We start from the raw sequence: 72,089 nt of genomic DNA, 5'->3' as shown, positions 1-72,089 counted from the left end.
TAGGGGCCAGTTACAGTGGTTCATGCCTATAATCCCAGCTCTTTGGGAGGCCAAAGAGGAAGGATCACTTGAGGCCAGGAGTTTGAGTCCAGCCTGGGCAATATAGTAAGACCCTACCTCCAGAAAAAAAATTAAAAGACAAAGTAACACAGTGTGTTGGCATGTACCTATAGTCCCAGCTACTTGGAAGGCTTGGGCAGAAGGTTCACTGGAGCCTGGGAGTTTGAGGTTGTAGTGAGCTATGATTATGCTGTTGCACTCCGCCTGGGCAACAGAGCAAGACCCTGTCTCAAAAAGAAAAAGAATTAGGAATATAAGATACATGACTCAAATAAAGAGTACATATAAAGGAGTAAAAAGTGCTACCGAATCACCTAGGATTGGTGTAATGAGAACAGTTTTCAGGGCAGGAATGACAATTTAGACAGGACTTGAGGTTGGATAGGATTTCAGCCTGGAAACTGGAGAGGAGAGAGGAGACAGAAATGTGTTCCAAGAGCCAGAGATGACATGAACTCAAAAGCATAACAACCAGGGAAGCAGGAAACATTTTTACAGAGTGCAGATCAGCCCATTTGGAGTGAAGCATGCAATAAGTGTAGGGAGTAGTATGGGATATGGACTGACATTATTGATTAGTACATGATAATGATGATGATGGGAAAAGAAAGCAACAGCTAATGTTTATTGAGGCCTCACTATGTGCTGGGCAGTTGCCTAGGTACTTCAGATTTATTTTTTCATTTAATCTCCATAACAGCCCTATAAGGTAGTAGATGCTGTTGTCAGCCTCAGTTATCTATAAAATAGGAATTAGAGAAATAAGGTAACTTGCCTAAGGTCAACAGAAATCAAATCCAACCTCTCTGATCCAAAAGACCATGCTCTTAATCACTCACTACACTGCCTTTCATAGAAATGTGCCTAATGTTATGTTTCTGTTTAATTCCGTGTAGGAACTGACATTGCAGTGTTCTGGTGATTAGTGCAGGGATCATTTTCCAGAGATGTCATTTCCATGCTAACTTGTACTCAAATTATTTCTAGCATATAGAGACTCTGCCTTCATGTCTAAATTTGTTTGCTAGCTAATACTTTTATATAAATAAGTCTAGCCTTTTTTTTTTTTTAATTCAATAAGTAGCCATCTGTTAAGTGGCAGGAAGTATTCTAGGCACTGGGAATATAGAAGTGAGTCTAGGTCCTTCCCCTCATAGGGCTTACATTCTGGAGGAAGAAAACAGCGAACAAGCAAATGAATATGCAGGATGATTTAGAATGTAAGTACTGTAGAGGAAATCAGTAGAGCGATGTAAAAGAGAGAAACTGAAAGGGTGATAGAATGTTTAGAGATGCTTTCTTTCCTTCCTCTGATGAAGTGATGTTTTGACCTGGCACCTCGATGACAAGCTTGATGCTGGCCAGGCACAAAGCTGTATGCTGTGTATTTCAGGCAGAACAAATAACAAGTGCAGTGGCCCTAGAGCAGATCAAACTTAGCTGGTTTGAGGAACAAAAAGAAATCCCAGTGTGACTGGGGTGTAGTGAGCAAGTGGAGAATGGTACAAGATGGGATTGGAGAGTCAAACTGGGGCTAGATCCTGTAGGTTCCCATACGCCAGAGTAATGAGTTTGGATTTTATAAGGGAAGTGGGAAAGCATTTAAGTAGGGCTGTGCAGCTTGCTATAATTTGTATTTTTAAAGGACCACTCTCTGGTTACTATTCTAAGTACAGGTGGGCTTGGGGAAGAGAAGGGAACAGGGCAAGGAAGAAAGTGAAGAGACAAGTTTGGAGCCTATTTCAGTAGTTCAAGCGAAGGATGTATATGACAGAGATAGAAATGGAAAGATCTGGGATATATTTAGAGATCAATTTAATAGGTTTTACATTTGATTTGAGGAATTGGGAAAATGGAGAAATTAAAAATAACTCCTAGATTTTTTACTTAAGACACTAGATGTAATGTGGAGCAATTTTTTGAGATGGGAAGAATTAGGGGAAGACAGAGCTCTGCTTTGGCCTTGTTAAGTTTGAGATTCAAGTAGTGCTATCCAATAGGTAATTAGATATTTGTACTTAAAACTCAAGAGACTAACTTTTGTCCAAGTTAAGTCGGTCTACAATGTCAATTGGTGAACTGAAGGGAAATCCAAGGTGGATAGTAGAGCAGACACTGGTCTTTCTAAAATCATTGTGTTGGTGAGTTCCTTTTCCTAGTGTGCTAGTTAATATACCATGTGTAATAGAAACATCCATAGTAAGGTACAAATCCTACTTCTTGTTCTCTTTGTTCTTAAGGTTTATGTCTTTTAAGATAAATTTGTTTACTGCCAGCTACTAAAACAAAATCAGAAAGTAGTCCTGGATTATTCTGTTAAATAGAGGGCAGCACAAAAGAATTGCCAGAGATTGAGAGATAGTATTTGCTAATATCTCTGCCTTGATTTATGCCTGACATATTTAGTATACAGGTATAAATCTGTCTTAATAATGTTATTTGACATATTCATAGAATTCTGTACTATGTAATTTAGGTGTGTGTACGTGTGTGTCTGTGTGTGTAACTTATGTCTTATATGTGAACCACAGTTACCAAGAAAAAAAAATTTTAGAAGGAGAATCAGAGAAATATGACCACATTTGGTATCAAAAATTGTTTTATAAGCTAGAGTTATCTTATAGTCTCAATCCCACTATAATTATTAAAATTGAACATTATACAACTATTTTTTCCCAATAAGGCAGTAATCCCCAGGAAAAGCCATTTATTAAAATGGATATGATGATGACAAACATAGTTTTCCTATTAATCTGTCTTTCCCAGCTTGCATTTAAATAGCCTACTCAGGGAATTTGATGATATAAAGATTAATTAGACAAGATGTATCTAGGTGCATGTGTACAGCATTGATGGGTGTGTGCGTGCAAATGATTCTTAGCAAACTTCAAATGAAGACTTTTCCTTTGAATATATCCAGGTATCTTTCTCCTGTAAGATCCCCAAAGAAAAAAGTTTCAACTACACGTGTAAATTCAACTGCAAATGCAGAGACACAAGCAACCTCAGCCTTCCAGACTCAGAAGCCTTTGAAATCTACCTCCCTTTCACTCTTTTACAAAAAAGGTTAGTAGATGATTATTTTCAAGAGCATGGACTCTGAAACCAGACTGACTATGTTCAAATCATGGCTTTCCTACTTACTAGGTGTTACCTTGGGCAAGTCACTTAATATCTCTATGCCTCAGTTTTCTCATCTGTAAAATGGAAATGATAATAATAATAATCTACCTTATAATAATCTACTTTTGAGATGATTAAATGAATTAATACTTATAAAATGCTTCCAACAGTGCACATAGTAAACACTCAGAAAATGTTAGATGTTATTGTCGCTGCTGCTATAGTTTCTATGCCTTAAAAGTAATGTTTGGAAATACTTGCTCCTAACATTACTTTTGCTGTTCAGATGAGTATGTACAGTTGAGATCATACAGTGTCCTGTTGCCTAGTGCAGACATATTTCCTGGATATTTTCAGGATGTTTAAGAAGGCCAGTAACCAGGTTGGATAGCATCCTCTGATTGTGTGTACATGTGGGTGGGCGGGGAGTCTATTTGAGTGTCTGTGCATGTGTATATACTCGTAAGTGCACACCCACATGGAGCTCTTCAAAGGAGAGCAAAAGGCCTGATTCTTCTGTGGTAAGTCTTTTTCCTGATTTTATTCAATTCAGAATTATATTGAGCTTTACTGGTATATTGTAAGACCAGAACAGTGGTTTTCAAAGTGTGGTCCCCAACCAACAGAATCTGCATCACACATAAAGTTGTAGAAATGAGGATTTGAGGGCTCTACCCTAGACCTGCTCAATCAGAAACTCTAGGATAGGGTCCAAAAATCCTTGTTTTAACAACCCTCCAGGCAAGTCTAATGTATGCTAAAGTGTAAGAACCAGTGGATAAATTATTAGCTTTAAAAATTTCTAATTACCTTATGTAAGTCTTTGAAAGGTACATAAAAAAGGTCTTTATATTTAGAGGGAAGAAAATTCAATTTTTCATATTCTTTTTCTCCAAATTTGTATTTCCAGTAGTGTTTTTTACATAGAATCTTGAAATAAATTTTGTCACAGTCATGTAACACTTAGGTAATCTACAAGTCCACCATTTTTCAAGAGTATGCCCCATTGGTATTTTATAGAGAAATGCATGGTTTGATTTTTTTTTTTTTTAGGATTGGAAAAATTAGTAGACATTGGTAATTCCATTATTTCCAAAAATAATTATCCCTCTTAAATATTAATTGTGAGAATTTCCAACATCTGTGGTGAGTGATTAACAGAACTAAAAAAACTGTATGGTTTATCTAATTTTAGTGTCTTGTGACCTTTCTTCCTCTACCTTCCACCTCTGCCTCAATTTCATGCTATTAATATCATAACTATTCAGCAAGTATATTGTGCTTTCTGTGTACCTAGCACTGTGGTAATACTAAGAATCATTTATTTATAAGGAAATAGGGGTAAGAGTGAGGTTACTGTTAAAATGCTGATTAAGAGCATTATGATTAGAGCAATTTAATGATTTGAAAAAATCTACTTGTAATTCAAGATGAACATGACTAATTCCCCTTATCCCACAGTGTACCGGCTAGCATATCTCCGACTAAATACCCTATGTGCACGCCTTCTGTCTGACCACCCAGAACTAGAACACATCATCTGGACCCTTTTCCAGCACACGTTGCAAAATGAGTATGAACTCATGAGAGACAGGCATTTGGACCAGGTAAGAAAATCAAGCACTTCACCTATTCTCCTCCCTACTTATTTGTTAACTATGTGCTGCTTTCTAAAGAAAGATTAGATTCAGATGAGAAGCTAGATTAAATTTATTATACTTAATATATATTCACTTGTTGGCTACCATTTATATTTTTGCTATAATTCTTACAAATCAGAGATTTAGAGTTTAAGAGTATATTTCAGTAACTATGGTAACTATTCAATGACACAAAAGATCTTATTTATAAAAAAATGACTAAATCTGGCCGGGTGCAGTGGCTCACGCCTGTAATCCTAGCACTCTGGGAGGCTGAAGGAGGAGGATCGTTTGAGCTCAGGAGTTCGAGACCAGCCTGAGCAAGAGCGAGACCCCGTCTCTACTAAAAATAGAAAGAAATTAATCGGACAACTAAAAATATATAGAAAAAATTAGCCGGGCATGGTGGCGCATGCCTGTAGTCCCAGCTACTCGGGAGGCTGAGGCAGAAGGATCGCTTGAACCCAGGAGTTTGAGGTTGCTGTGAGCTAGGCTGACGCCACGGCACTTTAGCCCAGGCAACACAGTGAGATTCTGTCTCAAAAAAAAAAAAAAAAACCCTCACTAAAAAAATCACTAAATCTGTTTATCAGGCTTTTTCTGTGTTGTGGTGAGGTAGATTTCATTTTAGTGTGGAAAAACACGAGACTTAAGAATCAGTTTATTTAAAACAGTACCTGTTGAATGAATAAATGAATGAATGAATGGAGTTAATTAGTTTACAAATAGAGAATAATCTTTCCTATCCTCCTTTTTCTTTGTAAAATGGGGTAAGAGCAACATTTTTTGGTAACAGCTTTATTGATAAAATTCACATACCATACAAACCACCTATTTAAAGTATACAATTCAGTGGTTTTTAGCATATTCACAGAGTTTTGCAACTATCACCACAATCAATTTTAGAACATGCTCATCACACTAAAGGAAACCCCATGCCCTTTAGCAGTCACCACCCATTCCCACACCCTCTCACCCCAAGGCAACACTAATCTACTTTCTGCCTCTGTAGATTTTCCTATTCTAGACATTTCATATAAATGGAATCATATAATATATGATCTTTTGTGTCTGGCTTCTTTTATTTAGCATAATGTTTTCAAGGTTCATCTGTGTTGTAGCTTACATCAATACTTTATTCCTTATTATTGCCAGATAATATTCCATTGTGTGGCTATATACCACATTATGCTCATCATTCATCAATTGATGGACATTTGGATTGTTTCTACGTTTTGGCTATTAAGAAGAATGTCTCTATGAACATTCAAGTACAAGTTTTTGTGTGGACACATGTTTTCGTTTCTCCTGGGTACATACCTAGGAGCGGAATTGCTGGGTCATATGATAACTCTGTATTAACCATTTGGGGAATGGCCAGATTATTTTCCAAAATAGCTATACCATTTTACATTCCTACCAATAGTGTATGAGGTTCTAATTTCTCTACATCCTCACCAACTTTTTATCTGTCTTTTTTATTATAGCCATCCTAGTGGTTATTAAGTGGTATCTCACTGTGGTTTTGATTTGCATTTCCCTAATGGCTAATGAGTTGAGCATCTTTTCATGTGTTTATTGCCTATTTGTATATCTTCTTTAGAGAAATATCTATTCAGATCCTTTGCCCATTTTTAATTAGACTATTTGTCTTATTATTGAGTTGTAAGTGTTCTTTATGTAGTCTACATACAAGTCCATTATCATATATATGATTTGCAAATATTTTCTCCCATTCTGTTTCACTTTCTTGATAGTGTCCTAAGCACAAGTTTTTAATTTTAATGATGTTCAATTTATCTTTTTTTTTTCTTTTGTTACTGGTGCTTTTGTGTCATATCTAAAAAACCATGGCCAATTTGAAGTCATTAAGATTTATCCCTGTTCTCCAAGAGTTTTATATTATTAGCTCTTACATTTAGGTTTTGTTCCATTTTGAGCTAATTTTTGTATATAGAGTGAGGTAGGGGTCCAACTTTATTCTTTTGTATGTGGATAACTGGTTGTTCCAGCACTATTTCTTAAAAGTCTTTTCTTTCCTCATTGATAGTTGTCAAAAAAATTAATTGACTATAAACGTCTAAATGCTTATTTCTAGACTCTCAATTCTATTCCATTGATCTGTGTAGCTATTCTTATGCCAAGACCACACTGACTTGATTACTATAGCTTTGTAGTATGTTTTGAAATAGGGAAGTGTACATGCTTCACTTTGTTTATTTTCAAGATTTGTTTGATTGTTCTGAAACTTCCATTTCCATATGAATTTTAAGATTGGCTTGTCAGTTTCTGCAAACAAGCCAGCTGAGATTTTGATAGAGATTTCATTGAATCGTAGGTCAGTTGGGGAGCATTGTCATCTTAACAACATTGTCTTCCAATTCATGAACATCTGATGTCTTGCCATTCATTTAGATCTTCTCTAATTTCTTTCAATAATGTTTTATAGTTTTCAGAGTACAAGTCTTAACACTTGTTAAATTTATTCCCAACTATTTTACTCTTTTTAACACTATTATAAATGGAATTATTTTCTTAATTTCATTTTTGGATCATTCATTTCAAGTATATAGAAATAAAATTGATTTTTGCATATTGGTCTTGTATCCTGCAACCATGCTGAACATGTTTATTAGTTTTAAAATTTTTTTAGTGGATTCCCTAAGATTTTCTATACATAAGATCATATCATCTGCTGATAGAGATAGTGTCAGTTCTTTCTTTCCAATCTGAATGACTTTTTTTTTTCATTTTCTTGCTGAATTGCCCTGACTAGAACCTCCAGTACAATGTTGAATGGAAGTGGCCTGCAGGGATCTCTTTGTCCTTGTCACTGATATTGAAGGAAAGCATTCAGTCTTTTCACCAGTAAATATGTTGTTAGCTGTATGTTTTTTGTATGTCCCCTTTATCAGGTTAAAGAAGTTTCCTTCTATTCCTAGTTTCTTGAGTGCCTTTATCATGATGGATGTTGGATATTGTCAAATGCTTTTTTCCATATCTATTGAGAGGATCATGTGGGGTCTTTTTCTTTTATTGTATGGATATTGTTTGTTACAGTAATTGATTTTCTTACGTAAAACCAATCTTACGTTTCTGGAATGAATCCCACTTGGTCACAATGTATAATCCTTTTGATATGTTCCTGGATTCAGCTTGCTATTATTTTGTTAAGGATTTTTGCATCTATTATCATAAGAGATATTTATAGTCTTCTTATGTCTTTCTCTAGTTTTGGTATCAGAGAAATAATGGCCTCATAGAATTAGTTGGGAACTCTTCTAATTTCAGAAGAGTTGTGAAGAATTGGTATTGAGTCTTCTTTAAGTATTTGGTAGAATTTACCAGTTAAAGCCATCTGGGCCTGGGCTTTTGTTTGTGAATAGTTTTTGATTACCACTTCAAGCTCAGATTTTCTATTTCTTCTTCAGTCAATTTTGGTGGTTTGTGTCATTCTAGGAATTTTTCCATTTCATCTTAATTATCTATTTTATTGGTATACAATCGTTCATAATATTCCCTTATAATCCTTTTATTTCTGTCAGGTCAGTAGGAATGTTCCCAATAAAAAATGATATTTTAAAAATATGGTTTATTGCATAACAAATATGTATATTTTACAAGAGCATATTTGGATATAAAAATTCTAGTATGTTGGATTTTTAAAATAGGCACTTATTGCCTTATGATTCTACTGCTTTTCCACAACAGAGAGAGAGAGACAGTAATACTAAGGATTTCTAATGAGATTAGGTATCTAGAATCAAGAAGAATTTTATGAGAGGTGCCTTAAGTAAAGTATTGAAGTGGAGAAAAATGTGAATTGGCAAAGAGGATACTGAATGACATTTTAAATAGAAGGAATAGTAGGTTTAGGGTTGGTAGGATCCTGAGCAAGGGATGATGAATGGATATTCTTGGCAAGAGTAGGTAAGAACAAGAATGTTGTAGAAGCGATGAGTACTTAAATTAGGCAATAAAGTTCATAGAAATTAAGGAAGTCTGATATTTATTTTAAAGTCACAGGGAATCATTTTCATATCTTATTTTTGCATTTAAAATGTCTTTTTGTTGAAATATACTATGGATATACCAAAAGCCATGTATCATAAGGGTACATCCTAATGAAAATTCATCAACTGAAGTCACCTGTATAACCAGCTCCAGATCAAGAAACACAACATTGTCAACAACACAGAAGATGCTCTCTTGTCCCTTTCCAGTCACAACACCCTCCTTACTGCCACCAAGTGTATTCAATATTGTTTTATCTCACAGTTTAAAACTCTTTTACACTGGATTTTTTTTTTCAGTGCTAGTTATGCAAAATTAACTGATTCTAGTTTCAACTTTTCTCTTCTAGGAAACATTCAAGGGACAGAAATCAAAGTTAGGGTAATTTACAAACCTGAATAATTGAGTGTTGGCTATTTGCATTTTGTTCTTTAAACACAATTTGGGTTAAACACTTCACATAAACTTTCAAACTGAGCTTAGGATGGAAAGAAATAACTCTGTAAGAAACTCAATTTCCATTTTTTGAGGCTAAAAGAAAGATAATAGTGCTTTTTAAAAGAAAACCATATAATAAAATTCTGACTATTTTTACATCACATTTATTTACTAGATTATGATGTGTTCCATGTATGGCATATGCAAAGTAAAGAATATAGACCTTAAATTCAAAATCATTGTAACAGCATATAAGGATCTTCCTCATGCTGTTCAGGAGGTAGGTAATGTTCCGTGGTAAGATTTTTTTTGATAAATCCATATCTATAATATTGATAATTTCAGTCATTAATTAGATCATATATTCTGACTTAAAATGTAAATTCACAAATCAAATTTTTACTTTTATATTGTTAATTATTTGTAACTCAAATGGAATTAGAAAGCTAAGGCAAATTATGAAATTATCCATATTCATAGTTTTTTATAAAGCAAGTAAATAATACTATATTCCTGCAGTAGTAAGCAGGATATTTGTAATAAAGTTGACATGAGTCATAGGACATTAGATGTTCTTTCAAGGAATTTTTCTTACTTTATAGGAAAAGCCAGTGTAAATGCAGCTGTACAAAGAAATGGTAAAAATTTTCAGTGTAGACACATTTTGTGTTTCCTGTTTACCTTCCCTTTAGAAAAACAGGGCCAGGCGTGGTGGCTCACGCCTGTAATACTAGCACTTTGGGAGGCAGAGGCAGGAGGATTGCTTGAGCCCAGGAGTTCAAGACCAGCCTGGGCAAAATAGTGAGACCCCATCTCTACAAAAAATAGAAAAATTAGCCGGGTGTGGTGGCATGCACCTGCAGTCCCAGCTGAGGTGGGAGGATTGCTTGAGCCTGGGAATTTGAGGTTGCAGTGAGCTATGATGACACCACTACAACTCTAGCCTGGGCAACAGAATGAGACACTGTCTCCAAAAAAAAAAAAAAAAAAACCACTACAACTCTAGCCTGGGCAACAGAATGAGACACTGTCTAAAAAAAAAAAAAAAAAAAGAATTGAAACTTTAGAGAAACAGTGGCAGTAAAATACATTTGGTATGACACTCATTTCATACTCTTCTGTGGTAGATGAGTTGTGGGTCATTTTTCCAGTTTATCATTGGAGTTCTCAAAGTAATAAAAACCAAGTTTTTTTTGTATGTTTGAAGTTATTTTCTAAATCCAGTCATTTTATTTAATAATTGTATATATCAGAGGCATCCTATAAAACCCCTGTGCTTTTACCTAACTAAAATTTGAGTAAAATGTAATTATCAAAAAAAAAAAATAGTGCTTTTACTAAGTGTCTCCTTCTTGCAACAGAGTAATGCACACTTCTTGAACCCTTGCAGATTAGGGGGATGCAGGGAGGTCTGGCCCAGAGAATGTAGTCTAAATATTGGTGGATAATGTTGTTGGCTTGTGCTCTGCTCTGGCCCTTTAATTTCCCTAATGCTTTCCATCCTGCCAGCCTGGCTACTCCTCTCTCTGGATGGCCAGCCGTTCTATCTGCTGCTGCCTGGCTGCTTCTCTGGGTCATTCTGTGACATTTCACTTCTGGTAGAGCAGCCATAATCCAACCCTAAGAAGGCTTTTTAGATTATTTTTTCCTGTATAATATATACTTCTTACTAATTAAAAAGTATAACAAACTATTAGAAAAGGAAATCTAAAGAGAAAAATTCACAAATTCATTTAACAAGTATTTTTACTATTCTCCCTCAGACATTCAAACGTGTTTTGATCAGAGAAGAAGAGTATGATTCCATTATAGTATTCTATAACTCGGTCTTCATGCAGAGACTGAAAACAAATATTTTGCAGTATGCTTCCACCAGGGTATGTTGAAGGTATCCTTTGATTGGGAAAATCTAATTATTAAGTAATGGATTCCACCAGAACATTAAATAAATAATCTACTTTTTTGTTTTTGCTCCAGCCCCCTACATTGTCACCAATACCTCACATTCCTCGAAGCCCTTACAAGTTTTCTAGTTCACCCTTACGGATTCCTGGGGGGAATATCTATATATCACCCCTGAAGAGTCCATATAAAATTTCAGAAGGTCTGCCAACGCCAACAAAAATGACTCCAAGATCAAGGTTTGTGTTTTCTCTGGTAAAGTGAAGTGGTAAAGAATAAAAGGAGATTATTTGATATAAGCATAAAAATATAAAGCTTTCTTTGTTTAAAATAGACATTTTTCTCTAATTTGCTTATTTATATTAAGTGCCATTGTAAGAATTTGGGGGAAAAGATAATCTAATTGAATGGGTTTGCAAATTTAATTATCAGCTTTCCTGGCTGCTTTCCTGGAGTTTGTTCTTTTCTAAACAGTTTGAGAACTAGTTTGGTTATACATTTCAAAACACTTTCATATTTTTGTAAGTATCCAATCTCCCAAATAAGTAAATTACTTAGGTTAAGAATTTTTATTCTGTAGTTTACTGGATGTCCTGTAAACACTTTCTGTGGACCTTGTTCATTTTACATTTTACAAAAGTGGAGATAACTTATTAAATGTAGATGACTGTCAGTTAAGTCTTTAGAGGTTCATTCTTAATCCTGCTGGTAGCCGCCTTATATTACCTTGGGCAGGTTTCTATCTCTACTTCAGAAGGGTGCTGTGGATCAGGGAAATGAGTGTGAAGCTGTTTTAAGTTCTCAAATGAACTTAAAACCTATTATCATCATATTATCATCCACATCTAACCACAAGTGCCCTCTGGCTTCGAAGTGCTTCAGTTGACTAATGATATGTTATCATGGGCTATGTGAAACTGACTTTATTTGTATAAGTAGAAGGCATATTAGTATAGTTAATGTAGTCTTATCTCAGAAATTATCAGCCAATATAGTTGTACCTAATGGGTAAGAAAAACAAACAAGGAGAAGGGGCTATATTAGCCTTTAAGAAAATATTTATATGTGTTTAATCATATAGGGAATGCAATTGTGATAAAAATTTCAAACTCTACAGAAAAATATGAAGTAAAAAATAATTGGCAGTATGATACAAAAATGCTCTCCTGTGCCCTTGTATCATCCTTTATTTGGTGTTCTTGTAGTTGGATATCTGTGTACTGAGATCTGCCACTTAAATTTTAAACTGCTAAGATGCCACACCATGTCTATTTAAGTTAATTTACACGGTCCCACGCCACCATATGAAAATGTATACTTAGGTAGTTTTTTAATGATGATAATTAACCCATATTATGGTGACGATGACAGCTATTTGCTGATCTCAATAAAATCAACTCTGTGTTGGTGTTAGTGTTTTGGCAAAAAAATCACATTCTGAAAATCCTAATTATTGATCTAGCATTAAGAGAGCATCTTAACACTCTATTTATCCAGCATATTTAGGTATTCTGGTTAATCAAATGTTATATATGGAATCATGGCCACTTATCAAGGAGTTGGAAGAAAATATATTAGTATATATTCACTAGTTCCATGTGCATATTTTCAAATCTTTGTTATGTCAGTATAATGCTATTCTTCAGCTCTATTATCAAGAACATAGATTACTTGGTTCAAACAAAGACAAATAAACTAATAGAGATTTCTGATTCTAGGATATATGATAAATAGCCTTTATTATATATCAATATAGATCCTAATAAGAATTCTGATTATTACTTAATGCTGTCAGTTTTTGCCCAAATGTAAATTGAATTTTAAATGAAAATTTGTGAAAGAAATTTGATAACTTACCCATTGATTTATGAAGAACTAAAAACAGGGGTAAACTTAAAACTTTCTTTTACCCTCTTTAAATATGAGCAATGACACAATATGTTTTTGAAAAACTAGACTTCTTGCTTTAAATATCTAAGAGACTACATGAGTGTATGATTAGACTAGCACTGTTAGAATAAGCCCATGATGAACATAATTTGTCAGTGGCTCTAGTAGAGGAAAACTTTGATTTGGTATTCCTGATAGTCCAGAATGATGTGTCTGTGTCCATCTCTGTACAGTTGTGTATGATTTTCACTACTAATTTGTATTTCATTTTAACTTGACAGAATCTTAGTATCAATTGGTGAATCATTTGGGGTAAGTATTTTTTTTCCATGAAATACAAAGGCATGTACTATAACTATAAAAGAAATTAAATATTTCTATAATCGTTAATTATAATGCTAATCTTAATTTATAAATGCTATTATTTAAATACCTTATCCAGGCATATTGCTTAGAATTTAGAAGATAGAAATATCTCAGCTTTATTTTCAAATAAGGTTTAATTTCAAATCATACTTATAATTGATGAACATCAAAACTGTTTTCTAAACATTCCTTTGAGACTATATATGTATAAACATACATATATGTGTGAGCTGTTTTTACTCATAACACTTTTGACACCAAATGCGTGGGGGTTTTTCTCATACCCATCTAGTCTCCAACTCTCTGCACACAGCTGGTGTCCTACAATTCAGTTCCGACACTCATCGGTTGGAGTTAGTATCAGACTCCACAGGAGCAAGGGCTCAGTCCTGCGAGACTGCCCTCACTGCAGATGCCAGTCACAGTGTCAGGTCCCCCCAGGTTCACCACACTTGACGTCCAACTTGGCTACAGAGTCAGGAGGTTCCCACAATACCTCCTCCAAGTTTGATCTTTTGCTAGAATGGCTCACGAAATTCTGAAAAATGCTTTAATCAGTTTATTATAAAAGAGACAAATGAACAACCAGATGAAGAGGTACATAGGGCAAGGTTCAGTAGGGTCCCTAGCATGGGAGTTTTCTGTCCCTATGGAGTTAGAGTGTGCCACCCTCCTTGGACATGTTTGCCAATTCCAAAGGTCTCCCAACCCTGGGGTTGAGGGTTTTTTATGGTGGTTTTATTGTGCAGGCATGCTTGATTAACTCAGTCTCCAGCTCACTCCCCTCCCTGGAGGTTATGGGTGGGGCTGAAAGTTGTAAGCTTCCCATCAAGGGTCGGTCTTTCTGGTGACCACCTCCTATGCTGCAGCTATTCAGGGGTCTGCCAAACATAGCTTCATAATAGAACAAAAAATGGTCCTGTCACTTTTATCACTCAGGAAATTCCAAGGGTTTTTAGGAACTGGGGACAAAGGCCAGATATCGTTATGTGATACTGTATGTGTATGTATGTAACCTCACAGGAATGTTTACAAAACAGTTTTGAAATTCACTAATTATGAGTACGATTTGAAATGAGATGCTCCAAAATGTCATGAGCCTGTCCCTACCTACTGGTCTTCTCTGTCCTTACATAGACACTGTTTTGCTTATCCTTCCTTTCAGACTTCTGGGATATTCTTTCTCTGGTACACTGATTAGGAATTGGTTACATGAGACCCTGCCCCAGTAAAAGTGACAGGGCTTATATGGTGATCTTCATTCCAGGCGATCCAAGGGAAAGCTTAGCTTTGAAACAGTTATTCTAGGCTAGTAAGCCACTACTCTAGTTGGCCTTGCATTTTTTTTTTTTTTTTTGAGACAGAGTCTTGCTCTGTTGCCTGGGCTAAAGTGCCATGGCATCAGCCTAGCTCACAGCAACCTCAAACTCTTGGGCTCAAGCGATCCTTCTGCCTCAGCCTCCCAAGTAGCTGGGACTACAGGCATGCGCCACCATGCCCAGCTAATTTTATATATATATATATATTTTTTTTTTTTTTTTTTTTTTTCAGATCATTTTTTTTTTATTTTTAGTAGAGACGGGGTCTCGCTCTTGCTCAGGCTGGTCTCGAACTCCTGACCTTGAGCGATCCTCCCGCCTCAGCCTCCCAGAGTGCTAGGATTACAGGCGTGAGCCACCGTGCCCGGCCTGGCCTTGCATTAAAGTCAATAATTTAGCAGTCCCACATTCAGTGTGCATTACTATTAATATGTTGCACCACTCCTCCCCTCCAGAGAGCTTATATTCTTACAGGAATGGGAAGGCTCCTGTATTATTTATTGCTGCATAACAAATTACACCCAAACTTAGTGACTTAATACCAACATTTATTATCTCAGTTTCTGTGGGTCAATAATGTAGGCACAACTTAGCTGGATCCAGGGTTTCTCACAAGACTGCAGTCAAGATGTCAGCTAAGGCTGCAGTCATCTCAAGGCTGCACTGAAGAGCATCTGCTGGCAGACTTGTTCAAATGGTTGTTGGCTGGTCCTCCATGGCTGTCAGCCCAAGCCAACAGTTCCCTGCCTTTGGGCCCCTCCACAGTGCTACTTGCTACTCACAATGTGACAGCTTGCTGCCCCCAGAGCAGGGACTCTGAGGGAAGAGGGGAGAGAAGGAGCAAGATGGAAGTCACAGTCTTTTTGTAACCTAATATTGGAAATGATAGCCCATCACTCTTATCATTTTGCTTAGAAGCAAGACAACAGTAGGTCCAGACCACATTCAAGGGGAAGAGGATCACACACGGGTATGAATGCCAGGAGGTGGGGATCACTGGGAGCCTTTTAAGAGGCTGCCCACCACATTACCCCAAATGAAGTAACTAGGAAGAGGTAAAAGTTTAAGTGCTAAATGACCAAATGTTAAAAATGTGTGTTATAAATAGTTCAAGATGGGCTGCAGCTGTCAGGCTTCATGAAGGAGGTGAGGAACCATGTAAGTAGGGTTGGAGCTGGCTAGGTATAGGATAGTGGTCTTCAAACTTTTTTGCTTGCCATAACCTCTAAAATAATTGAGAAAATATATGTATTCCCATATTTTAAAGCCAATAACTAAAAATATTATAAATTTAATAGCACAGGATTTAGTTTCTGTCATATTTTATGTATGCTTTAAATATATTTTCCATCAAAATCTATTTTTTTTTATTTCAGCATATTATGGGGGTACAGATGTTTAGGTTATGTATGTTGCCCTTGCCTCCCCACTCCCCCTCAAGTCCGAGTTTCAAGTGTGCCCATCCCTTGGATGGTGCACATTGCACTCTTTGTGTGTGCAAATACCCGGCCCCTCCTCCCCCCTCCTCCCTGCCCGATATCCAATAGATGTTATTCTTATATGTACACTTATATGTTGATCAGTTAATACCAATTTGATGGTGAGTACATGTGGTGCTTGTCTTTCCATTCTTGGGATACTTCACTTAGTAGAATGTGTTCCAACTCTATCCAGGAATATACAAGAGTCAAAACCTATTTTTACATTTAATTTTTGGAATTAGCTCATTTAATTTTTGGAAAATAAAACTTCATTGGCAAAGCTAATCCTCACTGTCGAATCTATCAGTCAAATCAGATTTAATTTCTATCAGAAAGTCTATATGACTTGTCTACATAATGCCCATAAAGTGAATCAAAAATTATTATTCACTGGACACATCACTTCTTATCAAATTCTTGTAACCTTCCCTCTGCTGGTTATATAATATCCCCCCAACAAGGCTCCAGAAAGCTGTTCCAACTTTGCCTGATTCTGGGAAATGACCCTGTGCGGTGAGTTCTGAAAATGATGAACCGGGACTTTCAGAGTAGTCAGCTGTGGGAGGAAGAGTAGGAGCCTCATGAGAAAAGACAAGAGGATTTAAGAAGACTGGGTGTTTAATTGAAGCAGAATTAGGTACAGTTATTTTGATTTTTATATTTTTATCTTTTATTTGGTCTGAGAAAGCGGAAAATTAGAGTGAAGAGATTACCTCGACCTAATTTTTGACACACCTCAAACTATAATTTAGGGGTGCTAACTACAAAATGCTGGTATTTAATGATTTAAAATAATTTTATAATTTGTAGACATCTGAAAAATTCCAGAAAATAAATCAGATGGTATGTAACAGCGACCGTGTGCTCAAAAGAAGTGCTGAAGGAAGCAACCCTCCTAAACCACTGAAAAAACTACGCTTTGATATTGAAGGATCAGATGAAGGAGATGGAAGGTAGGAACCCTTTTAGAATGTTTTCCGGTAGCTGAGCTGGCCATCTGGAGAACCCAGAATCTCAGCTCTGTTTCTGACTTACACCAATCCCTCCCATGTCAATTTTATTTGGAAGTTGTGAAAATGGCTCAAAATAATAGATATAACTGTAGCGCAAATTTAAAAGCACCATATAAACTGTATACCATTATCAAAATTCAATGAACATGAGATTAAAAATCTGTTTTACAAAGCTATTGATAAAAATTTTGTAGTTTTAACATTAGATTTTAAAATGATTACTCTTGAAAAATATTAACTGTTTTATAAGAACCAGTGAAAAAATATATTGCATCATAAATTTGTGACATTTATATTTAGATGGTTAGTTTATAAACCTTTGAAATTAAAAGTTGCACACTAAAATAGCATAAAATATGTCATTGAAAGTACCATAGCTAATTAGAAATTAGAGTTTTCCATTTATACATATAAATATGAAATACTTTGCATTTTTTTAAATCTGCAGTAAACATCTCCCAGGGGAGTCCAAATTTCAACAGAAACTGGCAGAAATGAGTAAGTACTTATCATTTCACCTATGTAAATGAAAGATTGTTCACACTGCAAAACGCCTTTTCACTTTATGAAAGAATACACACGTAATTCCTTCAATTAGCAGACTTATCCATTTAAAATATAATGCAATCAAGAATGTATTATTTACCTAAAAAAATTGGTGAATTAAATGTATGACAAAAAATGAAGGTCATCTTTACCCTAAAATCTTCCGTGCAGGAAAACCAAGAAGTGAGACATCGCGTGACCGCATTTTCAACACAACTGGCTGTGGTTAGGAAATACTTCAGGATAGCAGAACTGTAAGGAGGAACTCTTTAAGAGTGTTAGCAATAGGGAAAGGTTTTTTAAGAGTGTTAGCAATAGGGAAAGGTTTTTTGAGAGAGTGTCACTCTGTTGCCCTGGCTAGAGTGAGTGCTGTGGCATTAGCGTAGCTCACAGCAACCTCAAACTCCTGGGCTCAAGCGATCCTTCTGCCTCAGCCTCCCGAGTAGCTGGGACTACAGGCATGTGCCACCATGCCCGGCTAATTTTTTCTATATATTTTTAGTTGTCCAGATAATTTCTTTCTATTTTTTTAGTAGAGACAGGGTCTCACTCTTGCTCAGGCTGGTCTCGAACTCCTGAGCTCAAACAATCTGCCCGCCTCGGCCTCCCAGAGTGCTAGGATTACAGGCGTGAGCCACCGCACCCGGCCGGGAAAGGTTTTATAAACCTAACGTATATAAACTTCATCACCCTTATTTAAGGAATAATCTTTTATTCTGCTATTGTTGAACTTTCCTAATTTGCACATTTTTAAACTAATTTCAAACAAAAGTTTTCCATTACTGGAAATCAGAATGTTTATCAAGAATACCACATTATTTTGTAAAATATACAGAGTGATATAAATTTGGAATGTTAAAGCAAATGGAATTCTATTCAGGGCTACTTTGAGATTATAAAAAATTAATCCAAGGCATAGTAGATGGAAAGCACATTAGGAAAGGGATAAATGCTCACTAAGTGCTAATGGGGTTGTCTTAAGTAGCTGTGGTAGTGAGTGTAATATTTCCAGATCCATTAATAGGGAAAGGAACTGGGACTGGGAAAGAAGAAAAGGATTCAGGAGGTAAAGGTGTTACTGCTATCATTTCTAGGTCATAGGACACATCAATGAGAACAATACCAATTAAAATGTGATGAGAGGCTTTCTCATAACAGCCTTTGTACATACTTTGAAATGTAAAGTATTATAAAAAATGCTTTTGGATTTTTTTTGAAACCATTTTTTCTATGTATGTTATTTTGAGTATAATTGAAACTAAATGTACCAAAAATTTAAATTTTCTAGTTATAAATCTCTTTGGGAATTTTACATTGACTAATATATTCCTATTTTAAATAGTTGTGTCTTTGCCCCCCATACAAAAAAATGGATATGAAGATTACAACCAAAATCAGGCCTTGAAAACATGTGGAAGCATTTTGGAGCCCACAAATATGCATTTAAAAAGGAGCAGAAAGCTGTAAAAACATGCATATTTTCTTAGAGAAGAGTTCAGTTGCTATAGTCAGTACATTTCCCAGTGACGTGCTTGGCTATGATGGTGCGTTTCCTCTGCCGGGCCAAAGTTCAGGGCCTTTGTGCAGCTGGACAAGCAGCAAGAGTTTTAACCCCTGAGGCTAAGGCATTTTCCAGAATGCTTTTCAGCTTTCCTCAAAGAATTACATTCAGAAAACATCAACATACAATGCTGCATTGCCCAGAATAGAAGGGCAAGAAGGGGAGTGTTAGAACTATTGACTATTTTTCTTTTCCAAATATGAATATTCTTTGTGCTTCTTTATGAAGAGTTTCTGCCCACCTCTAAAATCAACTTAAGAATTCTTAAATAATTTAAAATTAATCATTCTAGTATTATCTATATATTGTAAATTAAAAATGTAAAATATCCATGCCTAATTTAAATGAGCTGTGAGTTGATGTCTCTGTATTACCTGCAAGGCATCTCTGAAAACAAAGGAATCAGTGCCTAGCTGGGGAAAGAACACACCACTCACTCTGGCAGATCCAGTCTGGACCAGCCCAGGATTCTACTCTGCTCAAGTGTAGGCCAGACTCAACCTCATCATCTCTAGAACAGTGGTCTACAAAGTGGGGCATACCTGGGAGTGGGCAAGACCATCTAAGTACGTAAAATATTAGAAGTTCTATTTATCTCATCTCTTTTTAATGTTTGTTTGGGTATGTGTTTTATAATTTATATACACATACTACATCATACATAAATATATAACATATTTTCATGGTACATGCTCAGAAAAACTTTACTGACAGGGATATATAATTCTTAAAAATTTGGAGATTGGCCGGGCGCGGTGGCTCACGCCTGTAATCCTAGCACTCTGGGAGGCCGAGGCGGGTGGATTGTTTGAGCTCAGGAGTTCGAGACCAGGCTGAGCAAGAGCGAGACCCCATCTCTACCAAAAATAGAAAGAAATTAATTGGACAGCTAAAAATATATACAGAAAAAATTAGCCGGGCATGGTGGCGCATGCCTGTAGTCCCAGCTACTTGGGAGGCCGAGGCAGTAGGATTGCTTGAGCCCAGGAGTTTGAGGTTGCTGTGAGCAAGGCTGACACCACGACACTCTAGCCAGGGCAACATAGTGAGATTCTGTCGCAAAAAAAAAAAAAAAAAAAATTGGAGACCATTGCTTTTGCAGGGTCCTGAGCTCCACCGATTTGACGTAGACATAGTATGTATGACAGCCCTTGCCAACTTACCCAGCACCGTCGGTGCTATTAACAGTTCTTCATCCTTTTTCCAGCATCGACTCGAACACGAATGCAAAAGCAGAAAATGAATGATAGCATGGATACTTCAAACAAAGAAGAAAAATGAGGATCTCAGGACTTTGGCGGACACTGTGTGCACCTCTAGCTTCACTGTCTCTCACGGATGTGACTGTGTAACTCTCCCAGGTTGTTTACAGCCACGTTTAATAGCTTCAGCTCTTTTTGTAGATATAAAATGTGCAGATGCAATTGTGCAGGTGATTTTTAAGCCACTTGCAGTGTTGTAGACATTGTTATTATACAAGATTGAAAATCTTGTGTAAATCCTGCCATTTAAAACGCTGTAGCAGGTTGTTTCCATTTCCGGTGTAAAATTGCTGTGTTTGATGATGAATAGGGAGGATGCCCTGGAGTGGGCGTCCTAACAACCCGTGCCTGTCTGACTACTTCTGTTGTAGCGTCTATGTGATGTCTGCTCTTGTTTTTATTAATTTATATGTATATTTTTTTTAATTTAACATGAATACCCTAGAAATTGTGTCCTGTCTTCCAAATGCAATTTAACTGCCCATTTATCCAAATTATCCTGAACTCTTCTGCTAATCCAGATATTACTAGAAACTAGAAAAAAATTACTAATTTTTACACATTAGATTTTATTTTACTATTGGAATCTGATGTACTATGTGCTTGTTTTATAAATTTTAGCTTTCAAATACAAGCAAAGTATAAACATGATACTGTCATACTACTGACAAAGATTTCGTACCTCAGAACTTGTAAGAATTTCTTCTTTCCTTCATTCAGCTCATGCTTTGAAATGAGGATTATTGGTAGTACTCTTGGTTTTTATATCATTCAGATCACTGAATTTATAAAGTACCCATCTGGTACTTGAAAAAGTAAAGTGGCCAGATCTCTGCTGTAGAGGACCCTAATACAGTATATCCCAAGTGCACTTTCTAATGTTTCTGGGTCCTCAAGAATCAAGATGCAAATTAATTAATCTCCATAAACAGACTGTTAACTATAGGAGCCTTAATTTTTTTTTTTTTCTTAGAGATTTGTCTAATTGCATCTCAACAATTATTCTGCCCTCCTAAATTTGGGAAGGTTTGTTTCCTCTGGAATGGTACATGTCTTCCCTGTATCTTTTGAACTGGCAATTGTCTATTTATCTTTTTTTTTTTTTTTTAAGTCAGCATGGTCTAACACTGGCACATTCAAAGCCACATTATTTCTAGTCCAAAATTTCAAGTAATCAAAGGTCTTTTTGTGGGTTAGGCATTAATGTTTCTCTCTGATTTTGTGCAAAAGCTTCAAAGGAAAATAGCTGCATTAGAAAAAGAGGCGCTTCCCCTCCCACCCCCCCCACACCAAAAGGTGTATTTAAACTATCTTGTGTGATTAACTTATTTAGAGATGGTATAATTTAAAATAGGTGGTATTTAAGGTAGCATTAGCTAGCTTTTAAGAAAATCACTTTGTCTAAACTCAGAATTCTTTTTAAAAAGAACTCTGGTCTTATTTTGTTAGAAAACAATTTTATTTTGTGCTCAATTAAGTTTCAAACTTACTATTTTGACAGTTATCTTAACAATGGCACTAGAAAGCATTACCCCATTCTCGTTAATTTCTGCATGAATATCATACAAATCAGTTAGTTTTTTAGGTCAGGGGCTTACTATATTTCTGAGTCTTTTGCTGATAAGTTTACATTAGAATTAGTGCCAGAATTTTAGAAACTTCAGAGATCGTGTATTGAGATTTCTTAAATAAGGCTTCAGATATTGCTTTATTGCTTTTTTTGTATTGGTTAAAACTGTACATTTAAAATTGCTATGTTACTATTTTCTACAATTAATAGTTTGTCTATTTTAAAATAAATTAGTTGTTAAGAGTCTTAATGGTCTGATGTGGTCTTTGTATGACGTGCACTAATGTTCTCTTCTGTACGTGTGCTCTCTCCTAGTACCTCCTCATTCTTAGCCTTTAATGAGCTACATATGCTAAGGATTCCCAAACTTTTTCTCCAGCCCTGACCTCCTCACAGAAGACGAAGCTCTCATAGCTAACAGAACCCTCGATTCCCATTCCCCCTCCCCCAATTTCTCAAAATATAAACCCAAAACCAAACAAACAAAAATATCTTGTTTCTACCCTGGTCTTTCCCCACTTTACTAAATACTTACCAAGCCAAAAACTTGAGAGTCATCTATTAACTCTTGTCTGGACCACTGCTAAAGACTTCTAACTAGCGTCTCCCTGTTCCCTCCCTTTCCTCTTTACCATTCAGCTCCCTAAAGAGCAAAAATGATGGTATAAAAATGTAAATTGAGTCACATTGCTTCTCTACTTGAAGTACTGTATTCAAACTCCTGATCAGGCACTATTAAGCCCCTAGGGATTTCCCCATCCTCACTGTGTAGGACTTTCTCCTTGTTCATTATGCTTTAACCACAACGACCTTTTGCTTTAAAATGCCAAGGCTTTTCCTACACCTCAGGCTTTTATTTATATTTGCTGATCCTTCTGCCTGGAATGCTTTTTCCCCAGAGTTTGCATAGCTATTTCCTTCCTATCTTTCAGGGCTCAGCTCAGAGGACTTCCTTGGCCACCAAGCTAAAATCATCACTCTGTATTGTGTCACTGACCTTAAAAATTGTAACAGCATTTATCACTGTTTCTTTCTCACCATCTGAAATTGGCAAGAAGCAAGTCAAAGAAGACAATCTCCCCATCCCTATACACTCCCCAACCCAGCATATACATCAACCTAGTTAATCTTATTTACTACTATAGCTCTAGGACCTAGAAAGCCCATATGTAGGGGAAAAATGCAGAATGTGTCAGGTTTCAGTCTGAAATGTCAGCTCTTGGCATGCCCATGGCCAAAGAATGACCAGATGCACCAAAGTTAGGCAAGCACAAAAATGAGGTTTGTTGAGGAGAGAAAGATAGGATTATAGGGCAAGAGCAAGATACAGGTTTACAGAGCATGATACATACGCCACAGAAGACGACTGGACCCACTGTTGCAGCAAAGGGAGAGCTAAAGGAAGGGTGCAAAAAGGGACTGGTTAGGTTCTACGTCTTCTTTTACAGTGCCCAGATAGGGACCTCCCTCATGGTTCAGATGTCACCATGGAACCACCTTGGACAGTTAGGAGCTGCATGACCTGAGCCTTACTGTACATGCAGATCTCCCATGAGCCTCTGTGAAAGCCCACTGGGGTGGGAAGTGAACAGCAGCACCCACTTCAGTCCCTAGGAGACCCAGAATCCCTCACTATCTACCTAACAAATATTTTCCATATTTTTCCAAGTTTGTGGAAAGAATACTCTCTTGCTCTTTTAAAATACCACGTACCATATTCCAGGCACAGTTCTAAATGCTAGAGATACAACAATGAGTAAATAAAACTAACATCCTCATCGTTGTGGAACTTACCTTCTGGTGTTAGGCCGAGAGCAAACGAAGGAACGAACTCATGAGGAATACACAGTGCGTGGGATTGCATTAAGTACTGTCGACAAAAGGCAGGGAGGAAGACAGAGCTGGTAGGGAAAGGAGGTTTAAAATTTCAGAGTGGTCAGGCAAAGACTCACCGAGGTGATACCCGCGTAAAAACCTGCAGGAGATGCGAGTGAGCCATACAGGAGTCAGACACTCTACAGAGAGGAAAAGCCCGTGCTCTGAGGTAGGTTTGAAGAACAATAAGGTCATAATAAGAGGGGAAGCAAGTATCTCTCTTCATCCAGTGCAAAGTGCACATTAAAGGCCTCTCCTAAACATACTTGATTTACATTAATATTACAAGTCTAGAATCCCTTATCTGCAATTCTGAAATCTTTCAAAACCAAGTGGTTCTCTGTGTTTAGTGCCAAAACTCACATGGCATCAAAACCATATCTAAACTGGCATAAAGCTACTTACAGTCTTCACCCTACTTACTGGGAATATTCTTGTTGCTTCACTGCAGAAATACTAATATGTTTGATTATTGGGAGCTAACCCACTTAGGTGTCTTGATTATGTGATATATGTGCCATATTATCATTTAATTCCAAAAAAAAAATACAAAGCTCATCTGGCAATAAGGGATTATCTTGAGTTTATACGATTTCTCAAAAACAGGGTGGCTAATGAAATTCTTTCCCTCTGGGACAGCAGCATGTTTGTTGCTGAAGGAAGAAAGGCAAATCCAGAGGCCAGAGCAGGAGAAGCAGCACGCGTACCTCGGCAGGCTGTATTTACGTTGCGTGTGGATGGAGATCTTAAATGAAATGTGGTCTCTCGGGTCAAGTCAAAATAAAATCAAGTGACATTAAAAATTTTTAGTTTGGATGACAAAGAATTGATCACTTCTGGAGATTAGTGTTCCAATGAATAAATGTCCATTATAATAAAAGGGACAAGTTCAAATTCATATATTTTCTTTTTATTACAGGTTTCTGGGCAAATGGTGGAGGTGGAGAACCTACATACTAGTTCCGTTATAATCTGGATGATTTTATAGAAACTTGCTTTCAGAAGCATATTTTTGTTCCTCATTTTGGGCCAGTACTGTGTAGACAGCATGGGTAAAGCTTCAGAATTTTTCTTTGGACTACTAGATATTTCAGAGAACAATTCAAACTTTACCTCTAGAAATAATAAATTTCTACCACAGGCATAGCTTCTTAAATACAAATATGTTTAACAGTGACACCGTATAATGTCTATACGGAATTAAAACATTTTTAATTTGAAGCTGGGATAAGTCATCCATTCTCATACACCCTTTTTGATGTCCATTATTTTGGGACTATACTTATATATTAGTATTCACATATGTGATGACAATTTAATATGAAAGATTGAATTTATGGCACGGACCAGCCTCAGTTACTTCATAAATAGTAAATGTTACAATTTTTAACTGAATTTACGAGAAAATTGGTTAGGTTTGTGTTTCAGTGCTTTGGTAAAGACAATTAAAAATAACAGTAGGGGTATGATTTTCCCTTTCTCTTCTCAACAATTCTACAACTCACTTGTTATAACAGAAGGGGAAGGGCTAACAAACTAGACGAGATTATATAGTTTGTAATTCCTTCTTTTTGTTATTCCTAGTTAAGGAAGCCTCTAAATAAAACTCTCCATGTTCTGGTCCAGAATGACTGGCAATTTACAGTAGCTTTAAGCTGAAGAACATATTTAACATTCTTAACCTTTATTTTTCAAAACTAGTTAAATGGCATCTTCACCAACCTCTATCGGCAGACGAAGACATTTCTTTGTTCCTATAAAATCCTAAACTTTCTCTGTGTTAAGTGAGGGTAAAATTATATGGCAAGCACTAAAACATTGACTTCCTTGTGGGAGCAAGAAAGGAAACAAAACCTAAGCATAGAAAATCTAAGATAAATTTATGTCAAAGAAAGGATCCATTACTTTCTGCTATAGCATCATTATGAAAATGTACCTTTTTTCTCACATACTGCTAATAAACAGCAGGATTTTCTGAGACTTTACAATCACTCATCCGTTAGAAAAAAGTAAAAGGAAATCTTTTTCCTTCCCCTAGGAATGTCAATGGTAAGCCTATCCTCAAACACTAGAGAGAAAGCTTGTTTTTTCAGATAGATGTATTCACACCCAGGACTCATCTGTCATCTCTCAAACTGGTCTAAAATTAGCTCTTCCTTATTGGTTGGAGTCACATGTTTTAAGGGCAAAACCACTGATCTTATCCCTGGCTAAACATCACAGTCATCTGTGGAACTTTTTAAATATACTGGATTAGAATCCCCAAGTCTATATTCTGTAAAAGCCCCACAGATTATTCTGCTGTGCCCATGCATAGGAACACTGAGATACGTAATAGTGCAAGCCTACACATAATGGAGCTTAGACAGAAAATCTGTGTCAAAGTCCAGAGTAAAAACTCACACACCGGGAGTTTGCCTATGACCCACTGTGGAGTCTGGTAAAGGATAGTCCATTTTTCATCTTTAAGTAAATGTATCTGTTCCCCTTTGAATGTTTCAATTTTTGTATGAAATGAGTTCATAAAAGAAAAAGGAATGGAGAAGCTTCAGAAGACTGTCAGAAATAGACAAGGAAAAGGAAAACAAGGTTGGGAGTCGCTGTGAACTCATAAAAGCCCAGTTAGTTACAGCTAGCCTAGGAGGGTGAGGAAGAAAGATGAAGGAAAGACAGACGGTGGTTGTCTAACTGCCAGAACTGATAGCCACAGGTGCTCCCCATGTCTGAATGTTTCTTTGCTAGATAATATAGCAAACCTATCAATGAAAATAAATGGTATATGGCTACTTTTAAAATACAAACAAGGGATTATATAGTTCCAAAAATAGGATTCTGATTTGGAACTAGAGGATGCATCTGGTGAGGGCCTCGGGCTGCTTCAACTCACGGTGGAAATCGGAAAGGAAGAGGGTGTGTACAAAGAGATCACATAGTGAGAGGAAGCAAGAGAGAGAAACCAAGGAAGCCAAACTCGCTTTTATAGCAACAACCCACTCAGGTAAGTAGCCAGTCCTGCCAGAGACAATCTATTGATGAGGGATCTGCCCCGTGACCCAAATGCCTCCCCCATAGGCTCCACCTCCCAACACCACCACATGGGGGGTCCGATTTCAACACGAGTTTTGGCAGGGACAAACCACATCCGAATCATAGCAGAAACTAAACTTTCACAAAGTAACCTCATCAAGAGAATGAAAAGATAAGCCACAGACTGGGAGAAAACATTTGCAAAAGACACCATTGATAAAGGACTGTTTATCCAAAATATACAAAGAACTCTTAAAACTCAATAAAAAAAACAATCAACTTGATTAAAAAATGGCTGAAGATCTGAACAGACCCCTCATCAAAGACGATACAGAGCAAATAAGCATATGCAAAGATGTTCCACATCTTATGTCACCAATTAAAACAACGGATTACCTCTAAACAGCTGTTAGAATGGCCAAAATCGGGAACACCGACAACTCTAAATACTGACGAGGCTGTGAAGCAACCAGAACTTTCTTTCCTTGGTGGTGGGAATGAAAAATGATGCATCCACTCTGGAAGACAGTTTGGCAGTTTCCTATGAAACTAAATATTCTCTTACCACATGATCCACTGATCACATTCCTTGGTATTTACCCAAAGGATTTGAAAACTTACATCCACACAAAAACCCATACACAGATATTATATAGTAGCTTTAGTCACAATTGCCAAAGCTTGGAAGCAACCAAGATGTCCTTCAATAGGTACATGGATAAACTGTGGCACACCCAGACAATGGAATATTATTCAGCACTTAAAAAAAAAACAAAACAATCAAGCCATGAAAAGACATGGAAGAAACTTAAATGCAGATCATTAAATGAAAGCAGCCAGTCTGAAAAGGCTACATACTGCATGATTCCAACTATATGGCGCTGTGGAAAAAGTAAAACTATGAAGACAGTGAAAAGATCAGTGGCTGCGAGGAGTCAGAGGGGAAGGAGGGAGGGAGGAACAGGCAGAGCACAGAGGACGTTTAGGGTGGTGAAACTAATCTGTATGATACTGTAATGATGGACACATCATTCTATGTTTGTCCAAACCCATAAAATACACATCATCAAGAGTGAACCCTTATGTAAGAATAAACTATGCACTGTGGGTGATAATGATGTATCAGTGTAGGTTCATCAGTTGTAACAAATGTCCCCCTCTGGTAGGGGACGCTGACTGTAGGGGAAGCTGTGCACATGTGGGGGCAGGAGGCATGTGGGAAATCTCTGTACTTTCCTCTCGTTTTGCTGGGAACACCTAAAACTGCTCTAAAAAAATTAAGTTTTCAAAAAAAAAAATTGACCTCACCAGTAATGAGCAGTCGAAGGCAATAATATGAATAGTAATGAGGTTGTTTATAAGCCATTTATGCTTTAGCGTGGACTTTGCTATGAGAACTTATTTTTCAAAGCAGTCACTCACATAAGAGTATAATATATCAAAGATTTATGTACATCTAAGATGCGTGAGATTATATAATTTTGTTCCTTAGCGATTAAAAAACAACACATTTGTTCTATTATCTATAAATGAGCACTTTAGTATCAAACAGTTCAGCATCAGAACACGATTTCTAATTCCAAAAAGGTTTTCTTTACATAATAGCATATTGTGAGATACATATTAGAGGAGTCTGATACTACGTCCCATTCCAGGTTCTCTTGTGCAATTGGGTAACTTGTTTTGATCTAAAAAGTATAAATTTATCTCATTTTTGTTAATGCTGTCCATGAAACGTAAGCATTAGTTCCTTTTCAGCTAGTACTTCATGATTTTACTAGTGCCAGGTTGAGACCTGTTTTACAGTGACATGAAAGTCAACTATAAGGAAAACATAATCATTTTTATTTATGGAGGCGAATCCCTCTGAACACAAACAAAAGCAAAGGCCCTTATGTGATTAGGTGAGGCAGATCAACCCAGGAATCTCATTTAAAGATAATACTTCATATTCACTAATCCCACGTGAGAAATCAATGACTCAGAATAAATAAAATTAGCCCTTGGACAATTTAATTGCCAAGGCCTTTTGTGAATTCTAATTAATGCTCTAAATTAGCCACTATTTCTCAGAACAGTGTACCAGAAGAATATGGACCTTAATAATCACGGGCTGTTTTAAATTTATTTTGTGTAAGTTATTCCTTCATCCAGCATTCCATGAGTAAAGCTGTTCTCAGGACATATTATAATAAATTAATCGAGTGCCTACCATATGCAAGGCACTGCGCTAGATGCTGAAAGTGTGGTAGGAACGGCATTCCTTGTCAAGCTATCTACGTGACATCAGCCAGCCGCATAACGGAACATTTGGGCCAGAACAGCATGTACCAGTGTACCTAAGGCGTCCAACTTAAAATGACTCAAAAGAGGATATGATAAATATATTAACAATAAGATATTCTAATTTTTCCCCTCGATCTTAGTCACATTCGATCAGCGCATTTGATACTTTCTGTGTAACTTTGGATGTAGGCAGATGAAAAAGACTCACCACCGTCCTTCTTTTGACAGACACAAGTACTCAGCCAAATGTAGCTCATACATACTATTAATTAGAGAGAAGTTATTTATCTCTGGCTTTTGCAGGGGTGGGATCAATTTTTAAAGGCTCCAGCTCTGCTTGCTTTGCTGATAAAGTTCTTCAGGAGATCATGGTCCATTTCTGCAAAGCCTGAAGTTTGTGTTACTACAGTCAGATGGTTTATGCAAAACCTGAAGCAGAATTCTTCTAAATCCTAGGAACAATAACAACAACAAAAATCATTTAACAAATTTATATTTCCCAATGCAATGCAACGTAACATGAAAATTCCTAAAACCAGTAAAAAAGATTTGATGGCCAAGAGGAGGAAATGTTGGTACAGCAACACCTATGAATACTTATAAAAACCATATAACTAATATGAATCCATGCTTGTAAACATTTAAATAATGCAGTAAAACATTCAAGTTTCTCCACACCGACCAATGTAAAGAAAGAATCTGACATTCTTCTTCCCAGAGATAGGCACCTAAGTGTATGAATTCTTTGGTACCTTTTCATCTAGCGACAGTACTTGTATTGTTCATTCCACTTTCAATATTTGTTAAAAGCCCGACGCTCCCCTCTATATTTATATTGGGTGTTTTAAATATTTCTGCCTGTAAACAGTTTATGGAAGAAAGGGTAAGCCATAAAAATAGTAATGCTAAAAACTGCTTCTCTTAAGTTCTTAATAGGCCACTGCTTTTTTTCCTTTGCAAAAAGACAAGGGATGGGATGGATGGACGTCGCCACGCTACACACACCTTCAATGATCTTAACCGGGAAGATGCTTTGAAGAAATCATGACTTTCGAGGTTCTCTGGTAAGAGAAATCCATCAGGTTTGTGTTTTCTGGCTTACTGAAATGTACTCTGGGCCAAAGAATGACCTTGTAGTAATTCTCTTGATTAGAACTGTAAACTTGAGAATCAGAATGAAGGCGGTGAGATGCGTTTTTGGCCCCCAGGGAAAAGTGAGGCGAGCCTGCCTGGACCTCCAATGTGCCTCAGACCCTGGCCACGCCATCAACCCGGGACAAGACGCTGCTAGGTGGTGGGTGGTCAGTTTTTAAACTTTCATCTCTATGTCACTAAAGGTAATTTATAAAAAATAAAGCCCCAAATAATTTCCAAGCAATTACATATGCACATTGTACACTATTATTTTCCTCTTTACACATATAAATTATAGCAAATGCTAAAGATGAAAATATATACTGAAAAATTAGCAATACTAATAGTCATGCCAATGTACCCACAAACCTATAGTACATTTCCTTTTAAGAAAAGAAACACTAGGAAAAACCTGTTTATCTCATCCCTGAACACACCTGGGAAGGCTGCTAGGGTCACTCCAGCAGTATGACATATCTCAGTCCCAGGTAAGGCCTCAGCGATAAAGGAAAATTCACACACCTACTTGGTATCTTCACATGTTACTATACATAAAATGTGCTTCATTAATATACATTGAATATCCCAGTATCCATTTAAAATGATGTGCTCTTGCTTAAATTTTTAGAAATGACATTTTTGCCTACAGCACACGAAAGTGAAACAAGACAGAGATGCATCTCTCTGGCTGAATTCTGCGAAGAGGAATGGAAAAATTCAGACCTGCACCACACATGTTAAAGTATGTCTGGAGTTAGGTGGCCAGGCAGTGTGAAGTCCCATGGATCTGGATGGCATCAGTAAAATTGCTAATGAATGGGGGAACAAAAGGACCCTTGGATCCGCCTTCCTTTACTTTTGGAGAATGGGAGTTTCTGATAATTATTCAATAAGGACAGGACTTGCAAAGAGTTCCTGTGATTCTAAGAATTCGTTAAATTGACACAGGGTGGTACCGGTTGTAAGGGAATTTTGTCTATATAAAACAAGGCCCTCATTTTTCGGTAAAAGAATTGTAGTCTACTTTAAATGCTACTACTTTGTAAGGCTGGCGCCCTTCATTCTGTCCTGCAGTCCAACCACATTTCCGTAATTCCTTCATTCTCCTACAGGACTCTCATACTTTCTCCCTTATGCCCAACGCCACCTCTGTCATCCTCATTCTAAGCGAACATGATTTCCTACTTCACTGAGAAAACAGAATTGCTCGGATGGAACCTTGACACTCTCTTCCCACCGTACCTCCACGCATAGCTGCCTGTAGACGCCATCTACTCTGGGTGATGGCCCCTGACCCTGTGTAAGGCAGGTCCCCTTGCCCTGTCACCTACATCCTGTTGCTTCTCCTATTCAGGAACCCGACTCTAGGAACTGTCCCTGCACCACTTGTTCCCCTTACCAAATCATCTGCATCTCTAGACAAACGTGCTTCAATTTCTTTCATCTTAAAAAAGTAAAACATATGTTTTACCTCAAATGCCCCGCCAATCTCTTTCTCTTTCTGTCTTTACAGTAAAGTTATCAGAAAACGTTGTCTCTGTTCCCCATCATCAATTTCCCTACGGAAGCCACCTGCCACGGTCACCTGTGGTGGTCTCGTGCCCAGACCCACTGGCAGTCGGCGCCGCCCTGGCCCCCTAATTGACATCTGTCGTGATGGAAGATTCTTCCTTCCTGAAACGCTTTCCTTCCCGGCTGCCAGGATACAGTCTCCTGGTCTTTCTTCTCTTACCTTGTTGCTTGTAGTCTCCTTATCTCCTTGGCCTCCGAGCATGGAGTACCCAGAACTTAATCCTCAAACCTGCTGCCACATGTCACAGTCTCACAGCTTTAAATACAATGAGTTTCTTTATGAGCTCCAGACTCGCTTATCCAATTTGCTCATTAGACATTTTCATTTGGACATTTCATAGACATTGCATGCTTAACATAATCAAAACCAAATTCCTGATATGTCTCCCAAAATGCTGCTCCTCCCACTCTATCTCAGTAAATGCCAATTTTATCCTTTCATGACCCCAAACCTTGGAGTCATCCCAAGTCTTCTTTTATTTTTCCCCTCTCTCCACATGGGATCCATCGGCAAATCCCACTGGCTCAACTTTCAAAATACATTCAAAATCCAACCACAGCTAATAACTTGGACCAATCCGCCATCACCACCTACTGGATTATACCGCCTCCTAACTAACCGCCCTCTGTGCCCCCAGACACTCCTCTCAGCACAGCAGCCAGAGCGATCCCCTGCACGTGCAGGGCGGATTGTATGTGCTCCACTGCCAACCCTCCCGGCCTGCTCACATCAGAGCTCTGTCCCTGACGCCGCCCAGTGGGCTCTGCTGGCCCCGGCCCCCTGCCCCACACCATCTCCCTGCCTTCCTCTGCTCCCTCCACCCCCATCCTGCTGTTCCTCCCACACACCACCTGCACCTCCCTGAGGCTTTGCTAAGTCACCTCCAGTGACTCCTTCCATCCCTGACACTATTTAAAATTCCAACTTTAATCTCAGCCTGGTACTCCCCATCTCTCCTCCTGAGCTTATTTTTCTGTATCATTATCACCATCTGACATGCTATATAGTGTATTCATTCATTTCTTGCCCATCTCCTCTCCTCACCAGAAAGTTCCACAAGGGCAGAGACTTTGCCCTGTTTTGTTCACTTGCAGTAACCCTGGTGCTTAGGACAGTGCAGGCACAAAATAGGCCCTCAGTGAATATTTGCTGAATCAGTAACTGAACACTTTTGATTTTAAAATACAGGGGCCAACAGAGGACTGTAGTTACATATGTGGTTGTGAAGTTTGTCCAATCTTGGATTGCCTTTCTGGTTTTGCAATGTACTCATTGACTGAGATTACTTAATCTGAGCTTCAGTTTCCTCATTTGTAAATTGGAACTTATAATAACAACAATGCCTATGTCTTATGAGGTTGTTCTGAGAAGTAAATGAGACGTGAACTGTGCTTAGTGTACTCCCTGCCTCCTAGTAATTATGGACTAAGGGGCAGACTAGTATGAGGGATAATTTGCTGAAAAAGCCCATTTCTTATTTGATTATTTGAGTCAGCCAAATCAAATATGCCATTCTTTATTTATAAAAACTTTTATAGTAAGTACACATATAGCCTATTTTACTTGTAATCTATTCACTTAGGTACAACAATTAGCTGGACAGGCTGTAGTGAAGTAGTGTGTCTCTACAGGCAGAGTTGAACGATCATCACACAAACACTAAGCACCTACTATGTGTCAGAAACGCTCCTAGGCATGGGGACGTGGCTGTGAGCAGTGCAAAGTCCCTGCCAACCCTCAAGGAGCTTACTTTCTAGGAAACAGAGAGCTGGAAGGTAACCATACGAATAATTTACATAAATAGGGAGTATGAAAGAGTCTCAGAAATCAAGCCTGGTTCGGTTGCAAACACCACGTGCAACCACCTGCACCTCTGAACTGGCCCTCCAGAGTCCAGTGTCATCACCGTGGCTCTAAAGGACAAACTACAGGACAGCACATAGATTTTCTTTGGCCATGGAGCATTTTTCGAGTGCCCAATATATAATATTACCTTGATATAAGACAAACATTTCCTGTGTTTTTAAATATCAATGTTTCAAAGGATAAAATTTTCAAATGAAAAAAAAAAATCTAGATTTCAAGTATTTAGAGATAAATACATAATGTGACTTTGAAGAAAAGTCAGAAGCTGCTGAAGGAAAGTGCTAACGTTCTGGTTGATAAGTCATTTCCTTCCTCACACTTTTTGTACTTTCTAAATTTTCTTTAATAAGCATATTATTATTTGCAGAAGCAGAAAAAAAGTTATAACCTTTTTTCCACTAAAATGTCCCTGTTTTTTGACCAAAGGAGAGGATATCCTTATGCCAAAAGGAAATCGACTCTAAGAAGTTATGGCCTGTTTCCTAAAGATTGAGTCCTAGGATGGGTTTTCTTTCCTTTCTTTATTATCATAACAATGCATGGTCACTATAAAAAGGTCAGAAAAAAACAAGCGAAGAGAAGGAAATAAAAATCTTCCATACCCTCACCATCCCATGATAACCACTGACTATATTCTTCAGCCTTTTTTTCTATGTAGATAATGAATTTCAGTCTTATTCAACTATCTATACTTCTTTAAAAAAAAATAAAAAGAACAGGATCATAGTCCCTCACTTAGTGATATACCTTGAACAGCTGCATAACTTCACGGTATTAACATTTTAGAAACAATCATACACTGTTCACACTGACCTAATTTTTCAAAATTATAAACTGCAGCAGTAAACATCTCTGAAGCTAAATCTCTGTCCAAATCCATGATTACCTGAGATAAATTCCTAAGTGAATTCTTTAAAGAATCACATCTTCAAGGCTTTTAATACACATGATACCAGCTGCCCCCAGAAAGACTGTCCCAACCTGCACCCTCATCAGTTTAGGAAAACACCATTTTTCTGAGCCTGTATTATGTTTAAAAACATCTTTCCCAGTTTGACAGGAGAATAATCATACCTTGTTTTCATTTATATTTCTCATTTATGTTTTTCATCTCTTCATAGAGCTATTTGTTCTTTGATCCATTTTTTTTCAGCCAAACTGCTCATAATTTTTTGTTTTTTACTATGGTAAACTTGCTTCATTATACATAGTAAATATTTTCCCAGTGTATCATTACTTTCCAATTTTCCCTGAGACGTTTTTTGATGTATGAAAGTTTTTTTTAATGTTTTGAAAACAAATCTGTCCATTCTTCCCTTCATGGTGTCTGCCTGTGAAGTACACCCCAGTGTTATATAAATATTTACTTATATTTCATCTAGTACTTTTGTAACTTTATTTTTTTTTTTTTTTACATTAAATCTTTAAGCTACCTAGAGTTTATTTTAGTTTGAGACATGAGGCAGGCCCCTAACTTCGGTTCTTCCAGAAGGCCCGCGCTGGAAGAATGCTTCTCTTACCTGGGCGTCGTATTTCACAGCAGCGGAGAGCAGAGCGATTGCATTCTCCTCGCAGATTCCCTGTTTGATCGTTTGTTGGCAGAGCTTTTTCAAACGATTTTCTCTATAAAACGTAGCCAAGTCTAGCAATCCTGGTGGAAAAAGATGTTTATTAGGGGGAGTGATTTCAAGAATCCTGATTTAAACTCACTCAGCCCTTCAGAGATGATTTAGATATTATTATAAATATAATCCTCAGTGAAGCGCCGCGTAAGTGAAGACTTCTGCCGACTCATATTTGCACGTGTGGCTCTACTCAAGAAGGTAGCCAAGCGGAGCAAACACAAAAACCAGGAGCACAGAGAGAATGGGTTTAATGTTTTTTTCCTAATCGCCCCTCCCACCGCATTCTCAACACCTTTCCTGGGCCGTTCCGGGAGCAGACACTCATGCTGCAACGGTGCCCATGTGGAAAAGAAAACCCTTTCCTGGACACGTGTCTGCCTCCTGTTACCCCAATCCCATTTCTCTGCTCCTCTCCCCGGCAGAACGCCTAGAGAGAGCCCTCTGTATCTGCTGTCTCCGCTTCCCACCTCCCATCCTGACCTCAAGCCAGCCCAGGCAGAACCCCATCCCCACTGCTCACCACGCCACGCCTGTGGTTGTCACGGAATGGCTTCCATGGTGCCAAATCCAAGGTCTATTCCCTGCTTTCCTCTCACTTAACGTTTAACACAGAACGTGATGGGTTGACCATGCTCTGCTTGGAACACTTTGCTCCTTGCTTGCGGTTTTCTTCTCCTTAATTAGCTGCTCCTCAGTTCTCGGGGCTGGACCGTGTCTCCTGACTTCCACACGTTCCTCCCAGCGCCCCTCACACGCCTATTCCACTGACTTCCCTGAGCGCACTCCGGCCTGGTTTTAAGCACCGTCTATACAGGATGATGGTCCCTGTCACAGCACCTGCATCCACTTTCAAGTAATTCCCGTAGCCACGGATACACATATGCAAGTAATTTAACTCTGCCCCGAGGGACGATAGGAAGCACTCTAACAGGAGTGGTCAATCAGCATTTGGAAGGTGCTGTTTGTTTTCAGATATTGCTATTTGACTCTTCATTAGAGACTTGATTAGCATAAAGAACGTCAGAACCGGTTTGTCACTGGTAAAACAGTGGTGTTGAGGACGTGTGGCTTGGCCAGGAACACTGTGAGTCCTCCGCCCTTGCAAGAACGGGGCCCCGGCATCGAGAGCTCAGTAGGCCCACGCTGTTGGCAGCGGTACGCGTGCTAGGTCTGCATGCAGCCCCCAGTGCCACCTGATCAGAGGTTAAGCCGAATCCCGCTACTAGAATATTGTAACATCCACCTCAAGCTAACCTTCCGTGCAAGGCACTTGCAATAGCGTGCCTAAAGGACAGAGAGATGGGATTTCATCCATCTTACCCTATTAATTGTTTCTGTGTCTGCTAATAAATTTTGTACATGTAACAGAATTCGATTGGAAACTTGCTTTCATTATAATATCACAAATATTACCAAAGTTATGAAAGAAAGACCTATGGCCTTTTGAAGAATAATGAAATCTTGAGAGTTGTAACGGCTTAATTGTTCTCAACAGCCCCAAACGCTCCAGAGCTTCGCTCTCACGCATGCAGCACTGCCCTAAGAGAGGACCCTGCTTCCTGCAGGCGCACCCTCTCCACAGGGCGGCCAAGGGGCCATGTGTCTCCTTCTAGACCACACCTTGGGTACCTGGGGTTCCCTGAGGGCACGTGTGCATTTCCTCCCTCTGACAGACAGACAATGTGCGGACCCCTGGCCCCGGGGGGTAGCCCGGGCTGGGGGTGGATGGAGCTTGGACGTGCAGACTGGCGTGCCTGCACAGTCCTCGAGACGCAGAATGGAGCCACAAGCTGGAGGCCAGGGGTCTGTCCTTCCTGTGCCACTGGGTTCTAGCACAGAACTCCAAGGAGTCCTGAAACTCTAAATTCCAACTAAAACGCAAACCTGGCCTTTCAGGTTTGAAGTGCATTTTTCAAGGTTGGCAGATTGAACGTACTTTATCTGAAGTTTGTTAGTTTGACATATAACTTCAAATTTTTAGGCATATGTACATCGACTTCCCTTTGGATTCTTGCCAGGCCTACTGCAAATGTTAGGAGAGGGCCTATATAAATTGGTGGCTCAAACTCCTTCGGCTTTTCAAAGTCAAGAGCAAAACCTGTGGCTCTCTATCTTCCTCACCTGAGTGCATGGCACTTTCATGAACCCAGCTGCTCAGGCCAGACACCTCAGGACAGCTGTCCCCTTGCTCCTCGCAGCTCCCGTCCCATCCTTCAACAGACGCCATCAGCTCCATCTTTAAAATATATCCAGGATCTGATCTACTTTCAATACCTCCACTGCCACACCACGCCTAACCCAGGACAGCATCATCTCTCACCTGAACCATTATAATTACTGATCTTTAAAAAAAAAAAAAAATCACATCAGACTTGTGGCAGAAGCTGCTAGCTGCCTCTCCTCACTCCAACACACACGCACAAGCACAAATCCATTCCTCCTTTCTCCCCAAACCACAGAATCTTTAGCCAAGCCATGGCCATCTGGAAATGTGCATCTTCCCAGACTCCTATGGAGCTGGGTGCAGCCTCGATCAACTCCAGTGCAGGGGTGGAAATGAGGGAACTTCCGGGACGCTCCCTGTAGAAACACTGGGGTTGGCAGTGTGCCCATCTCCATCCCGTCCTCCGTGCTGCTACTAGTGATGCTCCACAGTGGTGATGGTTTGATACTTCATCTCTCTCTTACTTTACTACCCAGCTGACCATTGTATGAAGTAGTAACAAGGGAAAAGTGTTCGGGTTCAACACACACAAAAGGAGCCACTTCTGTGATTACCCTCACGGCGACTTGCTTTCAGGTGCTACAGAAACCACCTTGTCATTTACTCAACATTTTGCCAGTTTCTCGGGAAATTCTTTGGCAATTACCTACTGCCTCCTCAGGAGAGAGGCTGATGCTGTCTGTGTACAGGTATTCCAGGAAGGCTCGGTAAACAGGGTATGAAAATTCGCTCATTTCTACAATATCGTCCTCATTGTCTTCCAGCGAAGAACGAAAATGCTCGCATCTGAAGGCAGAAAGAAGAGCGTCAGGTCCTAGCTTCCGGTGAGAGCAGACGGCCTCCCTGAGGGGCACAGCCTTCTCTTGAAGGTGCGCACCTGCACGCCCTTCCTTGGCTCCTTGTTTCTTTGCTGGTCTGAGGTTTTCAGATACTCATTTATGCAACACGGCTGCACCGCACACCTGCTGCTGTGGGTGGCCCAGGCAGCTGCCTCTAGGGCCACGCTGGGGAGGACAGTGCTGGGTTCCCTGGCATCGCTCTCACGCCACATGCGCTGATGGGCATTTAAAAAATCAGTGGGCTTATTTTTATAAAATCTGAGTAATTGTGTTTCTTCACCCTGTGATGAGTTGAATTATGTCCTTTAAAAATCATATGCTGAAGTTATAACCCCCAGCACCTCACAATGAGACCTCACTGGGAGACAGAGTCTTTGCAAAGGTAATCAAGTTAAAATGAAGTCACTGGAGTAATAATCCCTGATCCAATACGACTGGTGTTCTGGTAAAAAGGGGAAATTTGGACACAGACACACACACAGGGAGAAGCTGCCACACACCAAGGAATGCCAAGGATTCTCAGCAGACCACCAGCTAAGAGAGAGGCGTGGTGCAGATTCTCCCTCATAGCCCTGGGAAGGAACCCATCCTGCTGACGCCTTGATCTTGGACTTCTGGGCTCCAGAGTAAATTTCTCCTGTTTAAGCCACCAGTTTGTAGACTTTACTTACAACAAACTAATCCACCCCCTTTCTCTATGGAGGCTTATGTGCTATCGTGAGAGTAAACGAGTGGTACAGCCTGACCTTACTAAAGGGGAACTTGAGTCTAAAATGTGCACTGAGTTTGTGATTCATTAAAACAGGATTTAAACATCTGTTATACAACAGCATAATAAATTTCAAAATCATTTGCTCAGAGAAAGAAGCCAGGAACAAAAGAATGCATCCTGCATCATTCCATTTATGTAAACGTCTAGAAAATGCTAACTAATCTACGGTGACAGAAAGATCGTTGGTTGCCCAGGGCTGGGGCATGAGGGGCCTTTGGGGGTGGGGGAGGGGTGATGGGACTGTCCTGATCTCGATGTGGGGCAGAGGTTCCAGAGGCGTGTACGTATGTCAGTGCTCATCAACTGCACACTTGAAGTGGATGTAGCTCATTGCTCATACACATCAACAAATCTGATTTTTAAAATCTTTGTGTTAGCTTTGCCTCAGACCTTGTTGGTCTGGAAATGTCTTGATCCTCTCTTTTTTAAAGCATCGAAATGTTCGGTATCCCACTGGTGATTAAGGAGGGGGGTTACTATGAGCCGAGCTCAGTTCCCAGGCAGGGAAGTTGACCGATGTCCAGGTACTCAATGTGGTGCTCAAAGCACAGAAAGAACAACTCACCCAGCGTGAGCTGGCTGCTCTTCGATGCCAACGTGGACAACAGACTGATTTCAGCCTCTCAGGAACACCCACGGTACTGATTTCCTCAGCACTCGTCGCACACAACCTGTTATTTCTTGTTTCCCTGGCTGCACTGTGTTCTCATAAGGGCAAAAACAGCCTTACGTTTTTTCATTATTACTGAAGTGCCTAACGTAGTTCCTTGGACACTTAGAAGATTAAGGTTGAAGAAATGGATTTATCTCAGTTCTCAAAATACATGATTCCTTACCTAATTTTGAGAAGGACTTTATGTGCATAAATGTACTTTCCGTCAACCAGAAATGTCAGGTCTGCAGTGTCCGGGTTGTCAAATTCCCTCTTCAGTGACTCAGCCACTGTGAGGTGGTCATCGGGTTCTAAGAGAGGGACACAAATACTTCTAGAGCAAACTACAGACACAGTGAAAACACAGGCCACGACACAGCATTGTTCTACTGACACTCATGGGAATACCAATTCTCCAAGATAACTGCCCAAGTGAGCAATGCTTTTCTCCCTAAAGATTTGCATCGCTGTATGCCTTAAGGATGAGAACCTCACACCCATCTGCCTATAAATCTGGCAAAACAACAACAAAAAGTCCCAAACCACCTCACTAATTTTAAATGAAATTTTAGAATGTTTGAGTAAATACAAGAACTAAAAATAAAAGATAAGAGTTTCCTAGCAAAATTAAAAAGCAGTCAAATAAAATTGCTTTTAATTTAGTATTGGTGTTGGTTTCTGACGCTTTTAAGAAAATTAATCAAATGAATCCCCTTTCTCAGGAGCCCATGAGAGAGAAAGAAATAATGATACTTTGCCTAGCAAAGTCCTCCCCACCCAGATAAAAGCCCTGAGTCCTTTTCCCAGTCACCGGGTCATCCCCCGCATGGCCCATCCCCCAGATGACCAGCTCACCCACAGAGAGGAGACGCCACATGACGGGGGGAGTGGCAAAGCAGGCGAACACGTCGTCGGTGCAGGAGAAGTGGGTGAGATGGGGGAGGACCACCGACTGGCCCCGGCACTGGCCCCACATGTACACGTGCCCTCCCTGGGTCTTGGCGGCGGATGTGTGGGCAGAGTGACAGGCTGCGATCTCTATGATCCTAAATTCACAAACACGTGCCACATCAACACAGTGAACAGCAGAAGAAACAAGATGCTTTCTCCTCCCCCTACCTTTAACTGATTTGGGGCATTACAAACTAATTTACAGAATGGGGCAGGCCCGAGAAGAGCAAACAACCACACAAGACTTCTACACCTCATCTCCTAAATCTTCAGGCACCAAACAGTTACTCACACTTAAGCCACACTGCAGTGGCACTTGTAACTCATGACGATCTGTCTGTTAGCACTTCTAGCCCATAGACCTAGAAAAATATGCACCATCCTGTTTTGAAATTCAAGTACAATCCAAGAGAGTAGAGGCCAAAAAAAAAAAAAAAAATGGTGATTGAATTATTTTCCTTAAACATTACTTATTGAAGAAAATAATAAAGATTTTGGCCATCTGGACTTAGGGTCAATAAATAAATATTTTCATCAAAACGTCATCTATTTCAGCGTGCTGCGGGTCATGCCAGCTCGTACTGCAAAGAGTGGGTTCGGTAGTTCTCGCCCCACTGGACTATATCATCTGGAGCCCGAGGGGGCAGTTTTCTAGATCACCACATGATAGACCCTACTGCAGTAAGTTCGTGATTGACGGGAGGTAGTTCTCAGAACACTTCCTAATGGAAAACATTGTGTTGTTGATCTGGAAATAATAATAATACTTTTCTATAAGAATAAGTTAAGCCACCATACAGACTCGAAGAGGATACTAAACTCTTTCTCTCACCCCAAGGGAGGTCCCCATCTGATTTTGCCACCACGGGTGGCAGGGTACCAGCATCCTCAGAGACTCAGGCTCAAAACTTCAGCGTCACCTTTGACTTCTTCTCCCTCCTCACCACTTTCTTCAGAATATCCACTTAACACATAACATAGATTCTTTCTTTGTAATGTCTCCCCTCAGCCACCAGCGTGGGTCTGGCACACCCGGGTCTGGTCCTGTAACAGCCGCCCAGGTCTCCCTCACCTCAGACTCTCCCTCTTCTACCCCACGTCCCACGGTGGGGCACAGGCTCCTGAGACACTGTTCCCATCAGAACTTTCCAACCTGCATCGACTTCCCGTAAGATGAAGTCCAGACACAAGACATCAAGGCCTTCCATGATTTGGTTTCCGGCTCTGTCCAGCCTTAACTCACTTTTGTCCACACACCCCATGTTCCAACAAGCAAGATGTACTCACTGCCCCTCAATGTCTTTATTCTATTCACAGTTGAAGTCCTTGTTCAGGAACGTTCTTTCCTTCTCTCTGCCTTACAAACCCTACCAATCGTGTCAAGCCCGGTTCAAACAGCCCTGAGGTTCAGAGGTCTCTCGCTTGCCTGAGCTCTCCTGGCCACTTCCTGTCCACACCACTCCAGCCTGGCCCTGTTGGCATTTCACATGTGTAAGTTTCCTCTGTTCAGCTAGATGACAAGCTCCCGGCAGGCAGAATCACTGGCGTGTTTCCCTCTCTAAGCATGTAACATGGTGTCTTATTAAACATAATTTGTAGGTCATTTTATTGCCCAATAGGGGACAGCTCCCAGCCACACAGAGCCACTGAGAGCTGTGTTAAGAACCCACTGATGGGCCACAGTGGAGAGCCCAGCCTTTGCGGTCAAACAGACCCAGGTTTGAGTCCCAGCTCTACCACGAGGCTGTGTGACTCTGGGACTGTGGCTCAGCCTCTAGGAGCCTCCATTTTGCCACACTGCAGGGCTGGTGTGAGAATTAAATGATAAAAACGTTAAGCGCCAAGCACAACGTCTGTGTATAACTGGTCGCATCACAATAGAGGTTTCTTAATGCTACCACTACTCTGTACCTTAAGTGGCAAAGCCTCCCTTAGGCAGAGACTCTATATTTCTAATGATAATATTCAGATTAGTAGAAGTAGACCCTTCTTCCCTAGAAGAGTCCTTTCCTGACCTTGCATGGCTATGTCCGTCCACTGGCTCCAACCTCTAATCCAGCGCTGTGCAAGGAAACCTTGCCAGGTGGGAAAATGGCCAATACTATTTAGCTTCTCCAGAAGCACATTCTTTTCAACAAATACAGAAAATGGGAGAAGGAAGTAGAATACACACATTTATTGAAAGAAAAGTACATCTCCTGTTACCATCTATGTTACTGGCAAGCCTCACGTGTCACCCTCATGCGTGAGGGCAGCAACACGACCTGTGTTAGGTGGCCTAGCACAGTGGACAGGACGTGGGCTGGGAGGCAGACAGGAGTTTGTAGAGGCCACATTACTTTAATTCTTACAGTCAGCTTTACCATCTTTCTAAAGAAAAAAAGGAGGGCGGGCGGACAGGATACAAAGTAGCAATCGTCTCACAGCTCTGTGCTTTAGGGTGAATGAAATAAGGCATTGGGCAGAGCTGGGCACTCAAAAATGGCTTCTGTGACTAAAAATGTTTAACAGCTGCTGCAGACCTGTAGGGCCTGCCCCGAGGAGCTCACGACCTAGCTGAAGAGAGGTGGCAGACAATTCCCACATAACATCACAGTGTGGGCTGCGACATCCTCGGGAGGATTTAAAGTAAAAGGGAGCTCACCGGGCCACATAGGCTTTGGATTTGTCACAAATGGAATCAGAGCCCATGAGGTGGAGAGAAAAGCAAGACCAAACGTGCAGCAGGGGGTGGGGACAGCAAGGCTGTGGTGAGCTGGGACACGCGGGCACCTTGCAGGGGCAGAGAGCAGCAAGGTTTGCTGGGAACAGTGGTGTCAGCTCAGATCCAAGGCTGAGGAGTTCAGACGGGATCTGACGTGACCGGCAAATGGGAAGCAGCCTTGTCAACAGGGCCATGAGGTAACGAAAATGGTGTTCTCAGAAAGACTGATCTGGCAGCAGTGTGCAAGGCAGAACTGCGAGGCAGAGAAAGAACAGCTCAGAAGGCTGGCTGGGGAGGCCTGCGGGTGTGGCAATGTCCCATCCGAGCCATGTCACCAAGGAGGGGTCAGGGTGACTCAGATATAAATGCAGAGGAAGGAGAAGAGTCAAAGGTGGCCCCAGAAGGTGTGTCCGAGGAAACACCAGCCTGGCAGCGCTGAGGCAGGCGGGAGCAGCTCTGGTCCCTGGCAGACCACAGGCCTGTCTGAGGCCTGGCGGTGGGCTGCCACATTGTAACCAGCTCAGTGGTACAGTCACCTGGTACTCCCTGAGGGCAGGGGAGGTTAGACCAGCCCAACAATGTCTAGGGAAACATCAATTAACTGTTCTTGCTCTCTCTAGATTTCAGCACTTCTGCAATGACCTAAGCAAGGACTTTTAAATTTTTTTTGAATAGTTTCTGTATACTTGGGGATAAAATTCTATGAAAAATGTCACTGATTAGAACACAACAGTGTCCTTCTTTGTGAAACTACCCAACATCAGAAAATCAAAATGACTTAATTCCTACATTCCCTTCTGAAATGTTTGCTATTAGCCTCCTTGAAAGGGGAACGGCCTTTGCCACGACAGCAGCCGGTGACCCGAGGTGGAGACGCTGCTTCCTGGAAAGGGGCTGGGACAGACTGAGCCAAGGGGTGAGGGTGGGGAGGGCCACACTGCCACCGGTCGTCCCTGGGCACGGCCTTGTGAAGTTTACCTGGGACACCTGGCTCTGCACGGGAAGTCAGAGGTGGGGCGCGGGCGTGGCTGACCGCAGCAGCTGCTACAGGAAGGAGAGTGGAGACAGTTTAGAGGGAACCTTCAGGTCTAGGCTTGGAACCCAAGCAACTGCCAAGGAACCTCGCCTTTGCCTAAGGTCATTGGTTTTTAAATCAGATCCATACCAAGAAGTAAATTTTGATGCTCAGATTTTCCAGTCTTACATGCAAAAGACAATGACTATAACCTGAGCTAACCTTTACTGTCAGGGTGTCTGGCATATTGCACACTTTATTTTGTAGCCAATCTCAATGGAAAAAAAATTACTACACGCTCTTAATAAACAGGTTTCGTGTCACCTCAACAGAATGATCCACAACAACCGCAGAGCTTAATGTCTGTGAAGTACTAGAAATGAAAAAGCAGAGAGTAAGAAAGAATGTAAAACAGAAAACAACAAGCAGGGCAAAGGTCACTTGTGAGGGGGAAGAATAATGGAGAAGAAACAGCAGTGATCAAAGGATCCACAGCAGTGATTCCCAATCCTGGCTTCGTAAGAGCCCGGAGTATCATCAGGAGTATCATCCGTTACCTCAAGAAGCTGCAGAGTTCTCAAAAATTCAAGGCCAAGTTAGGTTTACATCAATTTTAACTTAAAATATGCTCTGATGGAACTTCTAGAACAAAGACACAATTGCTGGTCAATGAAATACCAAGGTCTCGAAGCTTCAAAAAGATTGGGAATGACTGAGTTAGAGAGAAGACAATCATTTTAATTGTTAAAATTACTTTTATGTAAACATAAATAGCTGACAAATATCAGTATTCTTCATCATAAATAGACTTCTCTGGGAAAGATTTTAAAAGGTTTCCCTGGGGCGGTTGTTCAAGCAAGGGATCCAGTGCACACAGTTTTGTCCTTTCCACTTCTGTGGACAGGTAACTAAGAACTGAAGACCCACCCTGCCCTAAATCCTATCCTAGTCCCAATTAGTCAAGCTTCCCCACAATGGGTCGAAAAAAGTCAGAAGTGAGGTTTCCTGAGAGTAAGCCATGACATATCCTCGAGGTTTCAGTCACTGGAAAGGGTGGAGAGGAGCAGAACAAGTCCCAGCACAGACCCGTACATTCCTCCCTCACAGAATGCCTGTGCTTGAGTGCCCAGCTGACACTGTGCAAGCTCCGACATCACCACCTGAAATTCAAGTGTGGAATGCTGGGAAAATCAGGAATATCTCATTTCAAATACTCAACCATGACTTTACGGCCAAGATCATGTTTATGTAGACAACGGCCAAGATCATGTTTATGTAGACAACGGCCAAGATCATGTTTATGTAGGCAACGGCAAGTGTGCAAGCGCATGGCTGTTTCCACTTTTCTTTACATTGATAATTGCAAAATAGTTGCAGTTTAAAATGATAGAAAAGCAATAGATAACTTTCAAGGTGCAGGTAAGCAACTTGGCACTCACGTAACTTCCATTCCCTGCTTCTCTGCTTTTTCTTTCTCCCACCTCAGTGCCCCACAATCCGTCTGTCCTGCGTGAACCAGAGTCAGGAGACCTGGAAGGTCTTTCTGGGTCAAGGACCAACAGTGGAATGGGAAGCACACATTGGTGGGCGATGAGGGTAGATGGTTTTTGATAAATGTGCAAGCACATACTTGGCCTTTCTCTGTCAGAAAATGGTAAAGTGCCGTACAAATACCCTGCTTTTATTTCCACGTGACTTTGATTTGATCCTTTAACACTTTGTTGTTCAGTCTAAATACTAAGCTTCCCCACTAACTGGACTTGCTAGCCTGAGGCATTTTTGAGATTATTCAAAGCCTCAAGACTGTCCTTTCTCTTGTTGCTGAGAAACTCTGAACTACCTTTACAAGAAATGCAAACCTATTCGACATAGGTTAAATAACGTTAGCCAAGTTCATGATACTCAAATGAAAATGGAGGCGGTTGAAAAAACGACAAGTTGGTTCTTGGCTTTCATTGTCAAGTACTCCAACAGAAGAACAGAAAAGAATTGCATATAAATGCAAGCTAATCTATTTATCCATTCATCTATTTTAAAATCAAATATAATAAAATTGATATATGCAATAAAAATTGTAGCATTAATTTCTACAATGATTGCAACCCTGGTTTAAAAGAAAAGGTAATGAAATGTTTCTGCCTCATACTACTGTGTCGAGAAACGAATGGTGAAAAGGCAGCAAACGGGCCATGCTTGAGAAATTCAAAAGGCCTTCAAAAACATTAGGACAATTTGGAAACGAGTTCTGAATGTGCTAATTACATAATCCAACCTTGCAAACAAGTGTCCAAAACTAAGTCTTAATTTTCTAACCATTTTACTCTTTCTCATGCCGGAAAAATAAGCCTAGCCTTTTCAACTGACAAAGTTTCTAAGTAACTGAGCGACTGGCTTTATACCCCATTCAAGGTACCTTCGTTTTCCTAAGCCATAGAAGACAGACCTGAAGTGTTATCAACTCCCCTTAAGAATGTAAGACGGAAACTGAGGAGGGGAAGAGGGTGGTCTGTGAGGGAGAAGAATAATGTGGAATAAAACTGTTGGAAGTTTAGTCATTGCAGTTTGCTTAGAGGAGACGTTGGAGGTACAGGTGCAACACGGGCAAGTGAAAATAGAGTGTTTAGCATACAATGACCTCAACAATTCAAAAGCCAACTTTAAAAAGGAATAAATACTCTCGTTAAAAGAATATTCTCATCCAAGCAGAAATTCTCTATCACGTCTAAGTCCTGGTTAATCCCTGAAGACCGCTGCGGGGGCTGGGGGGGATTGTGAAAATGCACATGTTACCTGTCCTTTTCCACAACGACAGGGGTCGGATAGGACTGGTTGCTTTTATTGCCAGTGCCCAACTGGCCAAAAGAATTGGCGCCCCAAGCATACACTTGGCCTTCATCTGTTAATACTAACGTGTGCGCGTAGCCACAGGCAACCTGGAAGGAAAGAGACCAGACTGACTCAGGCCTGCAAATAGAAGGAAGTAGTTCACTGTTTTCACAAAGTAGGTTAAGAATCAAAAATGAAAAAAAGGAAGAGGCAGCCTTCCCACAGAGGCAAGCGTTAAGTTAACCCATCTCCTTCCAGAAGGGCAGGAAGACTGCCATGAGTCCCTTAGCTGCCTCAGCTCCGGTTCATTCCAGCTTGACTGCTTCCCGGAAATCAAGGGGTAGGAGGTGAATGTAAGAAACAGACCCTTTCATTTTTTAATAAATAGTTTCTCTTTTCTGACTATAAAAGTAAAATAAGTTCAACGTGAAAAATATAGAAAAGTATATGAAAGTACTCTCAGGATCAGGGTTTTTTCTATTTATATATAGACATAGAGAAATGTAGCTAGAGCTTTTTTAAAATGACCATATTATATAAGCAGTTTTATATCTTGTTTCTTTTTATAATACTTTACCATTAAATACAGCACTGTCCCACATTGTTAAAAATTCTTTGTAAAGATCATTTCCGTCATCAGAATCAATTTTTCATTAGTAAATTATGCTACACCTACTGTTTTTTATTATTAATAGTTTTTTTTTTTCCTGTATTTTCTTAACTAATTCTGTAAGAGACTTTCTCTTTGGTTCCTTAGGATAATGCCCTAGGACTAGAATTATAGGTCAGAGGGTATGAAGACTAAGGCTCTTGATACACACTGCCAAAGATTCTTCGGAAAAGGTTCTAACAATTTATATTTCAAAAGCTGCCTACGGGCCGGGCGCAGTGGCTCACGCCTGTAATCCTAGCACTCTGAGAGGCCGAGGTGGGTGGATCACTCAAGATCAGGAGTTCGAGACCAGCCTGAGCAAGAGCAAGACCCCATCTCTACTAAAAAATAGAAAGAAATGATCTGGACAACCAAAAATATATATATGTAGAAAAAATTATCCGGGCATGGTGGCGCATGCCTGTAGTCCCAGTTACTCGGGAGGCTAAGGCAGTAGGATCGCTTAAGCCCAGGAGTTTGAGGTTGCTGTGAGCTAAACGGCACTCTAGCCAGGGCAACAGAATGAGACTCTAACTCAAAAAAAAAAAAAAAAACAACAAAAGCTGCCTACGGGAATGCCCTAGGAACAGAGATTTCCTGATGAATAGCTACAAGTTAATTCAGAGAAAAAGAGCTTTCACCTTTACTTCAGTGAAGACATCCAAGCAGCTAAACTTTTCATCCTGCTAAGGAAATTGTGTTTTTAATACACTGGTACCTTTGCCACTGAAGGCTTAAAACTACAGGCACACAGACCGCCAGCGCACGTACCCGCTGGACACGGATGCCCTGCAGCGCGGCGATTCTGCAGGGGGTGGGCTGGTTGCCGCTGCTGCCGAGGCCGAGCTGCCCGTTCCCGTTGTAACCCCAGACGTACACCTGCGAGGAAACGAGAAACGCGATGCTCAGGAGAGACAGACGGCCGTCGAGTTCCCTGCTACGAGAGACGTGCCATACTTACCTCCCCGGTGTCCACCACCACCATGGAGCACATCTGCCCGCACGCTATGTTCACGACCGCTTTACTCTGCAGGCAGCCGGTGACGCGCCGGGGGATCGGCTGATTAGCTGTCGACCCAGATCCCACCTGCCCGGAGTTATTATAGCCCCAGGCAAACACCTATTTGAAAGAAAAGATCCATAAATGAAACACAGCAATTTATAAAGCGTCTGGACTGGACACTAACATGCACGAGCGGTACCTTGTCTTTCCTCCCCAAGTGCTGCACATCCAGAAATTCTCACAACACAGGCAGAGAAGTTTTTATAAAATTCATTCTTACAAAAGTATTATTTTACCAAATTAGGTTATTGGTGCTGTCTACACAAACAGTGATAATTACTATCAAATATCGTGTAACACAAAAATATCTACTGCGCCTCAGCTGTATTTTCTACCACTTGGGGATTTTTCTTATTGCAAATAACCCCTTCACTATAGCAATATAGAAAGTCAATACATCCTTCTAAGTTTTGCAGTTATATATTAAGTGCTTACTACATACAGGTAAACTCCATAATATAAATACCAGGACTATGAATTGTTACCAAAACTCAGGCTGCATTTGAGGGATGTGGTTATTTTAATCAAATGCTCACGTTGCCAGGACTGCTAAAGGAATCTACAGAATCTTACTGAAAAAAAGCAGCGAGTTTTATACCAACTGTTCTCACCTCTCCATCAGATGTTAGCACCAAAGAATGGTAAGACCCACAGGCAACTTCGATGACCTGCTTGTTTGACAAATTAGTAGAGATGTGACAGGGCACTAAACCATGATTAGTTGTCCCATTGCCCAGCTGGCTGTAAGCATTATGACCCCAGGTAAAGACTTCTCCTTCTGAAAATAAAAAGAAAGATAACTGGCTTTCAAAACATCTACTTCATTATATGAATATATATATTGCATGACTTCCACAAATGAAAACTAAAAATTCAAGTCCAAAAAGCTACGAACTTCCCTATTCTATCAAATTCACTCCACAAAAGAATCTATTAGGAAAGTATTAACTGAATTCTACCCCAAAGCAACAATATGAAATTTAAATGCATATAGAAGAGAGCTTTTTAATAAATAACAGAGAAAAGGCTGCTAAGAGTAATAGAAAAATCAGACTGAAAGTCGGAAGATTGTAAGGACACGTAACTCCTCTGGGTCTTAATTTTCTTATCTAAAAAATGATCACCAAGTTAATTTTTAAAAATCTTTGTTATTATTTATGGTGCAATATAATACACACTCGGAAAAGTTCATAAAAACATATAAGTACAGTTTTAGAAATAATTATAAAGCACATGACCATGTACTACTATTCAGATCAAGAAATATAGCCTCTTGGTCATATAGCAATATGGTCATAAACTCTTGGGGGGAAATTTTATTTCTTTTCTTTCTTTTCTCCTCCCTGCGTTGTTCAGAGCGAGGAATTCTTGTCAATCCTCAGGAAGCAGCTAATCCTCTCCTTGGAGATTCAGATATATTCCCATTTCATGTTATCCAAAGCACAGTCAAGTTCACAGGGCGGAGCCAGAAACTCTAGCCCAATCAAAAAGTACATTCTCAATTTAAGGGTGGTCCCAGTCTTGTTCCTCAGCAAATAAAGCAATGACTGAAATTCTGCATGGCGTTCCTGTTACCTGTTGTTGCAAGGACAACGTGTGGACCACTACCATAGCTGAGGCAGGCTATCTTTTTGCCACTTAAGGAATCCAGTCTCCGAGGTTCGATGGTGCTCTGGATGTCACCTAACCCCAAACAGCCACAGCAGTTTGTGCCAAGCACAAAAATCTGCGGGAAAAACCACCGTTAGTTGAAGCAGTTCTATTTCTGACAAACCTATAAATTACATCCAAACAGGCATCATCTTCCTAAAGCAAACTGCTTCATTTCTCTAACAAATAAGAATCTGCTTTCCACGTTTTTTTTTAACCTTGATTCCTTAGCTCCCCCAAGATCTTCAATTTAGCAAATCCATTTCTAAAAATACAGGTGGCTGAATTATGTTCTTCAAAATTACCTCATCGTTTACTGTAGTATATAAAACTTCATTGCCAGCGCTGCCAAAGACACAAGCCTGACGAATTAACTGCAGTTCTTCCTCGGAACAAAGGGAAAAAATTGGCCACTTGCCCACATCTAACATCTTCAAAGATGACAGAGTAGCCTGTACTGGCTGAAAAGGAAAAAAATATATACTGAGACTACTAATCCAAAGTTCAATTTTCTTTGCCCCTCCACTTCTGTGGAAGAGGACTCGCTGCACGAGCTTCCGAGAGGACTGTCACGGCTGCAGGCATCGCCTCCATGCCGGCCGCTTCAAGGCTGCTGTCACAGCGGCTGAGCTCCAGGGGCCGGGGTGGAACCAGGTCTCACCTATTCATTTTCATCAAGGACCCGGGAATCAGCCAAAGCTGAACTTTGGGGAGCTGATTGTTTAGCGAGTGCTTTAAATACTGGCTATGTCTTAACTGTAGCTGTGGAAACTAGGCTGGCTGCGAAAGCAAGACAGAGAGACAGAGTGAGTGCGTGAGAGAGAACTGCCATTTCTTCTGCTCCCTAAGTCTTAATAAAACAAATCCTTGGACAAGAACAATGCTGAAGGTGACACCAGGGAAATGGTCCAAAAGTTTCAGTTCACGGGAAAGCCTGACCTGACCCTCAGTTGGGAGGTTGGTGGGTTTCCTCATCCCCCACTTAAGGTTTGGGGGAAGAGGTAGGAAGTAACACCTAGAAAGTGTATGTACTAGTTTGCTAGGGCAGCCGTAACAAAGTATGGTAAACTAGGTGATTTAAATAACAGAAATTTATTGACTTACAGGTATCAAGGCTCCTTCTCAGGGCTGTGAGGGAAAGATCTGTTCCAGGCCTCCCTTCTTGGCTTATAGACGACTACCTTCTCCCCACGTCTATCCACATTATCTTCCCCTTTGTGTACCTGTGTCTAAATTTCCCCCCTTTTTTTTATTTCAGGATATTATGAGGGTACAAACATATTATGGTTACATTTTATGTCTTTGCCTCACCCAAGCGAGGGTTAGAGGCATGCCCTTCCCCTCTACAATGCTGCCTGTAAATTTCCCCTTTCTTAAAGGACACCAGTCATATCAGATGAAGGCCCACCCTAATGACCTCATCTTGACCAAATACATCTGCAATGACCCCATTTCCAATGAGCTGCGTTCTAAGGTACTGGGTGTTAGGACTTCAACACGTGAATTTGGAAGGTCACAATTAAGCCCGTAACAGCCTATCTTCATGAGCATCTGCACCCCCACAAGAGCACTAAATGTGCACATTATAAAGTTGTTTGAAAAGACAGTTTTTACTTATTTGCTACACTGGAGATATTTTTACTTATATACTTTTCAACTTTCAAAAATTTTGGTGATTATAATAAGATGCATAAACAGCAAGAAGCCTATCAAATGCTATGTTTGGCCATTTTCCACAATAATCACCAAACTCATGCTTAATTTAAAAGAGCAAAGGTTTTCTAAGGGCGCTCTTTCTCATCAGCTATTAAGTCATCCCTACTAGGAATGAGTTCTGGTACAGAGCTGGGTGGTCCAGCCACTTATTTTCTACAGATCTGAAAGAATACTTGTCCGTAGGAGTCAGTAGAGGACATCTGAGAGCACAAGTCAGCAACTCTGCGCTTCTCAAGTCCACACCATGGACTTACAAGGCTCCCCCATCCTCATTACTGCGAAGTATTTTGGGGCCACCTTCATAGACCCTCAAGTACCCTTCAGGAGGACAGAGACAGAGTCTCTTCACCCACCATGTCATTGGTCCCTTGAATAGAGACAAAAATACAATAAACACCTGTGTTGGTAAAATGAACAAATGAATGTTTGAATGGATGGCTCACTTCTGGGTGCGCAGCCCTCCTGTCCATCTCATCCTCTGTAACTCCTTCCCGAGGAAGACATTCTAATTTTCTGGCCCCTCCACTCCCTACTCACAGCCCCAGCGCTCTCCGTTTCTACTTCACCTGAGCCATGTCGTCAAACACCACTCTATTACCAAGTCTCAAACTTTTAAGTTCCCTCTGATCACAACTAACAATCCTAAACTTACATCCAAAGAGAGGTCGCAGTGAGTAAGAGTCCCAATGACCACTGAACTTACAGCGGAAACAAGCAGAGCCACCAGCTTTTTATTGTAATTTTAGCTCTGTTTTTAGGTTTCTATCTTTTCTGACTACTATTCATGGAACTACTGAATGGTATGGCTAAAAAGCTCTGAAGGTCATTTTATGGGTGAGAAACCTGAAGAAAGCCCAAGAGGGGCTATAATGGGTTGAATGGTTGTCTCCCAAAATCCAAAAATTCAGGTCCACCTGGAAACTCATAGCGACCTTATTTGGAAACGGGCTCTTTGCAGATGTAATAAGAGGAAGTCATATGGGATTAGAATGGTCCCTAAGTCCAATGACTAATGTCCCTATAAGAAGACAAGAGGGCACACAGAGACACTTAAGGAGGAAGGCCATGTGACAACGGAGGCGGAGATCTAGAGTGGACTCGTGCATCTCTAAGTCCAGGAACGTCAAGGATTGCCAGGAGCCACCGCCAGAAAGCTGGGAAAATCATTCCCTAGAACCTTCAGAGAAAGTACAGCCCTGAGGACACTTGATTTCAGACTTCCAGCCTCTAGAACTGTGGGAAAATAAATTTCTCTCGTTTTAATTGTAGTTATTTAATTTGTTACAGCAGCCCTAAGAAATTGTTAGAAGCTAAGCAGTTTGTCCCTGCTAATAGCATCACCTTGTGAGTTAGGGGTAGAGCCTGAACCAGGGCTGAGCTCCCCTGATGCCAAATGCAGCCACATTCCCTCCCATGCCACTTGGATCATAAGACCCTGCCCCAAGAATAACACTTTCTATTATCTTTTGGGTAACACCAAAAGATACGTACTAATGTTTGCTTGCATTTGCAGGGCTTTGGATATTCCCATAGAGCCCTTGAGGAACAGTGCAGTAATTCCCACTGTGGGAATTACGCAAGGCAGGTGGCAAGACACAATGATTGACTACTAACCTCTTTTCTTTCTTTCAAGCATATTTTGGATTTCATCCTGCTCTGCTAAATAATCAAGTGATTTCTGGGATGCCTAGAATCAGGTTGTAAATTCCAATCAGCTTTTAAAACTTGTCTACCAATCATTAGTTCTAAACTATCTTCCTGGCCCATATGTAAAAAAACCCTATACTGTCCCACCTGTGATTCTACTAACTACTGGGATTGCAACATGTGTGTGTGTTTTAATGTAACCTCTAGTCTATATGTTTTATGAAAAGATGCTACTCATGACACTATCATTAAACTAAAGATATAAAAATGAAATGTAATCATTCCCCTCAAGGAGGTCACAATTTTTTTTTTTTTTTTTTGAGACAGAGTCTTGCTCTTTTGCCCAGGCTAGAGTGAGTGCCGTGGCGTCAGCCTAGCTCACAGCAACCTCACACTCCTGGGCTCAAGTGATCCTTCTGCCTCAGCCTCCCGAGTAGTTGGGACTACAGGCATGCGCCACCATGCCCAGCTAATTTTTTCTATATATTTTTAGTTGGCCGATTAATTTATTTTCTATTTTCAGTAGAGACGGGGTCTTGCTCTTGCTCAGGCTGGTTTCGAACTCCTGAGCTCAAACAATCCGCCCGCCTTGGCCTCCCAGAGAGCTAGGATTACAGGCATGAGCCACCACGCCCAGCCGGAGGTCACAACTTAACAGAAAAAATTATAATATAATCTAAGTGCAAGGAAATGTGAATACATTGCTTTTCAAATCTCTGTCAGAAGGCTGACTGTAGGAGGTTAGTTATCAAAGACTCATTTTTTAAGTCTGTGGGGGAACTATTATATAGGGAACTGATGACTTAATTTATAAAATACATATATTTATACTTTTTTTTGAAGTAAATATTTAATACAGGTTGAGCATCTTTAACCCAAAATCAGAAATGCTCCAAAATATAAAACTTTTTGGGCACCAATATGAAGCTCAAAGGTCGTGCTCCAAGGAAATGCTCATTGGAGCATTTCAGATTTCAGATTTTCAGATTAGGGATACTCAACTGGTAAGTATAATGCAAATATTCCGAAATCCAAAAAATCCAATATACTTCTAATCCCAGGTATTTCAGATAAAGGATACTCAACCTGTATCAGTCTCAAGGAATTAAAGCATCTTTGTTCACAGAAGAAAAAAACATTTTCTGACCAGCAAGCTTGTGAGACAACGTATAAAAGAGTCACACACAGGCAGGCCCCCGTAGGAGCCTTCGTCTCACTGCAGCCTCTCTGCATGACAGCAGCTGTCTCTGCAGAAAGCACCCAATCTACTCCATGTCCAACTGCCACCTAAGGAACTGGCTAAGCAAAAGCCAAGCATGGGCAATAGAAAAATCTGCATGAGGAACAAAAGCACCACTAGGAAATGAGAGCCTGGTAATGTTCAGCATTAAGATCATGTCCCTGGAATTCAGTCCTGGTTTGGCCTGAGTAACCCCCCTCACTGCACATAACACTACCTTAGGTGATAATTAACCCAGGCCCGTTTTCTTTTACTAGTTTTCTTTTACTGCTTCACTCCAATCCAAGCCACCTCCCCCACCTTTACCTGGCATCTGTTTGGGAAATTAAAAGTAGCGAAATTTTAACATTAGCTCAAGGAAAACAGAATTAAGGAAATACATCCGCCATAAAATTGTATCTTATCGGTCTTTTGAGAGTGTGCTATCTGTATAACCATGCTTCTCTTCAACATGAAGAATCAAATGGATTACCAAATTACAGACAACTATGAAGTTGTCACAATTCAATTTAAAATACAGCATATGTACACGGAATTGAGATGACATGTTAGTCATGCCTGGCTAAAAACAAACATTTCTTAAGAAAAAATACCAACATCTCCCTTTTGAGGATTTCCTAGCATTACAACACTTGGTAGGTAACAAAGTGATTTCACTGCTGATTCTGTGAATCCATTCTTTTATTTTTAAAAATATGTTCCCAGGAAAAATGAGAAATTTTTCTAATAACATACTATAAGACTCTCAGGTTCTATATATTACTTTTGTAAGCTACTTTTGGACATTCCTACAAGGGCTCACAAACACTTCAAGTGAGCCCGTGATGATGCCATGGGTTGGTTTCAGAAGCTCTGCCATCTTGGTACACTCTGCTGGCTTTGTATAATTATTTACATCTTTTATTGAATTTTGACCTAATTTTATCAAATAAGAATGGAAAACAAATAAATAATTAATAGTGATAATTTATATGAAGCTGTTAACAGTGATGAGCAGATATTTTGCAAATTTAATGAAATAACACAAGAAGGAAATCAATACGCATGCTGCAAAATGTGAAACTTTTAACATCGGCTGGACACCGACTGGACTGAAGCTGGTTGACTGTAATGTTCAGATGTGATGGAAAAGAAAGAAATTAAAGAACACCTATGATGAACTGAAAAGACACCATCTAAGATTTGGTAGTTTATAACTGTTTTTTAATCTCTGGGAATGGAATAATTGTTGTTCAACTCAAAGTCTTTTGCAGGCCAGCACTGTGAGTGCAGGGGATGGTCTGCCCTTCTCATCCATCCTCACCATCTCTGGGTGCCCTTTCTCTACCCCTCCGATAATCAGTTCCCTGCTGGCCCCTTCAGCATTCTGCATACCCATAATAATAATCTGTTGGCATCTCAATCACTACACCGTGAGCCCCTCAAAAATCGATACTATCTCACTGATTTTCCTGTTGGGTGACCAACAGATGTTTGATGACGGATGTTCCATGCGATAGAATAGACATGCTCACTTCAAGGGCATGATTTTTTTCTAACCTTGCCACTTTCTCCATAGAAAAGAGGAAGTTCTTCTTCCATATGGACTCAGTTGTGTGCAGTCCCTGAGGAAAAAGTATGTGGTAAAATCAGGATCCCATATGTTGGATGCAACTAAGCAGGTTAAAATTACTTTATTTCTAATGAACAGAGAAAATAAGCTAAGCTCAAATACGGTGAAGGAGAAATAAGAAAGTTAAGCTTTAGGTATGGGAATTAACAGCTATAAAACACAAAAGGCGTTTTCACTGTTCTGGAACTACCAGTTGGCCTATTATGGGAACCCTCCTGCTGAGGTCTGAAAAAGTAATCTGAGGAGATATATACATAGGTCCTTAAATCCACAAGGAAATGAGTAGACAATTTTCATTTCAGAGCTGACTTCCTATAGATAAGGAAAAATAAATTTTAGACCTTGGTCAACTTTTCTCTGGGATTGGAAAGTTCCAAATCACTGTGAAGAGCAGACTTATCAATTCTCGGCTCCACTGAAGAATATATGATTTGCTAAGCTGGAAAAAAACAAAAAGGAGAATGAATGAAAAGGATGAAAGGATGAATGAATGAATGTAGCCTTGTTATACTGGATTTTAATGAAAAAATCTGAAGCAATAGCAATCAGGTATGCAGCCATAGCACTGAGTGATCTTGCCTTCATAACCATCTCCACAATGACTGCTTTCTACCACGTGGAAGTATTGATAACAGCAGGTGCAGCCCTATCAGAAGATATGCAATATGTCTGCACTGTGGTTCAATCATTACACAGTTAACTATCTTGTCACTAAATATAAACACAAATAAAATATTCTCTGTCCCCCAAAAGCAATTTAATAAAACTGTATTCAATAATGTTGCTTTTTATAATTTATTAGATTGGCTCCTATTTACTTAAATACAATCCATATTTCAAGTACTAACATCAAAACATTTTATCTGATATTTTCTGAGGTAGAGTTAGAGCCCTGTAACAGATAAAAACAATAATCAAAATAAGGTCGTCTTAACAGTGTTCCTTAACAATGTGGATTTTTTTTAATTTTTAAAAATTTTTTTGTAGAGATAGAGTCTCGCTATGTTGCCCAGACTGGTCTCAAACTCCTGGCCTCAAGCAATCCTCTCACTTCTGCCTCCCAAAGTGCTGGATTACAGACACAAGCCACCAAGTCCCCTTATCAATACTTTATATGCCCTTGAAAATATTCTTTTTCCCTTGGCTGTAAAAAGGTCTTTCAGAATATGAGGAATAATATATTCAGAATAATTATGACTCAAAATTATGGCAATCAATAACCAATCATTATTTCTAATGTTTGGAAACACGTCAGAAAAGATATGCTTGTTTTTAAGAGGATCACCTAAAAATTTCTCACTTATAAATTTATGCAACTTCATCCGGTTGACAATATAAAAACATATGTTGCCATATCTTACTTATACTTACTACACATTATCTAGCAGATCTGTTAAAATCCTAATTTTCTCTAAAACTCAGCATGACTGTCACATTATCGTGGGTCCTGATGACCCAAATGGGCTGGGACCCCTTCTCCTCTGTATTTCCACAGCACTTTTTTAAAAACTTCACTAATGACACTTTTCATATTCTGCCTCATGCGATAGTTATTCCTACATGATTTATATTCCCTATAAATTTGCAAGCTTTTTAGGACAGGGACCGTGATTCTTTCATCGCTATAACCCCCACGGCATGTGGCCCGGAGTAGGACACAATGTATTCACTGCCAGCATCCTTAGAATACAGCTTTTTATATACTGGAGTCTGTCTATACAGAGGATCCCTCTCTTTTTGCCCCATCCTAACTGGAAATACCTTTTCCATATCTGCCCCTAAGTTTACTTGAAAAAAAATAAAAAGAGAGGAGAGGGAGGAGAAGAAAGAGGAAGAGAAGAGAAAGAAGAAAAAGGGACCAAACAGAATGTGACTTCCCTTCATTCTACCACTTTAAGCCCCCTTTGTTCCTAGCAGAAGAGAAATCTTGCTAATGTTTAAGATAATGGAACACTAATCTTGGGGTTTTAAGTAGGAAAAGAACTCTTTTCAGTGTCTTTGATCAATTTCAAGTATAATTAAACTCTTTAAAATTAGAATGGTGGGAAAATAGGCCATTCTGTCTGTCTGACTGAGCAGGTTAAGACTCAACTGCGTGTTTGTCATGGAAATTACCACATTCAAGCAAATAACATTCACTAAGACTCAATTAGCATGCAATATAAGATTAACATAAGTTCATGTTTGCTGATCAGAAAGTCCTTCAAGGTCTAAAAATGATTCAAGATTAATTACTATTGTGCGGTACTATAAAATAAATTGTTGAATTCTCTAGCTTTGTGAAAAATGGTTGGCTTATTTTTTTTTTATATGATTTCAATATGATGCATATGTAACAGAGAAAACTAGCTCCCCCAATTTGCATTATTTGAGGAGTACAGTTTATGTGATACATATGGAGATTCCAGTTATTCAGTTATCCACGATTGCATCAAGCTATTATCATACTGCAGTAGTATATCCATATATACGTTTTAAAAAATCCACAATACACATACAGAAAACCACATCCATGATTTGATAAACATGTATTGTAAATAACAACAGCAATAATAATAACAGTAAAAATAAACAGTTACTCTGTGCCAAGCACTAAGTGCCTTACACTATCTCCTTTAATCTTTATAACAACCAAATGCAATGGGGATTATCACTTCCCCCATTTTATTCACATGTTTCAGTAACTTGACCAATAGTCACCAACCACTCAGGGTCAGAGCCAGTATTTGAACCCAGGACTGATTCCAAAGCCCTTGCTCTTAGACCTGCCACCGTATTGCAGGCATAGATATATTAAGTTTTTCCTGTATACATTCCAAACAGTTTTATTTTACAGAACTGGCTGGAACATTCTCTCCAAAAACATTTGTACCTGATTGTTTTAAATTTCTGGAGCCAAGTATTCGGTCATCTTTAATCCAGTTCCTTTTAGATCCTTGTAAAGTTGTCTTCTAGGACAAAGTTAATGAGACTGGAAATATAAATACATAAATAAATTCCATTAGAGAAAAACAGAAAAGGAAAAGTATATACCATCTTGCAAATTTAATATTTCATTATTTATCTGAGAAAAATACAGTTTAAGAATTATATCAGCTCTATTATTAAAAAGTCTGCAATAGAGGTACTCTTTTATAAAAATATTAAAATTATAAAATATAACTTTTGACATTATATAAGTTTTGGGAGAGGGTTTCAACAATTTGTACACTGAAACATGAAAAAACACATACTTAAAAGAGTTTAATCTACAGGATTTCAACATAGAAAATAAAAAGGAACCCATGTGCAAGGTGAAGAAAAAGCAAAATTTTCAAACTTTAAGAAGAAAATATAGAAAATATCTTTATGATCTCAGAGCAGGGAAAGATTTCTTAAAATAAGACATGAAAATATACACCACAAAGACTGGTAAATCTAAACAATGGGAAAAATATGGCACAGAATAGGGAAGATACTTGCAACTTACACAACTGACCATTGACAAAAGATTAGAATATGAAATATATAAAGAATACCTATGAATCAGTAAGAACAAGATAAAAAAATCACAATTCAGAAATGGGCCAAGGACACAGGCAATTCACAGAACAAGAAATTAACAAACACATTAAAAGATACTCAGATTCACCATGGAATTTATCATGGAAATGCAACCACAATAAGACAGATCTCATCCATCAGATCTACAAAAATTAAAAGGTGACAATATCTAGTGCTGGTGAGGATGTAGATCAAAAGGCACACTCGTATACTGCTGGAAGGAATGTTAACTGGTACAATCACTTTAGAGAACAACTCAACGATATTCAGATCACAGCAATGTCTTTCAACCCTTTTTGATACATACATGTAGCTGAAACAAAAATTTCATGACATAATTTTTACCCGTTTTACATGAGATGCCTGGTGATAATCTTCTTTTCTACATTTTCTACTTTATGCTATTTTATTCTACCTACCTTATCCTATTTTATCCTATTCTATTTCAATTAAAAAGAAAATGCTGATCTCAGCCCATTAAAATAATGTCAAGATCACTAATAAGTCACGTTCTATACTTTGCAAAACACTGGCCTAAATGAACTCTAGCATATATACAGGGAACAATTGTTCCCTACAGTAAAAAAAACAAGAAATAGCAAACAGAATTGATCAACAGAATTGATCAACTGTGGCATACACACTACACAGTAATTAAAATAAATTATCTATAATCAACACAGACAAATCTTCAAAACAATGTTGACCAAAAATCACTAAGTCACAAAATGATACATATGGTAGACTATCTGATAAAGTTTTAAAACATGCAGAAAACAATACTATTTTAATGTGTTATGGATATAAACATATGTACAGCTAGACTTTTATGGGATTTTTTTTTTCATAGAAAAATGTTGATGGAATTAATGCCAAAGACAAAAAGTACCATGTAATTTAAACAAAGAATTGGTATGCTATGTCTTTTCCATCTGACAAAATGGTTTTCAAAATTTAAATCAATCATCTCAGTATGGGAGGATAAGGTTACCCAATGTTTAAAGAAAAAAAATTAGAATCAAAATTCCACCATTCTAATTTTGCCTTTACCATGGGCATAGGAATTCAATGAAGGTTTGATAATGAAAACTCATAATTTCTTTTGGCATCTACAAAATAAAAATTTTATCAATACCCTAGGAAGATAACTAAATAATGTAGCCAAGAAGTAGTATTTCTGTTATTTTGTATGCAAGAAAAATCTAAAATAGAGAGAAACATTTAACATCAGTGTATTAGAACGGCAAAAGTGTCTTTTCTACTTCTGGTGTCAATCTGCTTACCAACTTCACCCTTTTCTGTGTAGGAGGGCATTGTTTCTTACAGAGCCAGGGCTGAGGCTGACATCTGTATTGGGAAGATCGTCATAGTGACAGTGTCAAAGTATAGATCATCCCATATGATCTTACCATGGAATGATAGTAAGATCATCTATCTTACTATATGTTACTTTATTGGTTTTTCCCTTATATGTTTGTTTTGGGATATATGACTCAGCTCATATATATATGGTTAATTATTCATATTAAAAAGTGCTTTGTGTTTTGCAAAATAGTTTCTTATGCAGTTCCTCACTTTGTTTAAATGCAATAAAAACTATGTTGTTACAGAATCTTACCATACTGATATTTGCCTTGCAGTGTAAATAGAAAGTGGAAGGATAAGTGTCTTCTCCAAGCAGAATCTCCTGCCACTGATCTCTGCCTTTAGAGGTTCCGAATTGGACATTCAGGGGCCAATGTCCAATTTTTGTAAGAGTAATTTTTCAAAGCCAAAAATATATCAAGTAAGGTAATCTGTTGCATGACATTTTCTATTTCAGCTGTTTTCCTAAATTTGTATAGTTCAATAATTTATTTTCAAATTATCTCTGATTAGGACAGATAACTTATTTTTACATATTGTGTTTTGAGAGTTTTCTCTACACTCTTAATAAGTACACAGTTGAAGACTAGTGGACAAGAAGACAATCTTTTAATAATGTGATAAACATATTCATTTCTGATCCTCACATAGACCAGGTCAAACAATTCATTTCCCTGTACAAAGCTTATAACAGGCAGTCTGAACATACTGGTGTTGGTAAAGTAATCAGTATTAATAAGTATATCTGCTACACAATGTGTCACATTACTTGGTAATACCTCTGACCTAAATAATGAGTTAAGCTGATTATAGGACATACATTCATTTTCCTAATTTATTCAGCAAATATTGGTTTAGAGCCTGCAGTAGTCACTGAATAGAAAGCAAACACATAAAAGAGAAAACAAAATAACGTAGAACAAAAGAATATCCAGCTCTTAGGGGCTTGTTTCCACATTACTCCAACCCAATGGTGGGCTTTAAGAGCAGATATTGTGCAGTTAATCAGGAGCTTCTACATGCTGATAACTGTTTAGAAGTGATCCCAGAGGAAAAAGTGAAAAACACAAGGAATTTCTACAGGGAAATCCCAGTGTTACGTATTTTTAAATTCAACTTGATAATATAAGGTCAACTCTACAGCTATGCTTGGGAAACGTAATGTATAAAAAAAATATTTTTTCTTACAATATAGAACTCCACACTTTTAACAAATTCTCCCATCTGGGCAACACATTTGATGATGCTTTATAATGAAAGAAACGGGAAAGTAAATAAAACCAGTGTCTTTTAGGACGCCAGCACACAGTTTTCAGAATCGGTGTGTTAATGAGTTCCAGACCACGTAAAAGTCAATGGGACAGTGATGGTTCCCATGTATATGCTTAGCTGAGTCATTAGTTGGTAAATTTAATAGCTTGTTTAGTGTCATCTATAAGTTATAAATAATATAAATATATATAAATATAAAATAATAAAATATGATCTCAAATGTCACTTGCAAAAAAAAGGTAATGTTAACTGTAATTTAGTTCCATTTAAATGAGACCTCAGAAATAAACAACAAATAACACTAAGATATTTTACATGGCTGCTAATTAAAGTAAAACAGTTATAAGCAGGATGGGCAAAACTAAAAAACTAAAACCTCAAGTAAAACTAGATCACAACCTCAAAGGAAATGGTATTGCCATATGTCTATGAGAAACAGCAAACTGATTATAGAACACAGAAACACAGTTGCTATTTTCATTATTTGTTTGTTAAAAGGTTTCAAAATATCACCAAGCAACATGAGTCAGATCTTCAGTCCAAAGCAAAGCTGTATTTAATTTGAAGAGATTATTGAGCTCTCAACTTTAGTCTTTTCAGCTACACACAGAAAGTGTCACTCTTGAATATGAAAAATAATCAACATAAACTATACAAATACTTTTGTTATATTAACTAACATGAGTTGGGACTTGGAGCTCATTTGTAAATCCCTATAGATCTAATCCAATTTTTTAAAAAATCTTAACATGTCTGTTAAATAGAATCCTAACTGTTAAAGATCTATACCCACCACATAACTATTCCTTCAACATGATAGGCCCTCTTGGACTTGGCTCATTTCCATTTAGAATTTCTTTTGTTCAGTATTACATATATTCAGCATAATACAGAACATATTAAGATGTAGTCACGATTTATGATTTATTCACATACTATCATCTACTGGTACTTGTTACCTCAAAATGTCTTCCGTGGAGAGAAATACATAATAGATAACAGCTCAGGTTAGATTAGCAATGCTAAAGACATAAAAGATACACACTCCAATGTCAGATTAATGCTGAAAAACTATTATGGCTTAAATTTCCCGGAAACCTTCACGTTATCAGGATGGGATCACCATGTGAACTGGACTCATGTTCCTTGTGGATAATGAAAGCCAGAAGGATCACCTCAACCTTTCACTGATGGACATTATATCACTTACAGGGAGGCAAGCTATCTGCTCCTTTGTAGTAAATATCCCCATGTGTACCTACCTCTCTTTTAAGCCTTTAACAGGAGTCCTTAAAGTCACTTTGCAACCCTGATAATTCTGTTCCTGGTCTCAAATCTCCCTTTCCTAGACAATTTTGATTTGTAGTAATTTAAATTCAAGTAAACTTCAACAGTTGCAATGTCTAAGGGGCATTTTTTTTTTTTTTCTGAGACAGAGTCTCACTTTCTTGCCTGGGCTAGAGTGCCGTGGCGTCAGCCTAGCTCACAGCAACCTCAAATTCCTGGGCTCAAGCGATCCTCCTGACTCAGCCTCCCGAGTAGCTGGGACTACAGGCATGCGCCACCATGCCTGGCTAATTTTTTTCTATTTTTTAGTTGTTTGGCTAATTTCTTTCTATTTATAGTAGAGACGGGGTCTCACTCTTGCTCAGGCTGGTCTCAAACTCCTGACCTTGAGCGATCCACCCGCCTCAGCCTCCCAGAGTGCTGGGATTACAGGCGTGAGCCACCGCGCCCGGCCAAAGGGGCATTTTAATTTCACTTTAGCCAACGGATAAAACTAAACTAGACTATGATAATCTATTAAAGGTATAAGCAAATTCCGTGGATTCCCTAATTTATAATTCTAGATTTTTTTTTTTTTATGTTTTTGGATGTTTGAACATAAGAGTGTTTGTCAAGTAAAGGGCCTGAGGGGGAAACTCACTTCACCTTCTAAAATCATTCCTCTCCATTGGCCACTTACTCTAAGCCTCATTTAATTATGGACTGAAATTTGGTTAGGTTTGTCTGGTTCATTCAGACATCTCTAAGAGAGATAATTTAATACCTAACAGCATGATATCAGGTGATTTAAGCTCCTCTTCTTCTACACAGTTTCAAATAAAGAAAAGCAATGACCATTCTTACAAAAGATCTTCACAAGTCATCCACAGTCAGCAGACATTAAGAAGCAATTGCAAAGTCCAGTAAACTGTGGAGACAACGTACAGTTTTTCTCAGCACAATATACAGCAGTCATTTGGCTAGTCTTGTCTATGTAAGAGTCCAATCTCTTCATTCGATGTGTTGAGTTAAACTGTAAAATCCTGAATAATTTGAACTCTATTTGGAAAAATGTTTTTTACCTATAAAGGATGGTGACATTTACCACAATGGCCACGCTGTGAAACTCCATGAAAGACATATTAGAGCATGATAAAGAACATTTTCTCCCAGAAGATATTTAGATGTCTTCCCATTTAGAAGATATTTAATTCTAAAACCCAGTTCTCCATCTTGAACATCACCTTTGGTTTATCCTTCAGACTCACTGTAACCACGCTGTTTGAAACTGCAATCCACACCTGCGCTACCAGTCCCCATTTTTTAATAGTATTTATAATTTTCTAACACAATAATCAAATATGATTTTTGTTTCTCATTCTTCACAAGAATGTAAGTTCCAAAGGGAAGGGATCTTTGTCTTTTTTGTTCATTGATATATCCCAAGTACTAAGGACAGGATTTGATACAAAATAAATGTTTGTTGAATGAATGAATGAATCCATGTTGAGTTGAGCACAAAATATCTCTGGAGCGAGTTAGAGTCGAATTTCATTTATACAGTTAACACGTACCTTCGGAGCTCTGATCATGGGGAAGATAGATCATACCCATACAAATATATAATACCAGATAGTGATTAAGTGCTGTAAAGCCAAACAAGCAGGATAAGACATGGGAGAGCCACAGCAGTGGCTATTTTAAATGGGGTAGTCACCTCTCTGAAATGATGGCAATTGTTTCAAGACTTGAACGAAGAAATCCTGTGCCATGCAGATTTGGGTGGAGTGGGGATGTGAGCACGGAGCATGCGGTCCACTTGGTGAGCCCAGCAACAGCAATAGAGACTGCGTAGTGGGAGTAGGGCATGAAAGAATGAATCGGTCCTGTTGCCTTTACCTGCTACTTAACAACGCCTATGTACTACCTAGTACTGTAGGCAATAGATTACTTTTCACCTAGAGTACTCCGATTCTCCGAGCCTACTTTAAGTAGCTGTTCTATTCCAGCCCCCAAGCGTCTGTATCAGCACATCATATGAGATTACAAGGCACACAGTAAATACATTGTTAGGTTAACCTTCATAGCGGCCCCAGGAGTCACGAAATTGACTTAACTAAGAACCACTGTCTAGTAAAATGTAAAGCCAAGCAGGAACTCAGCACTAGGACGGTGCAAAGCCCGGATAGCTCAACAAACAAACATTAAATAGCGACTGTTACTTTCGAGTCTTGGGGGGCGGGGGAAAGAGCAACGTTTCAAAGCACTGTTTGTGACTCAATCGCTTTTACTCAGCTCTGACAAAGATTAAGTCGCCAAACGCGGTACAAGGCAGCTCTACGACATGCATTTTGTTACAGTCCTGGGCTCGAACTGTTGCAACCTTTTATGTCATTTTGCAAAGAACAAAAGCAAAAAGTTCATTCTGAACTCGCCTTCCAACTCAGTTCTTTCCCGGCCAGGGAGGCGCCCTTGGAAAGTTTTCAATGGCTAAAAACCTCTATTTCCGGGGCTGAGCAGAGCGACGTCTTCCGGCATAAAATGCATGGCGACTTTCTCCCGCTGCCTCCACAGCGGTTCCAAAACAGCTTCGCCTCGCAAAGGCAAACTTTCCGCGCCATCCCTCGACAGCAAGACCAAATGTCGAAAGCATATACTGTGACTGAGTCAGGGAGCCGGTTCGGGGACCGGGAGCAGGGGACTACATTTACGGGACGGGAGCCAAGGGGAGAGGCTACAGAAATGAAAACACCAGCAGCCTCTGATGATGAGCAGAGAGTATGGAGGGTGGGAACCGGGACCCCCACCGCCAGCACACTGGATGCGGAAGCCGGGAGGAGGACCATAGCCTCCTCGCAGGACGCTGCCCCAGAGTAACGCCAAACGCGACAGCCTCCCGCGGACTCGCGCATGCGCAGCGCAGCCTCAGCCACCGGCCGTGGCTAGAGAGTAGCCCCAAAACCGAGCGCCCTGCCCCCGCCCGCAGGCTTGCGCATGCGCGGCGACGCCTAGGCCCGTGGCTCGGGCGCAGCTCTCGGCCCCGGGGCCCCTCGGCGGTCACCGCTGTCAGGAGCTCAGGCAGCGGGGGCGGGGAGAGGTGGCCCGCCGCGGGGGTACCTGAGAGCGGCCCGCTTCACTTCTGCGCCCCGCCTCGGCCTCCCACAACACTCCTCCACCCCTCTTACCTCAGCAGAGGCCCGAGCCGCGTCCGCTCCGCCTCCTGGGTAGCGGTTACTGCTCGGTCGGGGGCCCGGCACCGCGACGAGTTGGCGCCTCCCCCTGAAGCGGCCCGGCCTCGGCGGGATGCGCTCCGGTGCTCGGCCGGGAGGGGAAGGACGGGGAGCGCAGACTAGGGGAGGGGACTGGCGACAGCGCCTCGCCCCTCCTCTCCTTCCTCGGCTGCCCACTGCCGCCCCCGCCCCTTTGTCGCAGACACCCACTCCCCTCAGAGCGGACCCCTGGGACTGACAAGGCGGCTCCCGCCGGGTCCGCCTCCGCCTGGGAAGTTCCTTGTGGGACACTCTCGCGGTCTCCAGGCCTCTGGTCCCCCAAATATTGGGAATTTGTAGCTGCCTGACCTGCAAGGATGAGGCGCGGATGCTGCTGTGGGCAACCTTTTCCACAATCCGTCTTCCCTAGCGTGGCCCGGCTTTTCTTCTAGTGGTGGCCCCTCCATCTGGGAGCTCAGGTCGCTGCACACGGTTTCCCCAGCTTTCACCCGATTGCTCTGGGGCTGAAGTCCTGTAACCTCCTGTAGTACAAACTCTGAGATAACGAGTGTCGTGGGGTGGGGTGGGGGTGACCTGAGTTACCTTGGGGCCATGGTCTAGAACAGCCACACTCTCCCCTTATTAATTTGCAGTAAATTCCTATGTCACATTTCACTTCCGTTGGCCTTAATAGATTTTAGTAAAATGCATCACAGCTTTGCAATGTGCAATAATTTCTTCCACTGTACTACACTTACATTGACCTGAGTGGGTTTGGGTAAAGTACTCAATAGTTAAATATTATTAGCTATATCTATGAAGTAAGCTGGTTGCTTTTATACCTGCTTTTAGATGAGGACACTGATTCAACATTTAAATAACTTGCCATAAGTAGTAGAGCCAGATAGAATAACTGAGATTCCAACCTAGAGTGACCATGTCAGTCTTTTGTCTGGCTTTTGTCATTCCATCAGAAGACTGTGACTGCCTTTATTGCAGCTGCTATAGTCCACAGACGTTTATGTCTATTATCAGAGCATAGCCCACTGTGCCTCAGGAGGAGGCTTGCAAGATGGAATTACAGGTATTTCTCATAGAAGTCTAACTAGATGAACTTTTTTTAAACTTTTTACTTTTAAATAATTATAGAATCACAGGAAGTTACAAACATAGTAAAGAGAGACCTCATGTGCCTGTCCCCCTGTTCCTCTACTGGGAACGTTATAAGGTGAAATTTATGAGTTAACATGTTTGCTCTCAAAAAACACAATTTAATAAAGATAGCTTGCATATTTTGAGCACCTGTTGTTTGCCAGGAGCTTTAAATATATTATCTTTTTTGAAGCTCACAACAATGCTGTGACGCAGGAGTTATCCTTATTTTACAGATAAGCCAACTCGGGCTCCAGGAAATTAAGTCTTTTCCATCAGCAACCACGGCAAGAGCTGCCTGCCTTGTACACTTCGTCTGTTCCACATTATGGACAGGTGAAGTTCATGCATGCCTTATGCTGTGCTTTAGCTGAATCCTGACAATTATCTAACAATAAAAACGTTTTATGTATTATTAGTGTTTTGAAAAGTGTGATATTTTATCAGAAGTTAAAATTATTTTTTTATCTACACATAAAATAATGTGTTTCATTGAATATTTTAATTTTATTTGGGACCAACAATTTTTCCCAGGGAGGGCAAAATTAAAAGTAGGAAGGAAAGATGTCTAGATCTCATATAAGCTCTCTTCAAAAGTTTTTGGATAATTTGTCTATTAACTTCACTCTGTTGCTGAATTCATTAGATAAAAAAGTTGGACTCTCAGAACATATAGATTTGTCTTTCAGGGGTTAAAGTCCCCATCACCACATATGCCAAGTTTGCCTACATCTGGACCTGTGCAGGGAGTGAACTGTCCATGCTCTTATCTAAGTTCAACTCTTCCACTTACGTGTTATTATAGATTCTGTCTTCCTTACAGTCTCAAGATTTTCACTCCAGCAGTTGTCACCTCTCAATCCTACATTATTAATTCTTCTCTCTATGCTGGATAACATAGCACAAGCATATTAACGTGGTGCAACATTTCTCTGTCTTTTAAAAGTTCCTTGACAACACATCCCCCAGCAGTTACCACCCTGTTTCTCTGCTCTCTTCCAAAACTCCTGAAAAAAGTCATTTATACGCATTGTAGTCTCATCCTCTCCACATATTCATTCTTGAGTCTACTTTAATTAGGTTTTTCCCCTACCACTCCCCTCCACTGAAATGCCTCTTGGCAAAGTCATCAATGACCTCTAAATTGCTAAATCAGTGGTTACTTTTCAGTTATCTTACTCAAACTATCAGCGGCATTTGGAACAGTTGCTCCCTGCTGCCATTTTGAAATATTCACATTCTTCACATGGTCTTCAGATGGCCCCTCTCTCTTGGTTTGTCCACCTCACTGTCAGCTTCATTTGCTCATCCCAAAGTTCAGTCCTTGAACTTCTCTATCTTCTCATTCCCTTGACGATTTTGTTCCAAGACATGGTTTCAGTGTCCAGCCTGGTGCCATTTCTCTCCGCTGACCTGACACTTCTGAGGTTCTAACAGGTTCTTGATTCTATTCCAATGAAACTAGGAGCACTTGTCCCTTTTCTAGCCTACAAAGGGGACCCAGCTATAACGGGACAAGCTTCACTTTTTAAACCCCCAAAACAAGTGAGAATTCATCTTGCTTTTTTCTTTTCAAATAGCCAGGTACCAAGATCCCAATCACAAGAAAAAGGGGATGGGGGTGGGAATTGTCTTTTGACTTTTTCTTGGGAATTCAGTGTCCTCATTACAAAAAAAAAAAAAATGATAAGTATGTAAGGTAATGCATGTGTTACTTAGCTTGATTTAGCCATTCCATAATATATCCATATATCAAAACATCATGTTGTATACCATAAATATATACAATTTTCATTTGTCAATTAAAAAATAAATTTTTAAAAATTTAAGAGAAAAGAAGATTAAATTAGCAATAATTCTTCAGTATATTCTTGGCCTGGGTTTTTACAGTACATTATGTCAATTAATCCTGCAACTTAAATAATTTTGGCCCCATCTCACAGATGAGATAATGGAGACTTAGGTTAGATCACTTACCTAGGGTCCCATAACTACTAAGAGGCAGGGCTAGGACTCAAATCCATCTCTGATTCCAATCTGGAGCTCCTTCCACTTGACCATGTGGCCTCTTTCCAAATAAGTTGGAAAGGTAAATGGGCCAAATAACAAAAGGCCTTGGCAATGTAACAGCAAGATGTATCACAGGATCTCACAAAGGATTTTAAGCAGAAGGATAGCATGATGCCCTGCGTGGAGCAGGCCCACTGTGTGCCAATGGGAAGCAAGGTGAGCCTGGGACCAGGGAGACCATGTTGAGATGTGATTACATCAGCCTAGGCAGGAAACCAGCTGTCCTTGAACTCAGGGTGACAGTGGGTTGGGCTGAAAGAGAGAGAAGAAAATGGATTTGAGAAAATTTTAGGAGTTGAAATCAACAAGACTGGATATAAAAAATAGAGAAGAATGTGAACTTTGTAAGTCATTTAATATTTTTCAGGCCTCAAAATCGTTACCTTTAAAATGAAGGGTTAGACTAGGTGCTCTCTTAATATTTTAAGATTTTTTACAAAGCCAACTGATACCCAAACCTAACAAAGATGGCACATTTTTGTATACTGAGTAGGAAAAAAGTCCTAAATAAAACGTTAACGAATAGAATCTAACAATAAATTTAGAAGTATATTGTACCATGACCAAGATTGGGTTTATTTCAGTGATATAAATGTGGCTCAGTGTTAAGAAATTGATTAATATATTTCTCCATAATAATAGGTCAAAGGAGTAGGAATGTTTTGACTGATGAGAGAATGTCTGACAAAATTCAATAGTTAGTCATTTTTGATCAAACATCTTTAGTAAATGGCTACATACACTGAAAGCTAGTTTCATGCTTAATGGTGAAATCCTAACAGCATATCCAATAAACACAAGAATTAAACAATGGTGCCTACTTATCCCTAATTACTTAATGTTGTAATGCTATTCTGGAAGTACCAGCTAATGCAACTAGATAAGAACATAAAGTAAAGAATATAAATGCTGCAAAGGATGCAGAAATTTTTGCATTATTTATAGATTATGTAATTAGATTTGTTGGCTGAGGGATGCACACAGCTCCTTTTCAATTTTGGATCTGTCCAGTTCAAAGGCATTTTATGAATGTCCGCCCCAGACAATGGAGCTGTCACTGTGCTGTGGTAGCACATTG

The 72,089-nt window shown here is 39.6% G+C and overlaps 2 protein-coding genes across 6 annotated transcripts in view; one reads left to right on the top strand and one right to left on the bottom strand.

Annotated features, from left to right (window-relative positions):
* RB1 (retinoblastoma 1) overlaps positions 1-21,072 on the top strand; it is a 182,538-nt gene extending 161,466 nt beyond the window's left edge. Inside the window, exons 13-21 of the mRNA XM_012648486.1 lie at positions 2,981-3,126; positions 4,645-4,790; positions 9,451-9,555; positions 11,039-11,152; positions 11,253-11,416; positions 13,349-13,379; positions 17,044-17,186; positions 17,695-17,744; positions 20,561-21,072. Coding sequence (XP_012503940.1) covers positions 2,981-3,126; positions 4,645-4,790; positions 9,451-9,555; positions 11,039-11,152; positions 11,253-11,416; positions 13,349-13,379; positions 17,044-17,186; positions 17,695-17,744; positions 20,561-20,634 — 973 coding nt within the window. The 3' untranslated portion in view covers positions 20,635-21,072. The remainder of the gene's footprint in view (positions 1-2,980; positions 3,127-4,644; positions 4,791-9,450; positions 9,556-11,038; positions 11,153-11,252; positions 11,417-13,348; positions 13,380-17,043; positions 17,187-17,694; positions 17,745-20,560) is intronic.
* An 8,429-nt stretch (positions 21,073-29,501) lies between these two features.
* On the bottom strand, positions 29,502-67,913 carry RCBTB2 (regulator of chromosome condensation (RCC1) and BTB (POZ) domain containing protein 2). 5 transcript variants are annotated; one of them, XM_012649203.1, is made up of 16 exons: positions 67,766-67,824; positions 60,007-60,105; positions 57,476-57,573; positions 57,062-57,126; positions 51,225-51,380; positions 50,845-50,995; positions 49,881-50,047; positions 49,168-49,326; positions 48,978-49,085; positions 47,519-47,661; positions 44,692-44,757; positions 40,914-41,104; positions 40,243-40,369; positions 38,442-38,581; positions 35,467-35,597; positions 29,502-29,825 (listed from the first exon to the last, which is right to left on the bottom strand). In XM_012649203.1, exons 4-16 carry the CDS (start codon positions 57,101-57,103, stop codon positions 29,685-29,687), a joined length of 1,722 nt encoding a protein of 573 aa, XP_012504657.1. In that variant the 5' UTR covers positions 57,104-57,126; positions 57,476-57,573; positions 60,007-60,105; positions 67,766-67,824; the 3' UTR covers positions 29,502-29,684. The 5 variants fall into 5 exon arrangements, with proteins under 5 accessions (XP_012504657.1, XP_012504667.1, XP_012504683.1 ...); XM_012649213.1 differs by lacking the exon at positions 44,692-44,757 and having other exon boundaries at positions 67,766-67,913; XM_012649229.1 differs by lacking the exon at positions 57,062-57,126 and having other exon boundaries at positions 67,766-67,818.
* Between the last annotated feature and the right edge of the window lie 4,176 nt (positions 67,914-72,089).

This window comes from Propithecus coquereli, unplaced genomic scaffold (genome assembly GCF_000956105.1).
Source record: "Propithecus coquereli isolate 6110/MARCELLA unplaced genomic scaffold, Pcoq_1.0 Scaffold11, whole genome shotgun sequence".
NCBI classification, from domain to species: domain Eukaryota; kingdom Metazoa; phylum Chordata; class Mammalia; order Primates; family Indriidae; genus Propithecus; species Propithecus coquereli.
The sequence above is the reverse complement of the archived record's forward strand: the minus strand, read 5'-3'. Positions and strand labels throughout refer to the sequence as shown.

What these genes read in the sequence shown, in the direction of transcription:
- RCBTB2 (XM_012649203.1), bottom strand. Translation starts at nt 57,103, where the DNA reads ATGGAAGAAGAACTTCCTCTTTTCTATGGAGAAAGTGGCAAG. An exon ending in TGGTGGTGGACACCGGGGAG is followed by an intron (nt 49,086 to 49,167) that starts GTAAGTATGGCA and finishes GTTTCCTCGCAG; the next exon opens with GTGTACGTCTGGGGTTACAA. An exon ending in TGCAGAGCCAGGTGTCCCAG is followed by an intron (nt 41,105 to 44,691) that starts GTAAACTTCACA and finishes TTGTGAATTTAG; the next exon opens with GATCATAGAGATCGCAGCCT.